Below are 54,966 nucleotides of genomic sequence, written 5' to 3'. Positions count from 1 at the left end.
GATATACTATGTTAAGAAAAACACGTATTGGTACAACTTTCAAAGTTTATTGATTGTGAAATCTAGTCCATAAAGGCATGGGTTATCCATTTCCCACATGCTTTTTAACATGGTGTCCCCACTCTGCTGAATCTTGTGAATATGAGTTTGCTGTCTATATTTAATGTGATGCAAAAAATCCCTGTACTTAAATGCAATAAGCTATGCCCTTCTTGTGAGCTGTCCTCACAGACTGAACGTGAAAAAAAAACGTAATGTAGTCCGAATCAAGAACAAATGAGCCGGTTCTTTAGTAATCAAAAACATACACGTAACTAATTTAGTCCGACTCTCGAACTAATGAATCGGAGTTTATTTATAGTGAATCAAAAAAGGTACAGCGTGACTAGTGTAGTTTGATTCACAAATAAATTACTGTATTAAGTCGACTCATACTCTATGAGCCGTGGACCGCGAGTCAAAAAGACAGTTCACTGAACTGATCCATCAAAGAGGTTACTAGATCAGCATTTGACACACGGACTAAAAGTTAAGTTGACATTTTTCAGAGATGTCTGCATCGAAATGAAGCATGTTTTGCTATTATCATTATTACTCACTTAGCATTTGCAAGTTGTGGAAGACAAAAAAAATTATATTTTGCATTTTTCTACAGTAATTCACACAAACGCTTTCACTGCAAATTGCATTATTAGCATAAAATTTATGAAAGCTTTAATTGAAAATAAACTTACAGAGTGTATTTGCAAGGTCCCCCTTTCGCTTTATGAAAACATGTATTTAAGCAGCATAAACCTAAACTCTCTATATCTCGGTGAAATCACAGATAATTTTCATGTAGATCCTCTCTGAATTTCTAAGATAATATGCAAAGGATATAACCAGTGGATAAAGGTGACCTTGATGAATTCTTTGTGTATAATCCTTGTAATCAATGCAGAGAGATGAAATATTGTTCATGTATGATAAATGCCTCCCTTAAAAATCTGATCTCTTATTTGACCCCTTTATCTCTTTCTAATGAAAACTTGCAGGAAAAACACGGTGTCACCCAAAGGTCCCATAATACAGGGGGACCACCCAGTGCAGCGATGAGCATGTTGGTGTGGCCTAGCAACAAGTGGGTTATCTTTGTGATGCAGCGGTGCTAAAGGGCTTGTAAATTGTGGGAAAACCAAGAAAGCCCAGAGAGAAATGGAAAGGGGGAGAGAAAGAAAGTGGGTGTAGCAGGAGATTCTGGAATCTTCATCAGCGCCACACTACATACAGTCCATCTGTATAGAGCACTGTTTTTTGGAGTGCTTCTCTTAGCAATGTGACAGGTAACCATGATCCTGACAAAAGCAACCGAATGTACCGCAACAGCAGGGGGAAGGGTAAAAATAACATAAAAACATATCCTGTGTTTGAAGCACACACATTGACAGGAACCCATTTAGATAACCATAAAAAAAAAATTCCACTCTGTTAATGCACATGCTTTACCAATTATAACTGTGGAAGATATTCTGTAGGCTCTGGTGACATCCTGTGAAACCACACATTTGCAAGTGCAATAGCATTTTACAAATTCAATAGCACTGCAATCCAGGTGTATGTCATTTACATTTAACTTAAGGAAACTATTGACTAATGTTAACAGATACAACTTTGAAATCGACATTAACTTAGATTAATAAATGCTGTAGAAGTGTTGTTGTTAGGTCATGTATGTATTCAACTAATGTTAACAAATGAAACCTCAACGTAAAATGTCACCCCCCAATTTGGAGTGGTAAGTGATTCAAACACAATACCACAGAATTGAATAGCTTCATACATAAGCAGCACATGACTAATAAGCAGTCAATTATTAATCTACTTCTGATGATGTTTGAAGCCAGTTTCTTGTTCCAGCTATAGGCATCTGTCAACACAGTGGTGGGGGAGACCTGGGTGGGCAACACAGCTTGACAAAACATGATGAAAGAGGGAGAAAGAGACCTAAAGAAAGAAGGAAAAATGTAGAACACTCGCCTGTCTTGCCTACACTGGTTTGCAGAGTTGAGTGTACAGTATGTTCATGGGGTCGAGTGGACTCCAGCCAGACCTCTGATCTTCTCACTCCTATTTGCCAATTATGATGATTTGAACAAATGAGCTAATAAGGCTTGGATGTCTTTCAGAAACACAGAAAGCATGGGACAAAAATCAGTAAAAATCTGACTTTTCTATACACAAAGCCACGCAATGTATAGGGTCAGTATACCATCGTTTTTTTAAATGAATACTTTTATTTAGATGCATTAAATTGTTCAAAAGTGACAGTAAAGTCTTTCAACAATTCAGCTTTGCAATCACAGAAATGAATTACATTTTAAAATATATTAAAATGCAGAATAATATTTCACAATATTACGGTTTTACTGTATTTTTGATCAAATAAATGCAGCATTGGTAAGCATAAGAGATTCTTTTTTTCAAAATATTACAAAATCTTAGTGACCTTAGAGTTACATAAACATACTATTTTACTTCCATAATGTGATGTACCATATGAAAACAGCATATTCAATAAGGGGAAAAAATGTAGGGTTGGACTTCATTTTAGCTATTAGCAACTGTGCTTTGTGGCTTGAGGAATTATAAATACTAAATACCTGAAGAATACCTGAAGAAAGATATCTTTCAGCATTCTCATTTATCTCAGTGGCTCAGCTAGCAAAAGCCTTTGGAAGTAGAAAAAGACATTTAAAATCTTCCATTAAATATTAATGAATTTTTGAAATGCATGTTTAGATCAGAAAACACTGCTAATTTTGGTTGTCAATGGAAATTATTTTTTTTTGTTGTTGATCCCAGATGGTGTAGTTACAGCATCTACTCACAGGTGATAAGGAGCCAAACCTTAAGCACTTAATATCAGCCAAAAAATTTAGCAAGATAAAAGCTGCATCTCTTTTCAAAGGCCGTGCCCTGAAGGTCGCATTTATTGGCCACATATGCCACTGAGGCTGCCTCAGTTCAGAAAAAATAACCATGACATTTCAAACTAAGAAAGAAATTACAGTAATTTGGGGAATAACAGTTAATTGTATAATAATTACTTTTCTGAAATGAGGCATCTTTGATAACATACATTGTATGACCGATAAATGTGACCTCTGGAGAGCGCAGACTTCGAAATGAGATGCAGCCAAAGTCGTTACAAACTTTGAAATAACTCAGAATGATGAATTATATATAAAACGACCTATGTATTAAGATTCTAATTTGACTCTAATTTTGATTTCATGTAAGAGTCTAGAAACTCATCTGTGTATAATTATGTAGGGTAAGATTAGTTAGCTAGCATGTCCAACTCACCACTGCAACTTCTTGAAAATACATGTTCTACTCTGCTTTGTTAATGGCATTACAAGCTGAGGGTCAGAATCTCAGGAGAGATGTTTCAAAAAGCTTCTGATATTTCTTCTGTAACAGCAGTGACTACACTTGAGCGCACAAAATGTGTTTCAGGGTCTTGACGTCTTCATAAGTATGTCCCCGCTAACATTGACCTCGAGTGACAGGAATGTGCTCGAAATATAAAATGTAAACACTGTTGCCTCCAGCCGGTTTGAGGCGAAATTCTGCAACAAGCAAGAGTTTATTATTTTATCTGACATAGAAACTACTTAACCTTTGTTTTTAACATTAGCACATGGGTGTGATTTTTTTCCCAGCTCATGCACTAAAGACAAACGAGGTTGAATAATTAAGTGACAAAAAGCAGCTGCATTGGTCTAAGGTATCGATACGATCAGATTCTGAAACGATTTAGCAAATCTTGATGTTTGTTGCATTTAGGCTAAGATGACAGCTCATTCATTTCTACCTGATGAAATCACCTTATCAGCTTCCGTAACGTGAGTGTCTATGAAACACATTATTTCATTATGTCGCAATGACAGTCAGAGGTGGTTTAAGACTCATAATGAAAAGAAGTGCCGTTTTTAACACTAGCAAGCCACAGAAGGATCATCAAGCTGAAGGCCTGAGGCAAATGTCATGTCTTGAGTTCATGATTTGACTAATGCCTGTGGAGAGATTCCACTTGTGCTTGTGAGGGATGGTTCGTTGAGTAGGAATGTTGTGGCCCCTACTTAATCAACTCCTGATTTCATGAAATATTCATGTTCTACCTGTGGGCTCTCAGCATGCGAATTGTTTTGTTTTGGATATATGTGTGTCGGAATGCAGTGTGAGATGCAGATAGCATGTATAAATCATGCAAGACTTGAAATCAGCATCTCTTGTGCTTCAGAACAGGTAGGCAATGATGTCAGATGACATTTTGGAATGTCTGTTGTCCATGAATCAATGCAGTGTCATAAAAGTTATAAAAGTGTGTGAAATTGTTTTAGGGGCGTATTCATGGGTGGTTGAAGGTATACATTTAGCTGTGATATTGCATGTTATTAGGTGTGTTAGATTTGTGGTCTAAAAACTGTAGTGCCGGCTTATTAGCTACTGCTAAATCTGATGTTATATTGTTTATTAGTGCTGTGATTTAGGATCATGACATGAATAAAACCCTTTGTGTATTAAAGGAGTAGGATAAATGTTAACTGAACAAACACAGCTTTAAAGGGAACCTATTATGCCCCTTTTTACAAGATGCAATATAAGTCTGAGGTGTCCCCAGAATGTGTCTTTGAAGTTTTAGCTTAAAATACCCCACAGATCATTTATTATATCATTTTGAAAATGCATATTTTGAGTGGAAGCAGAAACACGCTGATTTCCTGCATGTCTCTTTAAATGCAAATATGCTGCTGCTCCCTGTCCCCTTTTTTCGGAATAGGGCTGTGCCTTTACAGCTCTTACCTCAGATACTCTGCTAAAAACATCTGTTTGCTTTTGATTATCATCTCTATCGCGCTGAAATCATGCATTTTAAATCATATTAGTTTAAACTTCTGATATACGGTTTTCTGAGCGCACAAATCCGAAACACATTTACATTTATTCATTTAGCAGACGCTTTTATCCAAAGCGACTTACAAACACGCACTTTTATGTTAAAAACACACAAGTTACAAAACAGTTTTGTACAAACGGTTATGTCTGTGAAGGTAAACAACTGGGAAAGAAATCGCATATTAGATCTGTGTATTAAGTGAAGACAGCGTAATATACAGTGACATTATCTATACTGCTTGCTATGCTGATATTTGACCCAAACAATAAAGTAAAAACAGAAAATCCCTCACTGCTCTTGAATGAATTATTTAGCTCTAATAAGACGTTGTTTCTTATTTGACTGCTGCTTTTAAATGCTCTAGCGTGGAGATAATGTTGGACTGTGTGCAGTGCAGATTCTGCAAATGGCTTTTTCTGATACACTGCTTATGGTTTATGGTGATTTTTAAAAAAAGAGCTGGTGGATTTTTATCATTATAGGGTGGTTGCATACACACATTGCCAATGCCAACACACATTTATGTTCAAACAACATGTAAAAGTGAATTTTGCATAATAAGTGCCCTTTAAGAGAATAAGCCTTTTAGCTAATCTCCAAATAACTGATAGAATCCAGTGACATCCAGTTCTCCCAAAAGGAAGCTTCTGGCATGTGTGAGGTGTCAAAGAGGACCATGCGATTTTGTTGTCAGTTAGCTGGTGACAGCCAACAATCCCGCTGACTTTCTAATGTAGATCTGTGATCCAGCTGACTCCGTACACTGTGATTTCTTGGGAAAACATTGTCATTGCGACTTGCTACATAATCACTTATCCCTATTGTTATAAAAGATTGAAAAAGGCAGATTCATTATCAGGATAACCTGCCATCACTTCCCAGTGGTTGGCAAACCCCAACTGCTTGAGTTTGAACTTTAAATTAATTCAAAATACAAAAAGAATATGCCTTCCTGACTTTGTCAGAGTTAAAAAATAATCCAATGTGATGTGTTCAACATGCATTTTAACAGATATTCAAATTCTATTCTATTTGAAAAATAAAAATGTAAGCACAAGGATGCTTCCAGATATGGTTTTTATAAAGCCTTATAAATCACCTATATGATTACCTTTTCTCACTCTTCTCTCTTTGACAGCTGCTTTCATCTCTTACAGCGATGCGTTATCTGCTGTGATGCTTCATCTATAGGCCACTCACTCTGCACTGAGGTAATTCTCTTTCCAGCTGCTCTATATCTCAGGCATGGATACTTTCAGTCTAAACTGTGAGTGAAAAGATCCATGTGCAAAAAGTTCCTTCCATTTCCCAAAATCTGCTGTAAGAGGTATAGCTTAGAAGGTATGGTTCAGAAAGACCTTTAAATGTCATGCTTATTTATTTCCATAAAAAAGTTCAAGGTTTCTCTTCTATAGCTGTGCTGTTTTAGCCGTATTGTACCAACTACATAATCATTCTGATCGAAGGAAGTGCCTACTAAATAACAAAGAACATACCAGGAGAACTTTCCAAATAGTTTCAAATGTCAGTAAAAGTTAAACTCAGAGGTCAGTGTCTCTTCCCTCACGACATTATCTATTACTGGCATCATAACAGGCATAAACGAAAAGTCTCTCATATTTAATAATACAGTCAACAGTCCAACCTACACATCCACACTTCGGTGTGACATTTTAATATTGCCATAACTACATTCAAAAGCCTCCCGTTTTCTTCACGTTACCTTTAAATGGGGCAACACACTGAAACTAGTAGTTACAAAAGGTATTTGTGATCAAAATCACATATAAAGCCATATAAGGCCTCAGGAAAAGCTTAGGATCAGTATTCATCTAAAACACAGAAGGGAAGTTATGTTTACTAAGAAAGGAACAAGCAGATCTCTGGCCATATGGGCAGCAGAGGGAGCAAACATAGCTTGAGGCTGTTGCTCTGCCTGCCTCTTACATTCTCCCCTTCCTAATGTTGACACTCCACTGGAACTTAGGTTGAGCTAGGGCAGTTTTTGAATCATTTTAGATGGCAAGCCATTAAGGCTTCTTGTTTATTTCAATATATGGTGCTTCAGAGAAAAGAATGGAAATGAAATCAAGGAGTTGGATGAGCTTCAGAAAGCTCAGAGTTGTAGACATGAATCATTTCAATGTGTGCCAAGACTGTAGTTAAGTACTGTAGGTAATCAAAGGTTTACCAAATCTGACTCCAGAACTGTATTAGGGTTTATTTGTGGCAATGATGTCAACCAGTTTGCAGATTAGGGTGCTGGAATTGATTTTAAGGGCATTTTGTTTTAATTTTATGTGACACACGTCATCCATATACACTACCTTTTGAAAGTTTGTTAAAAACAAACAAAACAAAATAAAAAATATATATATTTTCTATTTTAATATGTTTTTTAAAAGTCACTTATTCCTGCAATAGCAAAGCTGAATTTTAGGCAGCCATTACACCAGTCTTGTCTGTGTCACGTGATCCTTCAGAAATCATTCTAATATGCTGACTTGATGCTCAAGAAACACTTATTATTATCAATGTGAAAACAATTGTGCTGCTTAATATTTTTTTGTGGAAATGTGATACTTTTAAACAGGATTTTCTGATAAATAGAAAGTTCAAAAGTAACATCATAAATGTCTTTACGTTTGATTAATGCATCCTTTTTTTAATAAAATTTTCCTGACCCCAAACTTTTGAACAGTGGTGTATGTCAAATACTTCAGTTGAATCGGTTCGTTCAAATATACATTATGGTTGCTTAACCCATGGCGAGAAATGTATCAAAACATGAGGCACTTTTTACACCCACATCTGAAACATCTGGGGCATTTTCGTCACTTTCAGTGGCATTTTTGCCCCAAGCCCTGGTACTCTCTGACCTTAATACTGTTATCAGGCCTGCCACTAGGAGACTAATGGTCGACTCCATTAATGTGATACTGAGATTTTGTCTTTGGGCCAAAATTTCCACATAAAAATGTTCCATTTGACGTGAGCAGACAAACTAGAGTTTAAATATAGAACATATCATGTAGGATGTGCGTCATTTTTAATTTATGAGGCTTTTTCCTTCATTAAAATGATAGTCCACCCAAATTTCTTTCTTTTACTCAGCCTCATGTCATTCCAAACCTGTATTCTCTCTTTTACAAAACAAAAACGAACAGTTAAAGTTGATACAGTAAGTACTTTATAAATGCTAATTCTGAATGTGAAATTCAAGCAACCGCATCGGACTGTTTTTGCTGTAAATTTAACAGGATGTTTTGTACAGTTAGAGGGCAGATTTGCCCCCTAACATGACTCACTTGCTCTGAGTCCAGGGCAGAAGGCCAGTCATCATTAGACTATCAAATCTGTGGAAAACCCTTTATTACACTTGATCTAATTTCAACCTCGTCCACAAGATGGATTTTACATTTGGCTCAAGCACTTCGCTAAACGCTCACATTAAATTCACTTTAAACAACCCATGACCTGGAATAGTCTTTTATTCAAAGGCACTGAAGGGCAATTTGATATGATCTCATTAAAACTCCCAGAAATATCCAGCATCTGTGTAAGGTAATCAAACTGTTGAAGAAACATTTTCAGTGTTTAACCATTAACTATTATGAATGTCTTGATGAAAAATATGTCGGACTCCCATCTGGACACTGAAGGTGTCTGTTTTTCTCTCTTGCCTTCATTAGATGGGAAGACTATCTGTTCGTTGCGCCTGCTTTTGCCAGATATTGCGTGAATGGGAGCTGTGTGTCTGGAGGGATTATCTTCCACTGTATTTTCAGTTAATAAAAACAGCTTTACATGCTCTCACAACTGTGCGCGCACAAAACAAGTTATAATTTAAGGGTTGCAGGTAAACATATTTTTCATTTTGATTACACTACAACAATGCAATGTACTGCTTTCCTACCAGTAGGTTTTATGAGAAAGAAATGTAAATTTGAAGCTTGATATTTTTCTTATAATTTCCGGTGTATATACTTTAACAGGTTGAACGAGGTCATCAATCAGAGAGACAATGAAAAACATTTTTATGTTGTATTTATATTTGCACATTTTTACACAAGGAAGCACAAGGACATAATTTTTTTTGTGTGTGCATATTTAATCTAATTAATTAGATGATACTCTGTTTAATTAATCAAGTTAATTGCATTTATGAAAATTAAGATAATTCGAAGACATTTTTGTGGCAAATGACTAAAGCATTGAATAGATGTGGCTTTAGAAAATCAATATATTTTTATATCAGTGAACATAAGCTTACTACAGTCCACAGCAATCCCTTTAACAAGTAATAAATATTATAACTTCTAATAAAAAAAATCTCTGTTACACTTTTTTTAATAACTTCCATAAAAGACCATGACTTACTTACTTCTGTGGAACAGATATTGTTTTTATAATATGTTTTAAACATTTAAATGAATAATTCACCCCAAAAATGTGGACTATTGTGATGTTTTTACCAACCTCAATACCTCACAGAGCTTGAGCTTTGGCTTTTTTTTTTGTGGTGTAGATGTTTTTAGTGGCAGTTAACAGGTTGAAATCTTAATGAATTACAGTCTTAATGAAATAATCTTAATGAATCCTAATGTTTTTATCAGCTGTTTGAACTCTCATTCTGACGGCATCCATTCACTGCAGAGCATCCATTGGTGAGCAAGTGATATCATGTAAGGCTATACATTTCTCCAAATCTGTTCTGAAGAATAAATAAACTTATCTGCATCTTAGATGGCCAGAGAGTGAATACATTTTCAGTAAATTTTTGGCTGAACTATTCCTTTAAGATGGCATTTCAGTCAAGAACAGTTTATTAAAATGATATATATATTTTTTTTAATGATTATTAATTTTACTAAATTTCAACACAAACTTGATGCAATGTACACAAGCCCTGTTCAGTCCATTTATAATTCCTGACATACCTTCAATTCATTGAGCGGCAGGTTTCGATTTCTGTCTTGTCTTGCCAGGAATTCCTCCACCAACTGGAAGAGCTGCAGAAAGACAAGACGACTCAGACAATCCCATGGTGAAGCCCCGATTCCTCCCAGTGCAGATGTTGCAGTGATCAACATCTGGATGTGTTTGGCTTGCTTTTATATCCTGCCATTACTGGGGCAAAGGATATAAATGAGTGTTAGACTTATATAGGATATTTGTTCCTCCTTCCATAATGAACTGCACATTATCAGTAACCAAATAAATGTGTGCTGCAGTTAGTCAGAAAGTCATGTGATGTATCTTTTCTAGTCCACAAGCACAGCATTGTAAATTATGGTATGATAGTGACAATGCTGCTGTCACATTAACACCAGGACTGAAATATAAGTCACTGCAGCAATTAGGTCTTGTGAACACTGAAAAAACACTGAAAAACTGTCATCCTGAAATCTGGGGCTTGTTGTGATTAAGTTGTCAGAACTTTTTGACAACACAAGGGATTACAAAGTATTCACCTTCAAGTTTTCTGTTGCAAAATATCTCAAAACTACAGACCCCTAAAGGGACATGATAGAAAAAAATTGATGGGAGGAAAAATTATATTTCAATGCCAATGTTCGCTGACAAAAGAATTGCGTTCCCCCAAGAAACTTTGCATTGATTCGCAAAACTTTTGTGATGGAAATAAATGCAGTTGGAGGGAAAACTATACATATATAAATGCTTTTGCGAGCGAATGCAAAGTATCTTAGGGGAAAGGAATACTTTTGCACGGGGACCATTCAAAGTATGTTTCCAAAATTTATTTGGAAAGAAATTAATACTTTTATTCAAGTACAGACATTTATAATATCACAAAATAATTTCTGTTTTAAAGAATTTCAGCTTTTTGAACTTTGTGTTCATCACAGAATTCACAAAAATATTAAGCAGCACATTGATAATAAGAAGAAATGTTTCTTGAGCACCAAATCAGCACATAAGAATGATTTCTGAAGGATCATGTGACTGGAGTAATGTCTGCTGAAAATTCAGCTTCACCATCACAGAAATAAACTACATTAGGTAGGGTGACCATACATGCCATTTTTCAGGTGACCATACGTGCTCATATTGCCTAAAATATCTAGGTTTTGGCTTTGTTTGCGTGTGCAGACCGATCGGTGTATGACATCAAAATACCATACAGACGGTTCATTATGCTTTCAAAATGCTCTCAAGGTACTTTGATGTCAAACACTGATCAATCTGAGCCATGCTACTTTAAAGTCGAACACATCCTATGTACGCGTAATTGCATCGCTTTGACCGTAGAGCCCACCTTCTCACACACAGCATGATTGGTCCATTATGTACAATGCCTGCATGTTATTGGTCAAACTACTTTTCGATCATTACCTTCAGCAAGCATCAAAACAAAGTCAAAACAAATCCTGGCAAGGACGCGTCCGGGAAAAATGGCACGCATAGTCACCCTTACATTTTAAAATGTATTAACATAGAAAAGTTATAATGCAGCCTTGGTGAGCATAAGAGATTTCTTCCAAAAACATATCACTTATATTTTCCAGCTCTTTAAGGCATACCTCAATATGCCTACCTCACAGAGTTTGAGATTTGACCTTTTTGTGTTCTAGATGTTTTTTAGTGGCAGCTAACAGCTTAATATAATCCATCTGGTCACACGCATAGTCTCACATTCTCTCACCTTTTCATTAACTTTTCATTCAAATTAGTTGCTGTGCACAACAGTTGCACTACAAAGGTCTAAAACATCGATGAAAGGTAGACCGGGTCAATATAATTAAAATATCTTTCTGACATAAAAAAACGGGCCAGAGAACAATATCTGAAACAAACTCACCATTTTCATAGAGATTTCATGCTGTATACCTTCAAGGCATGAGTTCTCTGCTCTCTGTGGGAAAACAGGGGCTTTGTGTTTATGCGTCTTGGCCGGTCAGCCTTGTGATTGATTATTATTTGGGTTTTATCCAGAGGTAAGGGCCGTTCACAGGCTCTGATGGGTCTTTAATGATGAAAGCTGTGTCTGAAGGTCTGTGAGTCTGCAGCGCCGCAGTCTCTGTTGCTTTTTTCATCGCAGTCATACCTTCATTTTGGAACGATCATATTTTCAGCTACAAAAACGGATGCTGGAAGCCGTCTCCACCCAATGGGGCATACTGCAACAAAAACAATGTACAGAATGCCAGACTTTGGTGTGCTCAAACTGTCTGAATGTCTTTGCTACGAATGGCACCTTTTGTTCATTTATAATTATGGTGTAGCATGTTTGTCTGGCAAAAAAGGCGGCGGCTCTCTCGAACTGAGCCAACCATCACAATAGGAGATCACGGAACGTTTGGATATTTCTCTGTGGAATTCTGCCAAGAGCTCATGCTCTAATATCCCAAAGCCAACGCCTTTTCTGCAGCTGCAAAGCTCCAGACGCACAATGACACACTGAAATACACAGTCATAAGTTGTGAGGCAATGTTACCGCAGTACTCCTCTGGGATCCGGTGAACGGACCCCATACAGGAAAGAAGAAACATTGAGAGGTTAGAAACAGTGAGTTCTTGTGAATTTACAGACTGTTTCCAAGTACGAGTTGAGATAATAGAATACTGCACTGTGATTTGACAGCTGAACAACCCTTTCTGATGCAAGCAAAAATTGGCTGCAACGATACATGAGCAATTGCAACAACTGCTGTCATAACTTGGATTGCAGTCCAGGACACGGAGAGCCTTAGTTGTTGTTTTCCTCGAGCGAGTTCATCATTCAAACAACATAATAACACTCTAAAAACCTAGAGAGCTGCATCATAGCCTACGTACTTTACTGTAGACAGCATTACTGAAATGTAACCGCATGGGAACAGTGAATAAATTAATGATCCTGGTTCCTTAAGATTCTATTAATGCTTAAGTACTTCAGGGAAATAAATTTTTTTAAAAATAAATAAATAAATAAAGAATGCAATTTGTATACACATACAACCAGTCAGTAACTACACTGCCTTAAAGGCACAATATGTAACTTTCGCCACTAGAGGGCGCGTATTCAAAATAAACAAAGAGACAAAGGCGTAGTTTGATGACGCCGTTACTGAGTGTGAAAAATGTAAATTCTGTCCTACTCACCCTCATGTCGTTCTAAAGCGGTAAGACCTTCGTTCATCTTCTGAACACAAATTAAGATATTTTTGATAAAATCCGAGAGCTTTCTGACCCTGCATAGACAACAATGCAACTGACACATTTCATTGTCATTTCAAGGACTTCATTAAAATAGTAAGTGTGACATCAGTGGTTCAATCATAATTTTTTGTGAACATGCGCAGACTGACACGGAAAATAGGAAATAGTTGAATAAAGTCGTTATTTTTGTTTTTGTGCACAAAAAGTATTCTCGTAGCTTCATAAAATGACGGTTGAACCACTGATGTCACATGGACTATTTTAACAAAGTCCTTACCTTTCTGGGCCTTAAACGTGTCAGTTGTGTTGCTATCTACACTCTAAAAAATGCTGGGTTATTTCAACCCAACTTTGGGTCAAATTTGGACTAACCCAACTTTTAGGTTAAAAATGTAATGTAACCCAACTGTTGGGTTAGTCCATATTTGACCCAAAGTTGGGTTGAAACAACCCAGCATTTTTTAGAGTGTATGTTGTGTCTGTCTATGCAGGGTCAAAAAGCTCTCGTATTTCATCAAAAATATCGTTCTGAAGATGAACGAAGGTCTTACGAGTTGGAAACAACATGAGGGCGATTAACGACAGAATTTTCATTTTTGGGTGAACTATCCTTTTCAATTTCATAGGCTCATAGGAATCATTCATTCGGGTATTGAACTACACTGGTTGCGCTGTATGTGTCTGATTCATTGACTCAAAGTCATTTGAATCTTTCGTCACGTAATCAGGCTACACTTGTTGCACTTGTTTCATTTTGATTCACAAAACAACCGGCTCATGTGAATCATTCAAGAATTGGACTATAATGACCACGCTGTCGATTTAGTAGTGGATTAACGGTGTTGCAGAAATTCCATCACGCCACAAGTGATTTCTGGTCTCAAAAAAAGTCTCAGCTCTGTCCTCCACCAAGTGCATTTCTGGCCTGAGGAGATAAACTGATCTTGAATCTGCCCATATGGAGCAACTGCTCACAGAAATATGTGCTGCGTGGGACTGCAGTCCACATACACACTCACCTCCTGCAGCCACCTACTGGTCCGCTGTTCATATTGCAGTGCTGATGAATAATGCATATCCATCTGGAGACAACTATCTACAATAACAAAACAGGCAAAACAAGTAAACTTATACTGTACACTGTCATTCACAATTAAAAATAAAAACACAGCTGCATCATTCCATTCTGAGCAAAGATGGCAGATTTCAAATCTGTGCCAGAAAAGCAACTGCTGTTGAGATTAATGCTAACAGTATAGACCTCCATGGACAGGCGGACTATTTTTTAATATCTAGTTTATGAATATAGCTACACACTCACACAAAAGGTAAATGATTTGTGCAGCTTCTCTTGATAAAAAGTTTTTACTTTGAAGGATCAGGAGTCCTTGGCATTTTCCAATAGCTGCTTCTGCCTCATGAATGCAAAACACGTTACAATCCTGAGCAGACCTGGGACTTAAAGCTTTAAAAAAAAAAGAAAAGAAAAAAAAAAAAAAAAAGAGTATGTGTGTCACATGATGATTTGATCCAGCTTTTCTCCTTCCTAAGTTTTCTTCTCCACACTTTTTGAGAACTAAGTGGATGCATAGAGAGAGAAAGAGACCGAATGAAGGCAGAAGCAGAGTAAGATCTCACCATCGTCTCGCTAATGGAAATGGTCACTGCTGGAAAGCGCTGTGATGGTGTTGAGAAAAATGGACCAGGGTTTCCTTTCAAGAGGATCTCTCTGATCCGCTTCTTTTGTAACCTTCCTTTGAATTCATATATACTATATATATGAGGGACTATGGTAAAATTTCTGCCAAAAATCTAACCTGCTGAGTAGACTAGTTCAAACCAGCCTAGGGTGTTTTTATTTGTTTTTTTTGGTCTCCCAGCCTGGCCAAACTGGTGTTCTGCTGGTTTATGTGTCCAAAACCCTTTGAAAACGTCAAAATATGCCTGACCATTAACTAGTCCATAGAAAAAGTTGGCTTCATGTATGTGTTGGACTTTAATGGGCATTAAACATCAATTAAAGAGGCCATAATGTAATATTTTTTTTCACCCAAGTTATGTTTGTCTACTGGCATCAAAAACAGCTGTGATCTAGTCTTTACCTATAAATTCAGAGTCTTTTAAATAAACTATCTTTTTTACATTTACAGGTGTCTAAAAGGGTATACTGTACCTTTAAGACACCAACATGTATATGTACCTCTTTTTTGATCGGCTAACCTCTGCGAATTTTAGAATCACAGTTCTCTTGTACTTTATAATGGCTACTTTACTAAAAAAAGAGTGCATAGATTGAGGATGCTTGCATCAGAAAATGCTAAGACAATATTGTGTATCCAGCATACTTGAAATCTCCAGCATTCAATGTACTTCACTCGTCTTTCAATGAGACATTGTGAGGAGAGGGGGAGAATGTTAACGAAAAGGCATTTGATTACAGTCTAAAATGAGCAGCTGTTGAGAGCTCTTCCAGCCGAGCGAGTGACAGGAACACTTTGATAGAACTTGCGCATCTTTCTTAGATTTTGTGCAGCACAATGTGTAGAATCTGTGAGTTGGGTGGGACTTTGCTGGAAAAAGTTAATCGCTAAAAGAGGTCACAAAAATATAGTAGTTTACTATAGTGCATTCAAGTCCTCCTGGGGAGTTTGTATTTACAAGTTGGGATGTGGAAATTATGAATTATTTGACAGATCAGATAAATATGGATATTTTTGTCTAACTGCTTTTTTAAAAAAGTAGCTCTACTGAACGTGAATTATTTAGGTTGTAGCTAGGTAGGCCAGTTTTGAAGTAGCTTCCTCAAAACAGCTGGAAAACGAACTACACAGTACAAATGCAAGCAGGATATTTCAGTTGGCCCTGAAGCAACCTTCATATCAACAACAGATCTGCTGTCAGAATTACAACAGCATGACAACAACTTCAAAACAAATCACCACTTGGAAGGTTACGCCCATTAGTCATTTAAAGGCATTCAGGATCCTGGTTTACTAGATCTTACTCTGCTTCAATTTCACGTCAAACAAGTCAAAATGATGTACTATCAAAGAACCAGCGTTATGTCATGCAGCAGCATTGGCAAAAAACTATAATGGTTCCTGCAGGTGTAATGACGCTAACAAGAAAAACTTGTGGACATGTGGGAGAAAACAAGGTACCGTCACATTGTTGGCCAACAGCAAAGTCCCCCTGACAGGATTTTAATAATAGCTCTCACAGACTGAAACTCTGCACTCCAGGTCTCATCCAGGTGCCACTTTTCAAGGGTGATGGACTGTCTTTAGAAAGCTGATGTGTGAGAGCTGGCATCAAGCCCATTTAGAAGGCCCAGCTGTTCCAATCACCCAGGATCACACCCTATAAACACAGATGTCAGTTCACAGGAGAGAAGGCTAAACATAAACTAAACAGACTTCTGTCACTGCAATATTTGATCACAATATATTTAACAATAACACACAAGACAAATAAATATAAACAAAAATAAACACAAATTTAAAATGATCAAGGGGTTCTAGATTATGGAATCAATTACCAATTTATTAACTGAAAAATGTAAATAAATAAAAAATCACTAAAATGAGCTAATATTTGTTCAAATTTGCTAAACATTTGTTGAATATTGAATTTTGTTCAACAAAAATGACTTTAAATACATCTATATTTCATCTTTTCAATTTCATTCCATCATTTTGAAAAGCTTTATATACAGTATACTACTGTTAAAGGTTTGAGGTCAGAATGATTTTTTTAAAGAAATTAATACTTTTATTCAGCAAGGATGAGTTAAATTGATCAAGTGACAGTAACGACATTTATAATGTTAAAAAAATATTTCTATTTCAAATAAATGCTATTAAACCCATTTTAAACCATTCATCAAATAATCCTGAAAAATGCATCATGGTTTCCACAAAAATATTAAGCAGCACAACTGTTAATCAGTATGTTAGAATGATTTCTGAAGGATCATGTGACACTGAAGACTGGAGTAACGGCTGCTGAAAACTCAGCATTGCCTTCACAGGAATAAATTCTATTTTAAAATATATTAAAATACATGGCTAATTGATTTCTTTATTTTGAAGTGACGGACTTTGTCCTCCACACTAAATTTAGCACACAAAAAGCTCAAGAAATGTCTTTTAAAATGACTGACAGCACTTTAATGAATAGGCGCATTTCAGAATGCAATTGAAAATGTATTCAGTCTCAAAAATATTTCCCTACCAATGCGTTTACCTCAAACAAAAGATTGAATGCACACAATAACTTTTGCACCTGCTCCCCTCAGACAAATCTGCAGACTAGCCTTGTATAGTAACAGGGTGCCCGCTGCCTTAGCCTAACTAGAAAAGTGCGATCTAATAACACAGTCTAATCTCATTTCCATCTATATTGAATTGCTGTTACGATATCCACAGCTCAATGGGTGTTAGCCATTATACCAGTGGATGAGCTGATCCAGCCTGCAGAGAGTAACATGGGGAAAAGAGTGACCTTCCTTAACGGTGTCATCTCGTTCTATGTGGGAAATGGATGGTGGTCAGGTGTTAAATTGGCCAAGAGCGAAGATCTCCCACCTCAGTTCGTCTGGAGAGTGGGCGGTGCACTTTTGGCCGAGTTAACATCTCGCTACAATTTTTGCCTTGCATCTCCTCCTGATATTGTGAACCAGAGAGTAAGATTCTGAACCACAGAAGGGTGGATTTCTAATATTAAAAGAATAGTTCACCCCCAAAAATTTATATTTTGTTTAGACTCACCCTGATGTCATTCCACCCCACTATCATTTTCTTTACTCTGTGAAAAACAAAATATCTGAGTTTTCCATACAAAGAAAGTGGATTTACAGTGCCAAGCTCTAAAACTGACAAAAAGCACTATAAAATTACTGTAAAAATACTCTATTTCAAGTCTTTTGAATATGACAGATGTGAGGAACAGCCCAACATTTAAGTCTCTTAGGTTCAATGATAATTTTTCCTTCTGTGGTAGCTATCAAATTTCATTTGCAGTTGCATTTTTTCAACCTTGCCACTTTGTGACTGGTCACGTGACAGAGAATTGGTCAAATGTGTTTAAAGACTACATCAGTTTAACACAAAGGCTATTATATGGCTTCAAAAGACTTGTACATGTGTTTCTAGACTGATTTTGTTTTTTGTCCTTATTGGGGCATGGCAGTAAAGGCAAACAAAGTAGTGTGTCCGAATTCACAGTATTCATAAAACAGTATGCCAACAGTGCCGGGATGACGCCCAGATTACATCCACACTACACACATTTTTACTATCTAGAACACAGTTTTGTAATTGTTACCAAGTAATTACTTAATCAAAAGAATCACCTATTTAGAGAGTATGCGATTTTGGATGCAGTCCTTATCTGCCATGAGCCACACAGAAATATAGATCTGCCCCAAAATCACGCAATTGGCTCATGCTATTTTGCTATTTACGGGTGGTTGGGATGCTCAAAGGAACAGAGCAATGTTTTTACTTTATTCTGTGTTCTTAGAGCAATTTAGTGCAGTAAGGTCTGGAGGTTCACTAGCACAGCAAATCTTTATGGACAAGGTCGGAGGAATTCGTTTCTACAAATTTCACACAATGTCGCTACATAACAGAGTAATGACATTACCCCTGCAACCTGAGGATAAGTGCCTACCACAAAACTCCTAACTTGCTCCTTAAGAAGACAACCCTCTAAATACCAGCCTTGAGCTTGAAATAAAATGAAATAAAAGAGATTATTATGGGATCTTTTTCTGCAGAACAAAAAAGGAGATACTTTAGAAAATGTTCATGCGGCTCTATTTTACACAAGTAGATAGAAACCAGTTGTTTGTGATGGAAAAATATGAGCTGTAAAGGAAAGTTATATTCAATGCTTTGGTGTTCATCTGCAAAATTTTTGTGTTCCCACAGGAAAAATTGTATATCCGCTTGAAAAACTTTTGCATTCCCAGAGAAACAATATGTTTACTTACAAAACTTTTGAAGAAACTTTACACTTCTTTTGGACACCTTAAAAAACTTTGCACTTACTTGCAAAACATTCCCCCAAGAAACTTTACATTCACTTGCATTAGCACTGAAATACAGTATAGTTTTTTTTCCCTCCCACTTCATATTATTTCCACATATTATCATATTATTACATAGTATTGTGAGTGATCACAAAATAATTGATATGTCATTTTTTCTTCCCATCTCATATTTCTTCCTATCATGTCCTAAATACTAATGTTCCACAAGAAAAAAAAAAGGTCAAACAGATTTGAAAAAACATGAGGGTAAATAAATGATGATTGAATTTTCATTTTTGGGTGAATCATACCTTTAAATAAAAGCTTATAATGCCAATAGTGACAAATTCAGCGGTAAATCTGTGTGGAGTAATGAACTCCTCGAGTAAAAATAGTAGACTGTTCTACACTTGATGTCCAAAAAAAAAAAACACAAAACAAAATCAAAATCTGAGAATCTAGATTTCAAACTATAATTTAGAATCTGAACAAAAAAAGAAACCAGTGTCATAATCTCCTACTTATTCTCTAGATGACAGGACCCATTTTGTTAAATTGAGGCAGACAATATCACATCTTTAGAACTGTCACTGGTAACCAAATGCAGTGTCTCTCAAATTCTCCAATGAAGAGTTTAATTTCCTAATAGAGAGAGCCCCGGCCTCAGCCTGAAGACATTTCAAAAGCCTGCCAGGTGTAATATGATAGAAAGCACTCAGCCTGACAGTGGTCCACCTGCTGATGCACACAAATGAGAATTCCTGCGTGCTACTAAAACCAACTGGTCACAAAAGCAGGTCTTAAGAGCAACTTCCATTTAATGGCACAGAATAATTTAATGTGTGATAGCAGAGCAGGTCGATGCAATAAGGAATCTGTAATGCATAATGCCATAATTTAATTTCGAATAAATCTAATATAGTGTTGCAGCTGACGCAAATTCCTCAATAAAATCAACTCTTGGCATATGATCTATTTTTCTTGTGTGGATCTCAAACTGGGGATTTCTAGAGGAATGTATTAGTACAGTACCCCTTAGATTTGTTTTTTAAATTTGAAATTGAGAAGAAATCAATTCCCTTCCAATGCTCAACTTGTGGGCATCAATTAAAAAGGTTTACCCAACAATGAAAATTCTGTCATTCCAAACCCGTATCATTGTTTTTCTTTTGTGGAACACAAAATGAGAAATGTTCTTTTCCATATAATAAAACTGAATGGATTTGGAATGAGTGTGAGCAAATGCTGACAATTTATTTTGGGGTAAACTATTCCTTTGAAAATTTTATGTGCAAACAAGCATTGCATACCCTTAAGAAAGGATGAAAAAGTTGAAAATATTACCCAATTTCAAAATTTCACTCCAAAACTATCACAAAAAAATGCAACATACAAGTTTAAATAGTTCAAATCGATGAACTACGAAAACTATCCTGAGTCAATCTCGGTCCAAACCACCAAACCATTAGATCCCTGACCAGAACATTTTATATTAGTTCTAAATGTTTGCATTAGATAAATGAACAGTGTGTCTGACACACTTGACAAGGTCCAAGATTAGGAGAGTTTAAATGGCACTGAACGTGGCCCCCAATGACACAGATTTGCTCATCATGAGCGGTGCATGTGAGGGTCCCGCACCCTCTACAGCCTCTTCACCAATCAAACCCTGTCTGTGCAGATTCAGGATGGAGTCAGCAATGATGCGGGCGGTTTTCTTCTGGTAGCCCCCTGACGTCACCATAAGGATGGGGATTCCTCGTCGCCGGGCTGCCCTGAAGATGATCTCATCTCTCTTTATGATACCCTGAAAGACGGGAGAGAATATTTTAGTATTATTTAGTGTTAAACATGGCTTCATATGTAATGTAATGAGTCATTTTTAGCTAAATATCAATCTGAAATTAGTTTAAAAAATGTCACATGTGAGAAGTTTCAAATTAATTGGTTCAAATAGCTAAGCTAATGTATTTGGTGTCTTTCTTTAGAGTTAAGTAAAATAAGGTTTACTGGTCTATTTTCCAACTTGAGCATAAAAAAGGTTTTTGCTTAAAACAAGAAAAAAAGTCAAAAATTATCTGAAAACAAGTCTTAATGTGTAATGCACTTTTTTCTTAAGTTAATATTGTTTCACATATTATTTAAATTTAGGTAACACTTTTGTATAGGGACCAATTCTCACTATTAACTAGTTGCTTATTAGCATGCCTATTAATAACATATTGGCTGTTTATAAATACAGTACTTATAAAGCACATATTCTGCATGACCATATTCTACATCCTTAATCCTACCCAATACCCAAACTTAACAACTACCTTACTAACTAGTAATAAGCAGCAAATTAGTAGTTTATAGAGGAAAAAGTTGTAGTTAATGCTTTGTTAATAGCAAGAATTGGACTCGCTATTATAGCAAGATGCTATGATTAAGAAAATGCTTTTTGTAGAGTATAAAATTTCACATAAACATTTAATAATGAAAATTCAATAATGTGCAAGTGAAATACAAAAAGTACATAAACTCGCTGATAGCATTTGATTTATGAGGCATAATAGGTCAAAATGGCATAGGGTAACCTCATGTGCAGGCATATCAAACACTGTCACCATTAATACACTATATGATATATGATTTTAATAAAAAGTCTTTCTTCTAATCTCCCTCCAAATCTTCAAAATGAAGACGTTTTTAGGCACTACTGCCCATTTATCCTGAATAATTGATACAGAAGTTTATTGACCAGGCTAGAAAACCCTGCCGAGTTGAAGCAGTGTGTCTCAGATCTGATATGGTGGACTGAAAGAAAGAATGAGTGACAGCTGTACCTGTGGGGATATAGCCAGCCCTCCAAGAGGGTCTCCATCAAGAATGTCCGTGCCTGCATTGTATATGATGATGTCAGGCCGTATTTCATTCAGCGCCCCTTCTGAATGGAGCTCTACTTTCTGTAGATATTCCATGTCTTCTGTGCCCCATTCCAGTTCCACTTTTCGTTTAATCGCCCCTGAAGTCAAAAATGAAGACCAAATTAGGCTTTCATCACCTTAACTGCAGACGAAGACAAAGGGAGGTAAAATGTCAGCAAACAGAACAGATAACAGCAATTCAGAGCAGATACACTCAAATACTGGACAAAGAAACCTATTAAAATAACCTATTAAAAGGGTTAGTTCACCCAAAAATGCACATCCTGTTCCAAAAGACATATGACTTTTTATTTTCCTGTATGACTTTCTGCTCTCTTCAATACAATGAAAGTAAATGGGGACCAGGTTAGGCCAAATGTCTTTTGTGCTATATTCTAAGTCTAAAACCATATAATAGCTTTTTTAAATATAAGTCATTAGTCAATTAAAACTGCTTGATATAATCGGTTACCATTCACTTTCACTGTATGTAAAAGAGCAGCCACGACAGTCTGCAATAAATATTTACTTTTGTGTTCCACACAAGAAATACCCACAAACTATTTAAAAGATACAGGTATGAGGGTGAGTAAATTACAGATTTTTTTAAGTTGCACCCGTTTTGAAAAAAATCTGGGGGGAATGCCACTAAGGATTTTTCCGGCTTTCTTTTCTCACCAAATTTCCTGTGGATGTAGCTGAAAAGAATTAACTATTTACTTTAAAAAGGTAAAAACTCATGCAAGATGTTCTTTCGTTTATTTAAGCCTGGTTTAAAGGCAGAGTCAGAAAACAGTGGTACGTTCTCTTTTGAATATACTGAGAAGTCACAGAGGGAAAATGGTTTATATATATATATATATATATATATATATATATACGCGAGTGTCCCGTATCTTCCTTTTCTGAAATTGGCAACCCTAAGAGATAGCCATGCATGCCCATGCCACGATATCACCTCCACCATGCTTTACAGATGAGGTTGTATGCTTAGGATCATTTGCAGTTCCCTTTTTTCTCCACACTTTTGCTTTCTCGATTGCTTATAAAGGTTAATCTTTTTCTCATCTGTCCATAAAACTTAGTTCCAAAACTCTACTCACCTTCTTTTTTGATCTTGCCTTTCTATTTTTAGTGCTGGTCAGAGGTTTGCATCTTGCTGTGTAGCCTCTGTAATTCTGTCAAAGTCTCCTGCAGACAGTAGATTGCCAGAGCATCACTCCAGCTTTCTGGAGGTTGTTGGTGATTTTAAAGACATAGTTTAGGGTTCTTTTTCACAGCTTCTATGATTTGTCTGTCATCAACTCTTGATGCTTTTCTGGTTACCATTGACTTCTATGCTATAATGTACAAAAATATGTTCTCTCATGTTCTCGAAAGAGAGTCCCAGGTTTTGAACAATGTCAAAATGGGGGGGGGTATTATCTTTGCTTAAAAAATGTTTGCATTTTGTGGTAAAAAGATTTGATTTATTGTGATAAACCTTTATAGGCTAATATTTTTTTTCCCTCCCACTTCATATTATTTCCACATATTATCATATTATTACATAGTATTGTGAGTGATCACAAAATAATTGATATGTCATTTTTTCTTCCCATCTCATATTTCTTCCTATCATGTCCTAAATACTAATGTTCCACAAGAAAAAAAAAAGGTCAAACAGATTTGAAAAAACATGAGGGTAAATAAATGATGATTGAATTTTCATTTTTGGGTGAATCATACCTTTAAATAAAAGCTTATAATGCCAATAGTGACAAATTCAGCGGTAAATCTGTGTGGAGTAATGAACTCCTCGAGTAAAAATAGTAGACTGTTCTACACTTGATGTCAAAAAAAAAAAACACAAAACAAAATCAAAATCTGAGAATCTAGATTTCAAACTATAATTTAGAATCTGAACAAAAAAAGAAACCAGTGTCATAATCTCCTACTTATTCTCTAGATGACAGGACCCATTTTGTTAAATTGAGGCAGACAATATCACATCTTTAGAACTGTCACTGGTAACCAAATGCAGTGTCTCTCAAATTCTCCAATGAAGAGTTTAATTTCCTAATAGAGAGAGCCCCGGCCTCAGCCTGAAGACATTTCAAAAGCCTGCCAGGTGTAATATGATAGAAAGCACTCAGCCTGACAGTGGTCCACCTGCTGATGCACACAAATGAGAATTCCTACGTGCTACTAAAACCAACTGGTCACAAAAGCAGGTCTTAAGAGCAACTTAATTTAATGTGTGATAGCAGAGCAGGTCGATGCAATAAGGAATCTGTAATGCATAATGCCATAATTTAATTTCGAATAAATCTAATATAGTGTTGCAGCTGACGCAAATTCCTCAATAAAATCAACTCTTGGCATATGATCTATTTTTCTTGTGTGGATCTCAAACTGGGGATTTCTAGAGGAATGTATTAGTACAGTACCCCTTAGATTTGTTTTTTAAATTTGAAATTGAGAAGAAATCAATTCCCTTCCAATGCTCAACTTGTGGGCATCAATTAAAAAGGTTTACCCAACAATGAAAATTCTGTCATTCCAAACCCGTATCATTGTTTTTCTTTTGTGGAACACAAAATGAGAAATGTTCTTTTCCATATAATAAAACTGAATGGATTTGGAATGAGTGTGAGCAAATGCTGACAATTTATTTTGGGGTAAACTATTCCTTTGAAAATTTTCTGTGCAAACAAGCATTGCATACCCTTAAGAAAGGATGAAAAAGTTGAAAATATTACCCAATTTCAAAATTTCACTCCAAAACTATCACAAAAAAATGCAACATACAAGTTTAAATAGTTCAAATCGATGAACTACGAAAACTATCCTGAGTCAATCTCGGTCCAAACCACCAAACCATTAGATCCCTGACCAGAACATTTTATATTAGTTCTAAATGTTTGCATTAGATAAATGAACAGTGTGTCTGACACACTTGACAAGGTCCAAGATTAGGAGAGTTTAAATGGCACTGAACGTGGCCCCCAATGACACAGATTTGCTCATCATGAGCGGTGCATGTGAGGGTCCCGCACCCTCTACAGCCTCTTCACCAATCAAACCCTGTCTGTGCAGATTCAGGATGGAGTCAGCAATGATGCGGGCGGTTTTCTTCTGGTAGCCCCCTGACGTCACCATAAGGATGGGGATTCCTCGTCGCCGGGCTGCCCTGAAGATGATCTCATCTCTCTTTATGATACCCTGAAAGACGGGAGAGAATATTTTAGTATTATTTAGTGTTAAACATGGCTTCATATGTAATGTAATGAGTCATTTTTAGCTAAATATCAATCTGAAATTAGTTTAAAAAATGTCACATGTGAGAAGTTTCAAATTAATTGGTTCAAATAGCTAAGCTAATGTATTTGGTGTCTTTCTTTAGAGTTAAGTAAAATAAGGTTTACTGGTCTATTTTCCAACTTGAGCATAAAAAAGGTTTTTGCTTAAAACAAGAAAAAAAGTCAAAAATTATCTGAAAACAAGTCTTAATGTGTAATGCACTTTTTTCTTAAGTTAATATTGTTTCACATATTATTTAAATTTAGGTAACACTTTTGTATAGGGACCAATTCTCACTATTAACTAGTTGCTTATTAGCATGCCTATTAATAACATATTGGCTGTTTATAAATACAGTACTTATAAAGCACATATTCTGCATGACCATATTCTACATCCTTAATCCTACCCAATACCCAAACTTAACAACTACCTTACTAACTAGTAATAAGCAGCAAATTAGTAGTTTATAGAGGAAAAAGTTGTAGTTAATGCTTTGTTAATAGCAAGAATTGGACTCGCTATTATAGCAAGATGCTATGATTAAGAAAATGCTTTTTGTAGAGTATAAAATTTCACATAAACATTTAATAATGAAAATTCAATAATGTGCAAGTGAAATACAAAAAGTACATAAACTCGCTGATAGCATTTGATTTATGAGGCATAATAGGTCAAAATGGCATAGGGTAACCTCATGTGCAGGCATATCAAACACTGTCACCATTAATACACTATATGATATATGATTTTAATAAAAAGTCTTTCTTCTAATCTCCCTCCAAATCTTCAAAATGAAGACGTTTTTAGGCACTACTGCCCATTTATCCTGAATAATTGATACAGAAGTTTATTGACCAGGCTAGAAAACCCTGCCGAGTTGAAGCAGTGTGTCTCAGATCTGATATGGTGGACTGAAAGAAAGAATGAGTGACAGCTGTACCTGTGGGGATATAGCCAGCCCTCCAAGAGGGTCTCCATCAAGAATGTCCGTGCCTGCATTGTATATGATGATGTCAGGCCGTATTTCATTCAGCGCCCCTTCTGAATGGAGCTCTACTTTCTGTAGATATTCCATGTCTTCTGTGCCCCATTCCAGTTCCACTTTTCGTTTAATCGCCCCTGAAGTCAAAAATGAAGACCAAATTAGGCTTTCATCACCTTAACTGCAGACGAAGACAAAGGGAGGTAAAATGTCAGCAAACAGAACAGATAACAGCAATTCAGAGCAGATACACTCAAATACTGGACAAAGAAACCTATTAAAATAACCTATTAAAAGGGTTAGTTCACCCAAAAATGCACATCCTGTTCCAAAAGACATATGACTTTTTATTTTCCTGTATGACTTTCTGCTCTCTTCAATACAATGAAAGTAAATGGGGACCAGGTTAGGCCAAATGTCTTTTGTGCTATATTCTAAGTCTAAAACCATATAATAGCTTTTTTAAATATAAGTCATTAGTCAATTAAAACTGCTTGATATAATCGGTTACCATTCACTTTCACTGTATGTAAAAGAGCAGCCACGACAGTCTGCAATAAATATTTACTTTTGTGTTCCACACAAGAAATACCCACAAACTATTTAAAAGATACAGGTATGAGGGTGAGTAAATTACAGATTTTTTTAAGTTGCACCCGTTTTGAAAAAAATCTGGGGGGAATGCCACTAAGGATTTTTCCGGCTTTCTTTTCTCACCAAATTTGCTGTGGATGTAGCTGAAAAGAATTAACTATTTACTTTAAAAAGGTAAAAACTCATGCAAGATGTTCTTTCGTTTATTTAAGCCTGGTTTAAAGGCAGAGTCAGAAAACAGTGGTACGTTCTCTTTTGAATATACTGAGAAGTCACAGAGGGAAAATGGTTTAGAAAAAAAAAACGAATGAGAATTTTAAGGAAAGTAAGGCCATGTAAAACTTATCATGAGAAGCCAGGATGTGCCTTCAATAGAGCGAGGGGAAGGTTAAGTCAGAATATTATACGTTTATAAAACCTTATGTTCAGCTGGTTACGGTATGTAAATGCATTAATGAAATCATCTCAAGTTTGACAAGTTGTCGCACAGTGTGCAATGAAGCTGAACAGAACAGCAATATTTCTGTCACTCCTACTCAAATGTTTGACAGAGCGAGTTAGAAGAGTGCAGATAACGGATGCGTTAATTGACGAAGATTATAATGTGACCATATCGGTGCCAGTTGAAGCGTGTTGTTAGTCATTCCTTCAAAACACTGTGGGCTGTTTCTTTGATATCCAACATATCAATCAAAACATTTCCTGAAGGAAATATCAGTGCATGCAAGGCTGAAAAATAAGACCAATCACCATTCAGTATGCAAAAGACAATGACATTGTGACGAGAGGGGCGGGGCCGAGAGCCGTAGGAACGGAGCGAGCGACCACTCACCGGTCTCGAGTCCCACGGAGGAGCTCCGGAAGGATAAAAGGAGGAGTGACGACAGTGTTGGACGAGAGAGGACCAGGCCTGGTTTTTATTTTGTGTTTTGTGTGCGGCAGTCATCAGCGAGGGGCTGCCGCTCTACTTTCATGTTGTGTTTGTTTATTTTATTCAAGTGTTTAAATGTTCGCCGGTTCCCGCCTTCTTCTTCCCTTGACTATGAACTTTGTTACAGACATCAATGGTCAATTTGAATACTGTATCATTGTAAGCCAAGGCTTTCAAATGTTAAGATATATGTACAATAAATAATGCCCAAAAATAATAAAATAACTGGCATGTAGATGTAAGACAATATTTGTATCAGAAGCAATGTTTAAGAAGGTACACATAGATGTAAAAGAAAAACAAATATTTTCACAAAGAAGGGTGTTAAGGTAACACTAGAAATGTGTATGATAAAAATAAGATACAAGCATACAGTACAAGTATAGTAGCATGAGGGTTGCAGGACACTGCCCCCTGTAGGAGAGCGAAAGCTCTAACCGTCAGAAGGGTGACATGCATTCTTTCATTTCCTTTCATCTGCCTTTTGAGATGAAAGTATGCCATTATTTGAGAGTGTGTGTAGGCGTCAATTTGTATAGATATGCAAATAAAGAGCAAGTCCAGGCTAAATTAGTCAGATAACCATGATCCAAATCGCTTCAGCTTCTCGTATCACTGTGGGACAGGATATCTTTACATAATCAGGATCACTTCAAATCCCCATTTACACACTCAAATGCACATTAACTCACTCTTCGCATATCCATCTCCTGGATAGATGTGGCGATTATAGACATCCATTATGTAAACGCGTCTGTCTTCCTGGAAATCCCGCTCGTGGCCGTTTCCCTGCAATATGCATCAAAGAGCAAATGTAAGTTCATATTATGTGGATTCCTGGTTTTGGACTAATAACTACAACTAAGATTAATGTTGCAGCTGGTTTCACTTACTACAGTGAATTAAAAATATTTAATAAATATATGGTCTAGTGGTTAACACAAAAATGATTGGTGATTTTAGGAGAAAATCTGCTGAACTCTACATAATGGATTTTAACACAGCCAAACGTGTTACAATGAGCTGAAATTACTATATTAAATAAGAATATTCAATAAGTCAGCATGCAAAGAATAATAAGGGTTAAAATCTGTGAAAATCTGCAGAACTCAGTGGGTGAAATCCCATTAAATGCTGCAAAAAAGCATATTTTGTCGTCTTGTTTTACATAAAAAAAAACATATACATCCCCAAAACAAAGAATAAACCATAAAACAAGTGTGTTTCTTGGAAAGTAAAAATGTGTACAAATTTAAACAATAATTACAAAATAATTGTATTATTAATTTGTTAATAATATGATAATCTTCCTTCAACATTATCAAAATCACCCCCGTGTCAATTCCACCCTTAATAATAATAATGATGATGATAATTATAATAATAATAATAATAATAATAATAATAATAATAATAATACGGCAGTAAATGACAAATTTTCATTAGAAAGTTCTTCAGGTAAAATAAACTTAAACTTAATGATGCTTCAAGAAAATTAACTTTTTTAAATTATTTTTTGGTCTTGTTTTACATAAAAAAAAACATATACATCCCCAAAACAAAGAATAAACCATAAAACAAGTGTGTTTCTTGGAAAGTAAAAATGTGTACAAATTTAAACAATAATTACAAAATAATTGTATTATTAATTTGTTAATAATATGATAATCTTCCTTCAACATTATCAAAATCACCCCCGTGTCAATTCCACCCTTAATAATAATAATGATGATGATAATTATAATAATAATAATAATAATAATAATAATAATAATACGGCAGTAAATGACAAATTTTCATTAGAAAGTTCTTCAGGTAAAATAAACTTAAACTTAATGATGCTTCAAGAAAATTAACTTTTTTAAATTATTTTTTTGAATTTTGTAGAACAACAACAAAAATAAAATAATTATTTTTGCATCCATTTTGGCATATCCATGTATCCCATGGAGACAGACGGCAGGAAATTTGGGGTAAAGATATGTATTTCACAACTTGTATTTCATGTATTTTACAAAACTGTTCACTCACTCAGCTCACAAAAATCTCGAAACAGCTTGTCAACAATAGTTACAACAATACAGTGCATTACATGTGTCCAATGCGAGTACAACTGCTTTTGTTTTTGAAATAGAGCATGACTGACAGCGAGAGATGCGAAAATGAGCTTTTCCGTAGCTCTCCTCTGCTAAGTGTTGAGCTCTGTGTTCTGAAGACATAACATTTCCATCTCTCTTCATTCCATCCTCCTCATCTGTCACGTACAGCGTCTGGCTATTGTCACTTTTAATTTAAAACTGCTGCAAGGCCCACAACTCATGTGTACAACTCCAGCCTCTTATTCCAAAACAGTCCTGTCTCTCTGCTCAAAGCAACCGTTAGCCAATCACGAGACTATGAACCATGCGTTAGGGACACATTCACATTCTCCTGTCTGCACCATCTGTGCACTCAAGCAGTAAAACCTTGCTGCTGGCAAAAAGATATACATGTAGCAATTTTGAGTTTGGTCCTCTGAAATCTAACAGGCAGCTTACATTAATAATATATACAGGAGTGATTACTGAACATGCAGCAGCACTTAAGTTGCACTGATGGTCTCTAGTAGAGGTGAACGGTTACAGAACGGTAATATTATCTAATGTGTCAATGCTATTATAAGACCAGAGGACGGAAGGTACAGTATTTCTGCATCAGAGATCAAGTCTGCAATCACCACGGAACTGGAACGCCCAACAGATTGTTTACTAATATAAGCACATGCTGGAAATGTCAGATGGACCATTTCATTGTTGTCATGTAGATTCATCCTCTTTAGTTCTCAACAGGCAGTTAAAGAGGTGATAGAGATACTGTCTGGATATAAGAAGATATTACATTATCATGAACTATAAAAACAGAATCAGAAAGATACTAAGAGATGCTGGGATTATTTTGTAAATCCCCATAGTCATATTGACTGATAAATGCTGCAGCAAAATAAGGTCTGGAGGTAGGTCTTGAGATGAGTGGGAAATTGATGTCTGATGAATTACACAGACTGTGGCCTGGTGAATATTACGCAAGTCCAGTGTAACGTCTCCCCTCTCATTATTTTCACAGCCATTAAACCCAGCTGAGACAGCGCTGGAAATGTCAGATGGACCATTTCATTGTTGTCATGTAGATTCATCCTCTTTAGTTCTCAACAGGCAGTTAAAGAGGTGATAGAGATACTGTCTGGATATAAGAAGATATTACATTATCATGAACTATAAAAACAGAATCAGAAAGATACTAAGAGATGCTGGGATTATTTTGTAAATCCCAATAGTCATATTGACTGATAAATGCTGCAGCAAAATAAGGTCTGGAGGTAGGTCTTGAGATGAGTGGGAAATTGATGTCTGATGAATTACACAGACTGTGGCCTGGTGAATATTACGCAAGTCCAGTGTAACGTCTCCCCTCTCATTATTTTCACAGCCATTAAACCCAGCTGAGACAGTGCTTTCAGGCACATTTATATGCCAACATGAAGATTCCCATCTTTGTTCTGCTTGTGGCCCTCCATGAATTATTCACCCGGCAATGGTATTGATCTGATCTTGTTGGCTTAGTCGATGAGCAAAAGACTATAATTACAATCAAGCCACACTTAAAAATGCTTATGCCAGTTTTATGTACTACTGTAGCACCAAAAATTATCAGGAACAACAACTCCTGGGTCCGTGAGAACTTAATTAATAGGCTGGGCTAATTAGCAGAGGAGTAGACTCATTAGGAAGGAGAGTGCAATAAACTGCAAATTTAAGGGAAACATGTTGATTCACCCTAATAAAAGGAAAGATATGATGTGTTAAAGGCACAATATGTCATTTTCGCCGCTGGAGGGTGTGTATTCAAGATAAACAAATAGACAAAGGCGTAGTTTGATGATGCCGTGACTGAGTGTGGAATCATGGGAGTTGTCACGGGACATGTCACGGGAGTTGTTCATGGATGAGCTAATGATTTATTAACGTAGTAGAATGAAGCAGGGTGAGGCTGAAAGCTGTCAAAGCGAAACGAGGCTGCTGAATGAGCGCGACACATGGCTCGAAAACAGCGGAGCTTTTATTATGCCACAGTCGACCGCTTCCGCTCCTTCCGGTCGAACATATGTGGGGAAAAAAGCAGCGCTGTTTTATCATACTAGATACATTTGAAAGTTCTGTTATAATGCTACTCTGTGCGGTCGTCACCGGTCTATTAAAACGCACAACATATTAAAGCATCTTTGGTGTTTCCATGTTTTCTACAAAACGGAAATCGAGGGGTTATGACGTCATTGGCAGGCGACACAATGACACTATGGACACGGTCCGTGTCACTAGTTAAAATTGCTTATTTCTCTGGATTTAAACATTCTTCAAAACATTTGGGATAATGTAAGTACACAAGTCAGCAAAATATATAACACTGTTCTAGTGGTTTTTGGATATTTTAATAACAAAAATCTTACATATTGTGACTTTAAGGCAAGTATTCGACTGAAATGGCTGGCTGATATAATGACTATCGTTTAAAAGTTTGGGGTCATTAATATATTTTTTTAAAGAAATTGATACTTTTATTTAACGAGGAATCATTAAATTGATCAAAAGTGACAGTAAATGCATCCTTAACTTATAATGCAACAATGGGTTTTTATTTTTATTTTTTTTAAATCTTGGTTTCCACTAAAAATGTTAAGCAGTACAACAGTTTTCAACATGAATGATAATAAGAAATGTTTCTTAAGCACCAAATCAGCATATTACAATGATCAGAATGAAAATTAAGCTTTGCCATCATATTAATAAACTACATTTTAAAATATATTTCAATAGAAAACAATTATTTTAAATTGTAAAAATTATTTACAGTATTATTGTTTTTATTGTATTTTTCATAAAATAAATGCAGACTTGGTGAGCAAGAGAATTCTTTCAAGAACCCCAAACTTATATATGCAATTTAATTATAGCAATAAATAAATACATAAATAAATAACAAATATATGTTATATATCTATATCTATATAGATATATATATATAAACAAATAAATAAGCAAATAAATAAAAGACAAATTGTGAATTATTAATTGACAGATCTGTAACTAACAAACTTTAGCTTATCGGCAAGAGGGTGACAGTCTTAAAACAGCCAAATATCATCTGATTTAACATCCTATAGCAGATATATATAAGTTTATCACTAATTAAGACAACAACTGTGATCACAATTATCATTATAATAAAAATAAAAATAAAAAACTCAATTGTGGTTGAATATGAATATTTCTACACCTACTCTGCTTGATTGTAAGAAAGGGACAGGGTTCAAATGGACTAAATATAAAGGGACAGGGTTCTGGCACACAGTTCCAGAGAGAAGTAATTTTACTAGAAGATCAAGTTATGACATGATTTTAATAAAAAAAATAATGAGGTAAAATAAAATGAAACAGCCATGGTTCACCATAACATATCTTGTATGAAAACTGATGGAAAACTTTCGGTTCATTTCATCTTTTTCAGCAAAGATCTTTCACTATAGGTGACATATATTTTGCTTTCTTGATTCAAATTATCTTGAAAAACTATAAAGCACCAATATTACCTCACTGAAAACCTGAAACATAAAGAATTACGGATGTCTCAGAAGTGATGTGTGACAGCTGTCATCTGAAACTCTTTTCAGCTGATTGCCCATTCAGAGCTCTGCTTCTTAATTCAACTCTTTACCTCAGAGTCTTGCTTGTGAGACAGCTCTCTTTTTTTATTCTGTTATCTCATCAAGCACTTCCTTGTCTCTTTCACTTCATCCAGCTCTCCTCACGCTCGGGTGACCATGACGTCAAACCAAATATTTTCTGCTCACCTTCACAATCCCCAATGTCCACAGAGAGATGCTAGGTCACAATGAACATGCATTCTCACAAGTGCTTGCTTAGCTGCTTTGGTGTTAATTAGTTTGTAAGTCAGCCTATAAACACACTTGTGACCAAGTATATATCAAGATGATAAGCATAAATCAATGACTGGCATATGGCTGATATCCATGTGAAGTCTACACTCTTAGTTAAGGATCATAAAACCTGTAATTTAATGAGAATGATTAAAGAAGGGTCATATTTTATTAATGAGTGGGATAATTTACCATCTCAGCACTGCATTGGATATGACATATTCTACTGCTGCCAAGACCAACAGAGTGGCTTCTTACAATATTCATATCTGGTCTCTAAAAGGGTCATATCATGCAAAATTATTTTTTCTGGATCTACAGAAACTACAGAAAAAGCCATTACCTCATTACACACTATAAGAGCATGTACAACATCATAACACACTTGACAGCCCAAAAAAGTAGCATTTCTATCATTGAGTAGTGATTGCCATGGCAATCATCCTAATGACACACTCAACAGCCAACACTAACGGAGTCATGACAACAAAAGAAAGGATGTTTCAGCTGCAGAAGAGTCAAAGCTGTTGCATATAAGTAATCAGAGTGCAGAGTTATTGATTTCGCCTCCAAAAAAAGGGGGTATTATCTCGTCTACGGCATCAATTCCATTGATTGACAGAGTGGAGTTGGAAAAGGACTGCTCACCTGATGGGCATCTAGATCGATGATGGTGGCCCTGGCAACTCCTTCCACCCTCTCAAAGAGAAACTGCAGAGGGAAACACACAAGGGAGGCAGTTAGGTTGTGCCTGACAGAGGAACAAATTGCAGAGATGTTTGTGGATCTCATGACATGGCAACAATCTGAGAGGGGAATGAATGTGGAAAAAAGAAATCAATGGATGAGTTTCAGTAAAAAGATGGTACAGAGATGCCGAACATGATATCTGTCTGTACCCATGAGTCTGTGCAGGATGGTTTAATAAAACTCAGAGGCTGGATTGTAAATGGTTTAATGACATGTTTATGTAAGTAATCCTCTTATCTTTAGTCTGTTTATTTCTTAAATAGAATAAAATTATATTATTTCTTAACAATACCAAATGGAAACTATACTGAATATGATAAGCAAATCCACAACCCAAAAATGCTCATTTACAAAGTAAAAATGTTAGCCAATAACAACAGCAGGTGAATAAGAGTGGTAAAGTTACAGTAGTAAAACAACACTATATTTGATCATTTGGAGATGATTGACTTCCGCATGTAATTAAAAAAACTCAACCGACTACTGTATATGCATTTAAAGACTATTTTCAAAATCAAAATTCATTTAGTTTAAATATATGGCATTATTTTTCATATTTATTAATAAAAATATATTTTTAAGTGAATTTGGATAAAAAGAGTTGAGTAAAATAACTATTCACTTAGCAATATTAGATTTTGACATTGGTCATCATAATTTCAGTCAGCAACTGGTCAAAGATTTAAACTGTTTAACTGCCATGTTATTCATAATTCATTCACATTATTTACAACTGTTTTAGATGACTAATACATTTCTTATAGAGGCCCATTTTGCAATCTCTAATGTTTTGATGCAAACATCTCACCTTGATCGCTAGTGTGATGTCAGCGTAGGCACAAAAACCTCCTCCTTTGTCACTGGAGCAGTGGTGGAAGCCTCCTCCTACATAAAGCAGAATAGAGCCTTAAAAACAGCTCAGTTCATAAAAATGGCGCCTGTATTCCAGTGCCACCAGAAGATTTCCATCTGAATGTTCCCACAAAATGTGGGTGATTGAAAGACTAGTTTTTAATTAGGATCATATTTATACATTCAGGCCACAGATCTGATCTGTCCTCCCATGACCTGCCACATTTAGCCTCATTAAATGACTTTGCACTCCGGAAGCTCCTCTACGGGAGCGGGCCGGTTGCTGATTAGCATTTATTGCTTATTCACACGACCCCGCTTGCTGATTCACACCTTTCAATTACTGTGCAACACCCTCCAGAGAACAACGCGCGCATTTGAATGAATAGTCGCCGGTTGTCTATTAATGTTTAGCAATGCAGAGGCAAAGAGTAGCTCTGTTTCTCAACGGTAAGAAGGAAATGGCTGAGCTAGCAGGAGCCACGCTTTTTCTCCCACTTTCTTCAGAAACGAGGATGTGAATAGAATAGTGAATGCATTGATACATAGCCATCTTTGGGGACTTTTGAATGAAGTTACCAAGAGAACAACCCTGTTACATCTTAATATTAAAGAGTCTAGGGCTACCAGTGGAACATGACTATTTTAAAAATATATTTTAAATAATAATAAAAATATTATTTATTTTATGTAATTGTAACATATTCTTTGCTCTTTTTTTCCCCACTCAATGTCAGTTGAACGCTGACAAAATTAGAGGGAATTTGTTGTGACTATGTAATATCAGGATGTTTGAGAATCACTACTTTAAATTATCAATAGTTTGTCTGAGATGGAATCAAATATGCAGGGAACACAGCAAATCCATAAGCCACAGTAAAATGCACTTATTCCCTTGGCAATTGTTTTTCGAGTGATGATCGGGAACATTAGAGAAAGAACTCACCCACATTTATTGCCCATCCTCGATCCATTGCCAGCTTTCCAGCCTAGGTAAGAAAAAAAAGAGAGAGAACACTTTACTTTCATGGTTTCATTTTCCAGCTGGCATTTTCCCCTATTGAGTCATCAATAAATGAACAGAAAAACAGAAATCTGTTCATATGCTGGATAAATCAAAAGCAGAGTAACTTGGCGCTAAAGCTGAGGGAGTATACAACATTATCTGAACTTCTTTCATCTCTGATTATAAATCCTTTCAACTTCACACAGAGGTTCTGTGCATATATGGTCTGCTAATGGTTTAGGAGGGGTTTTGTGCAGCTTTTTACAGAGCCTGTGCATTTCTAATATTTAAATTCACTCAGTTTAGTCATTTATTTTAGTTGTTAATGCTTTCCTCATATATTCTTTCCTTTATTCACATATCTGTTTCCTATCTTAGTTTTGCATTTCTGTTATTATGAGCATAAGGGAAATCCAATCTATTGAACACATTTAATGGCAGAGGAATAACAGGGAACGTCTTTAAAATAGTGCTTATATCACAGCACATATACACACACACATACTACCATTGAGGTCATTAAGGTTTTTTAATGTTTAGAAAAGAAGCCTCTAATCTTTACCAAGGCTGTATTTATTTAATAAAAATCAAGTAAAAACTGTCATTTGGTGAAATATTGTTAACATTTTAAAACGACAATTTTCTATTTTAATGTTTTAAAATGTAATTTATTACTGTGATGGCAAAGCTAAATTTTGCAGCCATTACACCAGTCTTTAGTGTCACATGATCCTACAGAAATCATTCTAATACGCTGATTTGGTGCTCAAGAAACATTTATTATCTTTTTACAAACATCTATTAAAGACCTTTTACAAATACAAACAACAAAATATAAATGAGAAACTATACAATATTATTTCTGATTTGTGTTGCTTATCAATTATGAATTTGTATTATTACACAATACCAAGATACCAACTAATGATAATATTAGACCAGTTTAACTGTATCTAGAATTGATATACAGCCCAGTACACTCATGACACTCTCCTCTGAGTGCATTTAAAGCTACTTTCAGTCACTCATGAAGTAGAGTGCTAAACTGAGAGGAGAGCTCCACACATATACGAACACACACACAGTGCTCTTGAGCTCAATCCCTTGGCTGCAGTCAGTGCATGGCTTTGCATAAGGAGAAGGTTATCAGTGAGGCTAGAGCCCTGAGTGGCTCCTAGGAGGCACAGCTCAGCTCAACTCAGCTCTATCTTTCCTTTTTTAACTTTCTCCCGCACTCCCTCTCAGGGTTTCTACTGATAGGGGATCCATCAGTAAAACTGAATCAAAATGATTTGAGTCTGCAATCATCTCAATCAATTCAAGGGCCAGAGTGCATATAAATTTACTCATAAGTAATATTTTATTCAAAGCATCCAGTGCTCTCAATGAAACAGAAAAGGCAACATGGAAAAAGTCTATATAGGCCTCAACAAAATATGGATTTTTGGGCAAGTAGTTCACATTCAGTTCAGCTGATATATATATATATATATATATAGACCTCTTCGAAAAAATTAATATTTCGAAATTAAAAAAAAAATTGTATTTTTGTCACATTAGCTATGTGAACACACAAAACATTCATGGACATGATTCGGATATGTTAAAGGGTAAAAAAAAAGTCACACTTGGCTCCTTCGCGGTCAAAAATGAACGACATAGGAAATTAATAGGAGATATGAAAAAATACGAAAACTCTGATAATTTTTTGGTGGTACAAACTACAAATCAGCCACTGTGCTGAACAAAAGTGCACAGCAATCAAGGGGTGACTCTCTAAAATATCAAGAGGGCAAAATAGACACCCACGCACACACACACACACACACACACACACACACACACACACAGAAATGGAGAAAAGTGCACCAAAGCTGCATTTGTTTGATCAAAAATACACTAAATACAGCAATTGTATTGTTTTAGATTTAAATACACACTACTTTAAAATGTCCATTATTCCTGTAATGGCACAAACAAATTTTCAGCAGCCATTTTAAATGTATTTTTAAAGAAATATTTCATGCCAACTATAATGTGTCCCTGTTGTTTAGATTTTTGCTGGAATATGATGAAATACATTGCAAAACAATATTGATTTATTTATACCAATACTTTCCAACTGATGCAAAGACTATCACAAGTCACTTGCACACTTTGACAAATCCCCACCGGTGTTTTATTTCACTCCCTAGACCCCTAAGCAGTATATAGTAAACACAAATCTACGAAACACTGGGACAATGATTATTCAGTTTCCTGGGACACCATTAGAATTCACTCATTCACACTGGCTCTGGGCCATGCTTATTTTTAAATGTATCCTCTTCAGAATCTAAACAGGGCTCATATCAGTGTCATTTCTAGTCGAACTACCTAAATGACATCACAACCGCTCTGTGTGAAAAGGATACAAACATCCAACTCAAACTCGACCGGCCTATTTGTAACTGAAGTAGTGCTATTAAAGCAAAGACAAGTGTGCACATCTGATCTCATTCATAATCATCACATTAAGACTCTGATAATAAGAAAATCCACAACAACAGAACAGAGATTAATGATATGAGTCTGCCCATTTTGATAATTCCTCCTAAACGCTCACAATTACACAGCGGATGTTGTCTAACCTTGAACTTCCTTGCTCACTACCTAAGATGGGGACGGCCCGCACATACTCCCATGTTCCCCGAACCAGAACTACAGCTCCATCCAGCCTGTCGTCTGCTGACTGAAATGGCAGTCAATTAGCAGGCCGTGAGAAGGGCTCAATGGGAGGTGTAATTATGTTCTCGGGCTGAGAGGGACGTGTGGAGCACACTCATCGCGAGTTCGTCTGCCGCGCAGTGCAGTCTGTCAGAGCGCAGATGCACTGTGGAGAACACCTGGCATACCGCAAAGTAATTTACTGCAGTCTTTTACATCACTGGAATAACAGGGAGGATAGAAAGTAGGGAAGGACGTCCTCAAGATGGTACTGCTGCTAGAAGATTGACACCAACGGAATTTCCTGGGTTTGGCTCAATCAACAGCCTTTTTGGAATAATGTTGATTACCATAAAAATTCATTTCGGCTTGTCCATCCTTTTCTTTAAAAAGCAAAAAAATCTGGGTTACAGTCACAGTGAGGCACTTACAATAAAGGTGAATGAGGCCAATTTGTAAACATTAAAACACTGCTTTAATAGTATAGCCACAAGGAGTAAACAATATGGGTGTTAACATGATTTTATTATGAAAAAATTGCCTGCTAAGTAGCATTTTTAACGGAGCAAGTTTTAACAGAAAAAAAATTAATGTTAATTGCCTATAAAAATTATAAGCTTCATATTTCGGCTTTTAAATCCTTTTAAGCGCTTCACTGTAATCTCTATGTTTGCTTTTTTTAAAGCAAAGTTGTTGTTTTTTTACAAGTAAAAATTATTCAGGTGGTAATATAGTCCACATAATGGCCAGGTGCTTCAATTGTTTGGGAAAACATGCCATTAAATATATTTTTGCTGTGTTGCATTTACACAGTCTATTGCTTCAACAATTTTAGAATCTGTTCGAATCAGTGAATCATTTTTAAAGGAATTGGTTTAGTTGTTCTGAAGTTTCAAAAAGACTCACCCTGTCATTACATTTTCCTAAGAAAATGTAAATCTCAATTACTACTATTATTATAGATAAATACTGTGATACACTCTTCTTGGTAGAAATACCAAATGGTCTTGAAAGTAGTAGCAATTCTCAGTTGTGTTCTCATTGTGTGCTTATTGCTTAAGTTTAAGCAAATAAAATATTTAAATACAACAATTTAACCATCAGAAAGCATTTCCTACAGAGAAAACTGTCATGGGCTGAAGTGCGCAAACATCCAAGCAGGTTATTAAGATCCAAAAACAGATACCTCCTTTGAGAAATAAAACACTGAAAACTCATAGGAAATTAAAGTAGCACTCTCAGCCTTTATTTTTTGTTTCTCTGCTTAACTCCCAAGCAGAAAAGCAGAAAATAATGTGTCTGCTTCTATGATAGCTTCAAAAGAGGCTGTTAGTGTTCATTTGGTTGTGTTACCTGTGAGAAACTCCTCCGAGCGTCTCTATCACAGATGTTCAGAGCCTTTCCTACCGGCTGTTCCTCCCCAGGTTATTTCAACTTATGCCAATGAGAGGCCCAAACTAGGCCCTCACAAACAACTTTCTGTCACCAAATGTTCCCATTTCCTAGCAAAACTTTGAACAATACTCCATGGAGCTGGAGCCTGAGCAAGATGATGACTCACTGTATTACATTCTCCGAGCAGTATAACACCTGGTGTTGTACAAAACCTACTGAAAAAATCCTAAAGTAATGTGTACACCATTTCTATTAAAATTTCTCTGTGCTACTTGCTTGCAGCATAAACAGAGCATTAAAACCCTGTTAGAGCTTGTAGAATCTTAAGACTTTTTTTATTAGTAACAGAACACTTGCAACAATCCTCTTAATGGATAGTATTGTTGTTTCTCTTAAACATTTGCAGAGTGCAGATAAGAGGATTGTGCGCATATTTAATCGTCTGCTTGTAGTTCCTCCCTTCCTGAAGGGCAGCGGCTCTCCTTACGCACGCGTCCCTTACTACGTCATACTGACAACAATGCTGAACTCTTAATTTATCAAACGTGTTTTTGTAAGAGTTAAACTGAGATGAATACGGACAACATAAATTCATTATTCAACACTAATCCATGAATAATATTCATTCAAATGACGTTGGTATAAAAGATCATGTAAGACAGTATTTTGTGCGTTTTCCAGGGCATCAAAGGGTGAACCAAGGCAGGACAAAAATTGGTTATTGTACAAAATAAATCAAAAAAGCATTGATTATTAATCCTATTAGAAGAATATTTTTAAAATAGTAATTATATAGTTTAATGACAGGAATTTGACCTTTGAACAGCTCACATCAACAACAAGACATGGGAAGTGTGTTCTCCTCCTTACTATTTAATGCTTAGTTGCACTTTTATAACTCACTTTTTTTCTTCTTCTCAGAATAGACCTGCAACCCTCCAGCTGAGGATCTCTATAAACCAATCCAGCTGAGGACAACAAAACGTGATGCTGTTATTTAGAAAGGGCCTGCCAGAAAAACTAATAGTCTGATTTTTAATCTATGCATTTGCATTGATGCACATAAGCATAATTTCAATAATTTATGAGAGATGATGAAACTTGTACTTCACCTCATTTATTTCATAGGGTAAACATGTCTCCTAGTTGCTGTCCCCAGAGTTGTAGTTACTAAAAATATCTGTTTGTGTTGCCCTATAGTGGAATACTGACGTCATCAGCCCCGTCTCAGAGATGAAGTGAAGCTGTATCGCTTACTCACTAGCTGCTTTCTTTCAGCTCATAGTAACCCGTGAGTAAAAAGTACCGTCATCCAGCTGTTACGTAAGAGAATACAATAGATAAAAGAGAATAGATGGCAGCGCGTGTGTCCCTGCCCTCATGGCTAGCAGTTTGATCAGTATCCTAATTCTTTCACAGGCTGTGGTAATCTAAAGGCACCCACTGCTAGCATGTAATGTAATGGGTCTTCACAACTCCCCACAAAGTACAGTCTCACTGTGGCTGCTCTTTGAAGCTGAGGCAGCCTATGGCATGGCCTGAGTAGCTTCTTTCTATAATGGAATATTTTTGCATAAATTGAGACTTCAGACTTGTCTGTTTTTTTTTATTTGAAGAAACGGAGAGTATAGAAATATCTTCCCCTCTGCAATGAAAACCAACCCGGTCCTTAGGTGAATTTAATTAATACACTCATGACCCCATCATAATGCAGCATGCAAACTGGTTCATCTGCATTTCTCTCTAAAGCTGCACATTTCTGCCCCCATCAAACGGTTCTGTTGGTTATGCGAGACATCCTGTTTAGTCTCTCAAAGAATTCCGTCTCTCTCTCTGCCTCACAAAGAGTTTGATGAGTCATTCAAATATGCACATTTTTTCCCATTGTGCACAGAAGCCAGAATAAAAGTCCTTAAGACTGACTCTCAGTTATAGTCAGAATTCTGCTTTAATAAATTCATTTTAAATAGTGGATTTAGATTAAACTTTCAGATTCATTCATGGCAAAAACCATATATCCATATCCACGAGAATGGTGTTTCCTAGAAAAGGGCCAATAAATAAAATCCGATTAAGCATTCAATTGTGAACAGAAAGCACATTTCTCTTCACTTCTTGAAGGCATATTTCATGCAAAAGGAAGTAAAAAAAATAAAAATCAGTATTTACTTACCCTCTTGTGCTTTTTTTTAACACAAAAAGAATAGAATGTTTGATTAATCTTTTAATGAATCTTTACACAGCTTTCCATATGACTTTCAGAACACAAAGAACCATAAAAATAGTTATTATTTTGAGACTGAGTCTTTTGATTCTATATTAATCGGGTTGCTATTCACAGGAAATCTTGCATTGCGCTGGCATGTTGCATTTGGTAATGAAACACAAGAACCAATTTTAGTATGGCATTTTAAAATGTCATTTTAGGGTCCATGATGTCAAACCTGGCATATCAAATTTAATATAATTTTATTTCCATTCTTCTGAAAGAAGACGTATGCTAATACATTCAAGAAACAATCAACGAAAAACTTTCTGAAAAGTTAGATTCATTAATTTAAAGTGATACATTGTTATACCAATTTATTACCACATTTCAACAGATGGAAGGTTGCTTCTAATTCTTATAATTGATTATCTTTTGATTTCTAACCAGAGCGTTTGTCAGAGAAGGATGATTGTAAAACATCTGTTGCGCTCTGTTTTGTCATTTTTCAGATGGCTCGCTGGAGGCAAGCAGACACTTCACCTGGCCTCCGATACCCGGTTGATCAGTTTCCATGACGACAGTCAAAGAGAGATGACAGCAACTGTCCATGTTATCATCACCGGCTTGGTTTTGCAGTGGATGGTCAAGGCTTTGTGCTCCTTTGTTGACTGCAAAGGTGTGGACAACCCATTCCGTGGAGCCGCTCACGTTGTTTTCTGAGATACTGCTGCTGCTGCTGTATACCACTCGAGGACTCACAGTGAATTATTGCTAAAGGTGACCAAAAAAAGTAACAAGTTTGTGGGAGTGAACTCTGCTTATTTTAAGATCTTTAAAGGAAGTAGGGAATAACTCCCATACCGAGGGCTGGTGCAATTCATTTATGAGGCGACATAAACATCAAATGTTGCCATCGGTGCATTGCATGGAATATGAATCCTTTGTTCTCCAGGTTCTGTCTGGAAGCTCTTTGTGACAGTTGTGTGATAAATGGCTCTGTTTAAAATGTAGGGTTTGAATGCACCAGGGCTAGGAGGAAGATAAAGGAATATCTTCTTGTACACGTACAGGAATATGATGGCACTGGTCTGAGAATGTTCCTTGGTCTCAGACTCAAGATTAGATCATTGTACTCCACAATCTGACAGCTAAAGAGTTAAAGATCAGCTCGCTATATGTGATTGTCATTCTAGAAGGGCCTGTTGGGATAAAACTATAACATTTCAGCACAGCCAATTGAAGTTCCTGAGAAGTTAGTTTGACCTTGAATGCTTTTGAATAGCAAAACCTAAAATAATCCAGGTTTTGACAATTTATGCTTGGTTAACAGAACCTGTTCTTCGTTTTAAGGCACTGAGGCTTTGTTTGCTAAGGACAGCCAGGGAGTAATTAACTATTTTTTTCTACCATTTGTAGAATATACAAATGGATGCTACAAAAATAAACGGGGGTCCGTTGAGGCTTAAGGAAGTAATTATCTTCCGATGATGTCATATAAAGGTGCTAATTATTTTAGACCATGTTATGCTACAGTAGCTTTATTTTCTCTATTATTTGGCTATGCTAAATATGTTATTTTGAAAAGTTTATGGAAGACTCTTTTGGGGATTTGTTTCATGTATGAATTGAGGATACTATGTCAAATATGCTAGTTTTAAATATGTTACCCATATACATAATTAAAAACTGAGATTTGCATTTTCATCACATTCTGGAGCATGGAAACTATCCTCGGTGGGCTTGACCTCACCTTTAAGTAAAAGTACTGTCTCTCTGCCGAGCGAAGGAACACTTTGATTTATGTTGAGCAATACTAAAGGGGATCATGAGATTTTAGATAGAAAGCTCAGCCATCTGCAATCAAATCCTCCCCAAGGTCAACAGTGACAACATGATCCTTAAGTAAACATAGTAAAGAGCAGGTGGGATTTGGCATGCTTTTTTGCCATTTTGAAAGAGTCTGTTATGTCAACCACAGACACTGAGGGGTGAAATGTTCATATATATATATATATATATATATATATATATACACACACACACTCACACAAACATCTCAGTGGTGTGTGGTGGTGTTCTGAAGCAAGGAGGCAAAGTCCTCAACGTTTTTTTTTTTCTTTAAAGGGCACCTATTATGCAAAATCCACTTTTACATGGTTTGGACATAAATGTGTGTTGGCACAACCACCCTACAATGATAAAAAAATCCACCCACTCCTCATTTTTTAATCCCCTTTAAACCAAGTCAGTCTCAATAGCTATGTTTCCATCACCCTATTTTAATGCGCATTTTGAAGTATCGCATGAGAAATGAGTGATGGAAACGCCAAATTTTGAATAAAAATCCCTTAATTCGCAAAAAAGTTTTTACGCTCGCTTGAGGTGGTTTTTGACTTGTGCAAAGGGTTGATGCGAATAATGGGAGATAGAAATGCATTTTGCAAATAAATTCCTCCAAGCGCATCAAAAAAGTAATGTGACTTTGCGCTATGGGACGGCAAATCCTGACTAACCAGCGGACTGATCTCATTCCACAGCATCTGAAATGTTGTTATGGTCATTCGGAAATGCACGAGCAAAGTCTGTCATCAAAGTATTTCTGTATAATTGCCTCCCAGAAATGTCTTACAGGACTGCGTTCCCAAACAGTAGCATCCACCTCCGAAAACAATGACCGCATTTATTGTGTTTCGTCTGCTCGCTCTGAGGCGCAAGTAATTTATTATATATGAAAATTATTATATTCTCCTACTTTTATTAGTGATTTATAGTGCCAGTTTATCAGGAAGTGACGATTTAGTTCTTTTTGACTTGTTGGATGGAAACGATGCTTGTTCGCAAATGTTTTATACGATATTCCAGTTTTGCACATAAGTTAAATTCGCAACTTTGGATGGAAACCCAGCTACTAGGCCTGCTGTTTTGATTCTCATGCAGTGTGACGTCACATTGTATAGGGCCGGGCCACGGGGGTTGATTGACAGCCCTGCATTGCTATAGTTTCCGCCCTCAGCGATTGTACGCTGTCCTTCATTTTCTCAGTGCTAGAGCAGCTGTAACATCAACAATGTCTCGCAAGCAATCCCAATGCTCTGTATTTGGATGTAAGACTGAACATACGAGTCTTCATTTTCTCCCAACATCTGAGCTGCTGAAGACGCTGTGGACTACTTTTATTTTTTAAGGTATCGTTAATGCGCCTCAAAATCTACCTAAATACGTGTATCACTCCAGACTCCCTTGTGAATGTCATGTCGTTATAGTGCTTAGCATTTTAACCATGCCATTTTAAGTCTTATTTTGACATAACAGAGTGGTTATAAGTGTGTGAGTTATTTACTTAATTTTTTTTAATTAGTCTTCCCATTAACGCCATTATATTGTTCATTCAGACTGATTCGCGAACGCAGAATGCGTTCGAACACAAGAGGCGGGATTTATCGCATGAACCAATCACAGCCGATCATAACCAGTCATATCCAATCACATCACAATGGAAACATTGCCTCCCCTCACGTGTCTTTCAAACTCACGGCACAGGGGGTCTGTTAAAACTCAATGGACTCAGGGGAGGCAAGACAGATGCAGACTCCCGCTTTAACTTTACCTGCTGGTGTCGCTGTTGGACAATGTTTCTTTAGAAAAAACAAGTGATTAATACACTTTTTAATGTTATATTTTATAATATTGGTGCTTTATTTTTGTACTACAATTTTTTTTCTCATCCAATATTTTGAGGAGGCACTGCCTCCCTTGCATCCTCGGAGGAAAGCCACTGATAGTATAAATACTGTGAATTCAGACATATACTACTCTGTTCTCACACTGTTTTTTGACAACTATGTTCGAGGAAAGTATGCAATTTTGGATGCAGCCAGTGTTTTATTTACTGTAGAAAGACCATCACCTACCACCAGCTATTGGTAAAAGGTCACAGTGATGTTGCACTGTTAAGTCGGCACTCTTTGAACACTGCTCGACCAATCAACCAGATTTAAGCAGCAGAACTAACAGTTGTACACATTTGATAGGGTGTCCAAATTATCAAGAAATTCCTTAATGTTGCAATTATTCTCTTTTGAAAGAAACTACTGGATGACAGCGTCACCCTCAAATAATAACCCACTGCCAACAAAAGTAGTGGAGATTCTTTCCTTTTCATAAAATAGTCCTCATAGCTTTGCTAAAATTAAACCCTCTAAAATTTGGACAGCCAAAATCAGAGTGGTTGATATCAAATGCCACAGGCTGTCACAGACATTTGGAGCATTTTGGAGCTGGCAGCTGGTGCTGGGTAAAGTCCAAAGCTTTGTCAAGCGAGCTTCTGTCCTCTCATCCCAACCCTGCCTGTACCAAGCCCTGAACTCCACTGCCTACTGCAAATACAATGACATGTGTCCATGAAACAATAAGACCCCTCAATAAGGCCTGCCCACACTCTCAGTGCCTGAGCTAAATATTTGCTTTGCGATGCTCTGCAGTATCCAAGATTGAACTCGTGGATATGATTTTGTTGTTTGCACTTTGTGCTTAATAGATTTGTCATGTTGATTACCGTTTTCTGTTTGGTGCTGTCAGAATTGATTCTAGGGGCTTAAGGCTTTTTCTTAGTACTACAATCAATTGTTTCACTCTCCTAATGATTTGCCTTTTCTGTGATTATTCACAGCTGTGGAGTCAAATGTCATTTTCAGCTTGTGTTTTCCATCTTTTTTTTTTAAAGTGATGAAATATTTGATTGTGCAGAGGATATTTATGTTGTTTTCCTCAAAAAGACAGTACAGCTCAGTATAACACATTTTTTCAAGGTTGGAAGTACAGTTTCCCTTAGCAACCAAAATGCTTTCAAACCTGTGACAGACACATATACAATAAATTCAAGGAGGTCTGCAATACATGGAGAAAGCTATTTGTTATCATTCCCATTTATCTCAATGCCACTTCATTTCACACTTTTGAAGCTTCGAAAAGTACTGGTAAAACATATAATCAAGTATTGATATATAAAACAAAATATATATTCTCAGAATGTTTAGCAACATTTCAATGGTGTCAATCAAACTCTAAGCATCATTTGTTTGCAGATGAGCACTGCTTCAATATTTGATCTAGGCTACTAAAATGAATTTCATATATTTTTTGCGACAAAGCAAATGTATGCAAGGATTTTTTTTTATTTTATCATTCTGATGGTACACTAATGGTCTCTGCCACGCTCCCCTCAAACATCTGTTCTGGGAATATAGGGGGCATTTACATGACTCCATTAATTTACATGACAACAGCATTTGTTGTCAAAAGTTTTGAAAACTTTACCATTAACTACAAAAATGTGAATTTGTGAAAATGATGTCATGCACATACATATTACGGGTTCATTAGTACAGGTGCGTAATGTTTCTTTACAAAGTGACATCACCAACCACTGGCCTGGATAATACAGCATTTTAGTTGTTTTTGCGGATCCGTGTGAACAGGGATCATTTTCACAAAGCTGTTATCTGTTTGGTAAATGGGTACGAAATTCTGCGAAAAGGGAGGATTACTTTACAGCAGCAACAAATGCACAAATACAGCTATTCACTGTAATTATAATAGTGATATATTTACGGCAGTATTTCCAACAAACCTGAATGAAAAATAAATTGTTGATATCCCCCCCCAAAAAATGGCATACATCACATTTCAAGCTGTATCAACAAAGTTTTTAATTATTTTTATGTTAATATTTCAGATTTAAATGACTGATTTTGACCATATATATATATATATATATATATATATGCTAGTAGATAACTAGCTATAGTGAATAAATTAAATGTACTTGACCTATTTAGGAGATGCAGAGAAAACTTAGAGCTGTAAAATCAAGGTAAGAGATGGTTCTAACAAATTGGCACAGAGAAAAAGAAGTTAGCAGTTCCATTACTATCAATCTATGAAAAGATCACAGCCCACCTACACTGTCGGATGTTAAACAAATGAGCAGTAGCAAGAGCTAAAACACCTGCCAAATGAGCAAGTATTCATTTAGCTAGGTGGGTGTGTTGACATTGTTACACATCAGCGATTCATAAAACCCATATACAAGCACTACTTAAAATCGCATTTGTCTCACCTGAATGATTTGTAGTGCTTATCAGTTGTTTTAAACATTTTTTTAAGTTGAGAACATGGTGTTCTTTCTTGTAGCACTGGACATTTGCGGATGTCCACCTTTCCACAATACATCAAACAAACAAGAGATATGGCCAGTAATGAGCTCAGTACCGTAGAGTAGCTGTATCCACTTACGGTAAATGAGCAGCAGGCTGCAGTGAGGATGCAAGCAGCACTCATGAGCACTTAAACTTCAGCTGCATGATTTTATTAGTGGAATTACAGGAATGGAAACAGAAATTAATTCAGTCATACATCCACCCTTTTTACTATTATAAATACAGTGGGGAAAAAAAGTATTTAGTCAGCCACCAATTGTGCAAGTTCTCCCACTTAAAAAGATGAGAGAGGTATACCTGTAATTTTCATCATATGTATACCTCAACTATGAGAGACAAAATGAGAAAAAAAAAATCCAGAAAATCACATTGTAGGATTTTTAAAGAATTTATTTGCAAATTATGGTGGAAAATAAGTATTTGGTCAATAACAAAATTTCATCTCAATACTTTGTTATATACCCTTTGTTGGCAATGACAGAGGTCAAACGTTTTCTTTAAGTCTTCACAAGGTTTTCACACACTGTTGCTGGTATTTTGGCCCATTCCTCCATGCAGATCTCCTCTAGAGCAGTAATGTTTTGGGGCTGTCGCTGGGCAACACGGATTTTCAACACCCTCCAAAGATTTTATACAAGACCACTGATAATCTCCCTCGATCTGGGGCTCCACGCAAGATCTCACCCTGTGGGGTCAAAATGATCACAAGAACTGTGAGCAAAAATCCCAGAACCACACGGGGGGACCTAGTGAATGACCTGCAGAGAGCTGGGACCAAAGTAACAAAGGCTACCATCAGTAACACACTGCGCTGCCAGGGACTCAAATCCTGCAGTGCCAGATGTGTCCCCCTGCTTAAGCCAGTACATGTCCAGGCCCGTTTGAAGTTTGCTAGAGAGCATTTGGATGATCCAGAAGAGGATTGGGAGAATGTCATATGGTCAGATGAAACCAAAATAGAACTTTTTGGTTAAAAACTCAACTTGTTGTGTTTGGAGGAGAAAGAATGCTGAGTTGCATCCAAAGAACACCATACCTACTGTGAAGCATGGGGGTGGAAACATCATGCTTTGGGGCTGTTTTTCTGCAAAGGGACCAGGACGACTGATCCGTGTAAATGATAGAATGAATGGGGCCATGTATTGTGAGATTTTGAGTGAAAACCTCCTTCCATCAGCAAGGGCATTGAAGATGAAACGTGGCTGGGTCTTTCAGCATGACAATGATCCCAAACACACTGCCCGGGCAACGAAGGAGTGGCTTTGTAAGAAGCATTTCAAGGTCCTGGAGTGGCCTAGCCCGTCTCCAGATCTCAACCCCATAGAAAATCTTTGGAGGGAGTTGAAAATCTGTGTTGCCCAGCGACAGCCCCAAAACATTACTGCTCTTGAGGAATGGGCCAAAATACCAGCAACAGTGTGTGACAACCTTGTGAAGACTTACAGAAAACGTTTGACCTCTGTCATTGCCAACAAAGTGTATATAACAAAGTATTGAGATGAAATTTTGTTATTGACCAAATACTTATTTTCCACCATAATTTGCCAATTAATTCTTTAAAAATCCTACAATGTGATTTTCTGGATTTTTTTTTCTCATTTTGTCTCTCATAGTTGAGGTATACCTATGATGAAAATTACAGGCCTCTCTCATCTTTTTAAGTGGGAGAACTTGCACAATTGGTGGCTGACTAAATACTTTTTTGCCCCACTGTATATGACAATCTCTCATTGGACAACATGGCAACAAAGCTCATCATGTGTTATGGGTATCTGTGTTTACTCCCAAATAATACTAAAGTGAACTGAAGCTCTGGTTTTCATTGTGTTGACTGTATCATTGTTTCATCGCACAACCTATATCTACTTGCTGATGACACTAAGGACCCCATATAAAACCTCTTTATATGCGAGTAATTTCCACTACTTGTAAAACTCAATTGGTTTTTGGATACATGTGAAGTGCTGTGATGTGTTTGATGTGGCAACTGTTTGCATTACTTAAGGTAAATGTATTCACTAACCTTAAGTTAAAATTTAAAGAAATGAATACTTTTACTCAGTAACGATGCATTAGATTGATTAAAATTAACCGTAAGGATGTTTATAAGGTTATAAGATTTTTCCTCAAATAAGTATCACAGTTTACACACAATAATTGTTTCTTGAGCAGAAAATCAGCATATTAGAATGATTTCTGAAGGATCATGTGTCACTGAAGCCCAGAGTAATGTCTGCTGAAAATTCAGCTTTGCCATCACAGAAATAAATGAAAATGAATTATTTAATTTTAAAATGTATTAAAATAGAAAACAATTATTTTCAATTGTAATACTATTTATTGTATTATTAATATTTCTTGTTTTGGAAAGTGAATAGATGAGCTATGATGACAAGAAATGTTGTTTACTGTATACACGTTATTGAACTTTTCCAAATAACAATATAAATATAAGTTAAAAAAAGAATAAGTTATATAAAGCATTGTTGGTTTATTGCTTGCTATGCGTGTTTAATTCAGAGTATATGTTATAGAAAAGGTGTACTGAGATGCACCTAAAAATTATTCTACCAAAAAATCAGAATAGGATGGCGATCAATCAATCTATTCATTCATTTACTTGAGTTCAAAATAATTTTTACAGTGTACTCAAAACACCTGACCAGCCACATACATGACCGGACCCGTAGCATTCAGATGACAAACAAGCTTCCCCCCATTTAAATGACAGACTGTTCCTCTTTAGCACAACACACTCACACTTAGCAGGAAGCCATTCTTACACCATAGATTTCTGTGAGTCCTTTAACACAATGGCTTATTTTCTGGGAGCTGGGGATTTCTCTAATATCTTTCTGAACCACTATGAGAGTAATGAGTTCTGCTGTGTGGGTTTGTTAATAACAAACAGGAAAGAGTAACTTTCCAAACAACAGAAGCAAAACTACACAAAAGAAGATCTCAGAAAAGCACTAGGTGGAAATCATTATGCCACAGTTTTAGGATTCAGACTTAAAATCTTCCATTATCCGCTGATTACTGCAAGTGTTTTCTTGCCAAATTGGGGCCCGAAGAGATTTCTCTGCATAAATACAAAATGAAAAGCGTGTCAAAAAATGATTGAATTAACAGCCTATTGCTTGTGAATATTCATGGATATCAGAGTATGAATTTTATTCCGCAAAAGTCTAGTTATGCCTATTATGAGCAGAATATAGATTCTACTGTGGTCATTATCCATCAATGCTTCATCCACTGCTGTCACACTTTAACGACACATTTGACCTTGTGACCTCCTCTTTGCTCAAATCTATTTTTTCTCATCTCATTTTTCCATATCGTTTCAAAGAATCAATTCAGTTTCAGTCTATGAAGTGGAGTGAAGAGTCATTGTACACTACTTTAAGTTTAAATCTTATTTATTGTTCTCCCCTACCCCACCACTTTGTTTACCTGGAGTTTCTCTGGCATGGCCTGCATAATTCATGAGTAATGTGTGTTACAAATCAAAGTCTGCAGCTTTTTTAATGTGCCTTTTTCCATTCTTCGGTGCTGTGGTATGTGATGGATTCTGTTTATTTTCCGTTGGAGTCATTTGACTGATGGGCTGAGGGCTGTACTTTGTTATATGTTCGTGGTAATGTGGTACAGCTTTAATGGCCCAACTCTGAGAGAAATGGCCTTATTGGCTCACCTGCTGATTGGAGACTTGCCTAAATGATAGATAAGTTTTTCTGAAAAAATAAATTGTGTTTCTAAGATTCATTGACGTGCCATTTGGTGCATTACATTTAAGCTTCATATTTTAGTATTATAAGTCACACTCTAAATTACACATTCTATATTATTGCTTTGTTGATGGCAACCACAACCAGATTACATGCTAATGAATCATATTAAGTGGGGGGAAAAATATTTCTGTAATTACTAATAAATTTAACCGAACATTGGTGTGCACTGTCAGAAAATAATACTGAAATCAACATGTTTCCCCACCAAGTAATAAAGTTTATTGCCTTTGGTGGCTTACAGTATTTCTTTAATAATTGATTTATGTCTCATTTCTCACCTTTATATTATCTGTTGATGTTTTTTCATTTTATGATATCCTGAAATGTCATTGTTTCCATACAATGAAAGCGGTGACCAGAAGCTGTGCCTGATTCCCGTACACTTTCAATGTGAAAAAGAGCAGCATTATCTGAGCGGAGTATTAGCTGAGTAAACTGTAACAGAGTTGTCATTTTTAGGTGAACTATCCCTTTAAAAGCAGCGTTGTATCGTAACCCAAAGCAAAAAGGACAGCACTATTCGTTTTACATTTATATCAGACATAGGTGCATCAATGAAATATCTCACACATTGCCTTTGTGATTGATCACTCACTTCCAGTGAAAGAAAGTGGAAGAGAGAAGGAGGAAGATTGTAAAATGAGGAGAGAAGGACAGACAGAGCAATTTTGCTTGTTATTAATGTTTGTGAACAGCGTTTGGAAAAAAGTGTGCACTTCACTGCTGACAAACACCTTTTAAGGCCGTCAAATGCTTTTGTTCTCATCCCTGCGATTGATTTTCCTATTGCAGGCTGACCATGCGTTTAGTTCCCTGTGCCTGTTATTAGAACAAACCAATCTTTCACTGGACGAATTGCCACCCCCATGTATTATACGGATGTAATCTGTCAATCTCATGCAACTGTTGTCCCTCAATTGAATCCAATCCCACTGCAGGCTATAAGTGAGATCATCCAGTTTGGATTTGTGGTCAAGAACTGAAAGGAAATTGGCCAAGATCAAAACAACAGCTGGTTGGACTGCTGGCCACAAATATGCAGGCTGCAGGCATTTTGCGCAAAAAAAATCAAATAGATTTGAAGTACACTTCATCTTGTAGTATGAGCAAGTGTGGCCCTTGATTTATATGACTTATGTGCATTGGGTTAAGATCAACTGTGGCCTGTGATGGTTGGCTTCATTTGAGAACTCTTTGATGTATGAATCACTATCGGCATTGAATAAATAAAGGCTAAAATATGTACACTGAGTTACATTCTAAACTCCTTGACAGCGAGAGCGATAATATTTTTGGTGCGGTTCTATCTTTTCATTGTTCACTACAGAATGGCTGAAGGTTGTGGCATTTTCTCCATCTCCATGAACATATAAACAGATTTTCAGAAACACACAGATCGAACCTCCATAATGAGCCCTCTGTTAATGAGATCTCACATTCACAAGGACACATAATTTAAAATGACATCCTTCAAACTCACTTAAATATTTGAAGAGAACGTTTTCTAGGCCTACCAAACTCTCAAGCTTATGTAGTTCTCAAGGCCACACTAAAGCTTTCAAGCAACACGTATTTATATCCAGGATCCATTATAAAGTGCAATAGGAGAAAACTCTTGTTTTAATGAACTCAAAAACATACCTGTTTGGGTTTCTTAAAGGGATAGTTCACCCAAAAATGAAAATTCTGTCATTAATTACCCACCCTCATGTCTTTCCAAACTCGTAAGACCTTTGTTCATCTTCGGAACACAAATTAAGATACCTTTATATGTTTTTATAAAGTTAGTAAGGATATCATTAAAATCGTTCAGTGACATCAATGGTCCAACCTTAAATGTATGCACTAAGAAAAGAAAAAAAAACTTTACTCAACAATTTCATCTCTTTGTGTCAGTCTTCGACGCACATTGACAGTAACACAACGCATGGCATTAATTTTGTTTTCTTTGCACACAAAAATTATTTTTGTAACTTCATAAAATTACGGTTGATCCACTGATGTCAAATGGACTAGCCTATTTTAACGATGCCCTTACTACCTTTCTGGTCCTTGAAAGGGGCAGTTGCATTGCTGTCTACGCAGGGTCAGAAAGTGCTCAGATTTCATCAAAAATATATTAATTTGTGTTCCGAAGATGAACGAAGGTCTTACAGGTTTGGAACGACATGTGGGGGAGTAGCCTAATTAATGACAGAATTTTCATTTTTGGGTGATCTATCCCTTTAA

General features: G+C 36.4%; 2 protein-coding genes across 2 annotated transcripts; both read right to left on the bottom strand.

The window, feature by feature from the left end:
* Positions 1-19,409: 19,409 nt before the first annotated feature.
* Positions 19,410-24,407, bottom strand: LOC107567411 (histone deacetylase 11-like). Its single transcript, XM_016253120.1, has 3 exons — positions 24,403-24,407; positions 21,967-22,145; positions 19,410-20,945 (listed from the first exon to the last, which is right to left on the bottom strand). Exons 2-3 carry the CDS (start codon positions 22,099-22,101, stop codon positions 20,706-20,708), a joined length of 375 nt encoding a protein of 124 aa, XP_016108606.1. The 5' UTR covers positions 22,102-22,145; positions 24,403-24,407; the 3' UTR covers positions 19,410-20,705.
* A 353-nt stretch (positions 24,408-24,760) lies between these two features.
* Positions 24,761-36,938, bottom strand: LOC107581396 (histone deacetylase 11-like). The gene is made up of 7 exons (XM_016266958.1): positions 36,927-36,938; positions 36,359-36,401; positions 35,369-35,445; positions 34,459-34,521; positions 28,532-28,628; positions 26,273-26,451; positions 24,761-25,251 (listed from the first exon to the last, which is right to left on the bottom strand). The coding sequence occupies exons 1-7, from the start codon at positions 36,936-36,938 to the stop codon at positions 25,012-25,014; spliced, it is 711 nt and encodes a 236-aa protein (XP_016122444.1). The 3' UTR covers positions 24,761-25,011.
* Positions 36,939-54,966: the final 18,028 nt, after the last annotated feature.

This window comes from Sinocyclocheilus grahami, unplaced genomic scaffold (genome assembly GCF_001515645.1).
Source record: "Sinocyclocheilus grahami isolate Dianchi unplaced genomic scaffold, SAMN03320097.WGS_v1.1 scaffold3.1, whole genome shotgun sequence".
Lineage (NCBI taxonomy): Eukaryota > Metazoa > Chordata > Actinopteri > Cypriniformes > Cyprinidae > Sinocyclocheilus > Sinocyclocheilus grahami.
Note: the sequence above shows the minus strand (reverse complement) of the source record. Positions and strands in the feature narration are given on the sequence as shown.

What these genes read in the sequence shown, in the direction of transcription:
- LOC107567411 (XM_016253120.1), bottom strand. Translation starts at nt 22,101, where the DNA reads ATGGAATATCTACAGAAAGTAGAGCTCCATTCAGAAGGGGCGCTGAAT. An exon ending in GGCTGGCTATATCCCCACAG is followed by an intron (nt 20,946 to 21,966) that starts GTACAGCTGTCA and finishes CCCGTCTTTCAG; the next exon opens with GGTATCATAAAGAGAGATGA.
- LOC107581396 (XM_016266958.1), bottom strand. An exon ending in ACATCACACTAGCGATCAAG is followed by an intron (nt 34,522 to 35,368) that starts GTGAGATGTTTG and finishes TTCCCTCTGCAG; the next exon opens with TTTCTCTTTGAGAGGGTGGA. An exon ending in GGCTGGCTATATCCCCACAG is followed by an intron (nt 25,252 to 26,272) that starts GTACAGCTGTCA and finishes CCCGTCTTTCAG; the next exon opens with GGTATCATAAAGAGAGATGA.